Genomic DNA, 72089 nt, shown 5'->3' with positions numbered 1-72089 from the left:
CGTTTGCACACACCTCTTCCTTTGTTAGTTGCTAGAGAATGCAGGAAAGAATGCGAGATTGAAGGATACACTATTCCTGAGAAAAGCAAACTTATTGTCAATGTTTGGGCAATAGGCCGAGACCCTAATTATTGGGTTGATGCTGAAGCTTTTATTCCTGAGAGATTCGAAAACAGTTCAGTCGATTTTACTGGAACACATTTCGATTATTTGCCATTCGGGGCTGGGAGGAGAATGTGTCCGGGTATTAACTTTGGTGTAGCTGGTGTTGAGCTTCCTCTTGCTCAGCTGCTCTATTACTTCGACTGGAAACTACCGAATGATGTAAAACCGGAAGATCTGAATATGGAGGAATCGTTCGGGACTACTAATAAAAGGAAGCATAACTTGGTTCTGGTTCCGACCCTAGCTCACAAGCCCTGAATACTACTAGCTCTATGCCTATATCAAGTACTTAGATTCTAAAACAAGGTTTTTTTTTTTGTTTTCCAGAGAATAAGAGCTTCAATTATGTGATTTGCGCTTTCTGCATGATGTATCGATTCAATTTCTAGTTAAAACATTTTGAAGGCAAACGAAAAAAACATGTCATATCCTGGCGCTTAGTACATATATCAGCTGCAACGCAATTTACACACCGAGACCGTCGTATTTCATTGCTCAGAAAATGTGCTGCCAACAAGACTGAGCCGTAGATTTTCAGAAATATTCAATCGTCATATCCTAGTGCTTTACTCTCTGCACCATATATGAAATAATTTGAAACGTGGTGACATTGGATTTTCATTTTCATGTCTAGCTTGGATCTTCTTTACATATGTCACCTTTGAATTTCATTTCTCATTTTAGTTCTCTGATGTAGTGAATATTCTCTGTAATGATACAGAACACTTTTGAAACTTTTGCTGGTTTTGTTTATGCCGAATCTAGATTTAACTTTTAAGTATTTTGAACTTGAAAAGTAAAAACCACGGAAACGGAACAAAAACAATTAATCATAAGACACAGAAGCATGGTTACAGAACTGTCGAATTGGGACAGAGAACAGTGTTGGTCTCATAGGTTAAGCCCGGGTCCGATAATAGAAGCCTGTCAATATTGATTTTGTGTTAAACGTCTCTTCCCAACTTTGTTCTTCATTGAGTTTATTTTCAGTGTCGGCCACACAAAAAAATCTTAGATATATTTTCTACTCGTAAAATAGCCGTGTTTGTTACTCCTAGTTCCTGGAGGTCTAAGATGCATCACTGATTTCTAATGTCACATATAGAAATTAACTAAATCTGATTTACTTCATTCTACATGAAGTGGAATTCTCGGAGACTAATTTCCTCATATTTACTGATTGTTAACGGAGTAGATGAGACAGAACACAAGACATGGTTAACAAAGCATAACACAAGACATTGTTAACAATTAGGACCAGTCCATAGCAAAACAGAAGTATGTATCTTTATTGACATATGTACTGGACATAATAAAACTGCAAATACTGTCCGGAAATTACAAAATGCAGATTGCAGAAACTAACATCCCTTTCCTCCAAGGCTAAGGCTTCATAAAGAACGTGAATCCACAGAAAAAAAAAATGCACCAATAGTGTCAAAATGTTATAGTAGTTTTATAAATTCAAGAAAGTTTGCTCAGCTGTAGAAGCCGATACCATTAGTATAAGCAAAGGAGAATAAATATCAACTAGACAAAGATGACATTTCAAGAAGAGCTTCTTTCTTTGTGTCATAGAGAAGAATTTACCTGTTGATCATCTTCCTCTGCAACAGAGCAATTTTGACCAATATCTTATCAGAGACCTTTTCGACATAGTGGAAGTAAGAATACTTCCAAGACTTGATAAAATGCAATGAAGCGCAGAAACCCAAAAACCCAACCAGGACACCGGGTCCTATTCCAGCATAAAACCAGGAGCGCTCGTCATCTGAACAAACATCAGGTTCAACCTCACTATGGTTGTCAAAACTATGTGATTTTGTGTCTCCAGGGCAGGGCTTCGAGATAACTTGACCACATAGTTGTTTGTTGCCAGCATAGATGGAAAGATCATTGAGGGTCTGGAGTTGCTTTCCTGTGGGAATTCTTCCTGACAAATCATTGAACGAGAGATTCAAACTGCTTAAAGAATTTAGTTCTGATAAACTCCGTGGAATAGGACCATTAAGTTCATTATTAGAGAGATCAAGAGATTCCAGTTTATACAGTTTCCCTATCTTGTCAGGGATTCTTCCAGCTAAATGATTACTTGACAAGTTCAAATTCGTTAAACCATGAAGATTCATCAACTCTTCTGGAATCTCTCCACTAATGTGGTTGTTTGATAGATCAATCGAAAACAAAAACTTAAGCGTAGAGGTGTAATGTAGATCACCTCCCTTCACATTATTTATGATCATTCCACCGAATCCACTTTCCAAATATAGATCTCGCTCAGTGCTGCCACCTATAATCATTGAACTAAAATTTCCGAAACAAGGAGGGATGCTTCCTGTGATTTTATTTTGTGCGAGGTTTAGAACTTGAATTGATGAGAGGTCGCAAAGCTGTGTGGGAATTTTACCATGGAAACTGTTTGACCGGAGTATTAAATACTTAAGTAAAGGTAACTGTTCTCTAGTCCAACGCGGAAGAATGTCACTCAAATGATTCTTTCCCGCATCAAGTACAACCAGCTTCGACAAATTTTGAAAGGATAAAGGTAATTTCCCTTGAAACTTGTTGTTGTGCAAGTTTAGATAGGTTAGATTCTCTAAAGAACCCAAAGAAACTGGAATATCACCAGAGAGACCGTTGTCCATCACGTCAATGTCAGTCAATTGTTTCAAGTTTCCTAAGCACTGAGGGAGCTTTCCAGATAAGTTATTTTTGGAAAGAGTTAGAGTCATCAATGAAGTTAGATTGCATATAAATTCAGGAATGTCACCTGATAAACGGTTATTTGATAGTAATAATGTCTGCAAATTATTCAGAGGTTTTGAAATTATTGATAGTTGATTCGTGCTGATATCATTGTTGGATAGATCGACAAAGTATGCTCGAGATACCAGACTCACAAGCCAATTAGTTGGGAGAATTGATATGCTTGCGTTCTGCATTTGAAAATACAAAATTTCTGTTTGTGTTTGGAGCCACCGGGGAATATTAGGCCCAACTTTCAAAGACATCATGAATAATATTTCCAGTTGGAAGGGAGGAACCCAACTAGAACTAACATTTAACACTAAGTTAGACTTTGAAGAAATAGCCAACAACTTCAGCCTTGTGAGGTTAATAAAATGATGCTCAGATACAAAACCATCCCAATAATTAGAAGAAAGATGCAAATATGTTAAATTTGATAGCTCTCCAATGCATTTTGGAATACTTCCACTCAATTGATTATTGCCGACTGACAATCGTTCCAACTCTGACAGATGACAAAATGATTCAGGTAGACAACCGATCAATTGATTTGAGGCTACGTAGAGTTGTGTAAGTTTCGTGAGGTTGCCAAGTTCGGATAGAATTGAATCATCTAATCTATTCCCCGAAAGATCAAGTTTTGAAAGTGATGTCAAATTTCCATGAGATCTAGGAATCAAGCCTTGGAAATCATTGTATGAAAGATCAAGTTCTGAAAGGGCAGTGAAACTTCCTATAAATTCAGGAATTAGGCCGTGAAAGTTGTTAAACCCGAGATTAAGAGATACAAGACCGGTATTGTTAACTAGCCATAGAGGAAAAGAATGGTTAAATTGGTTGCCACCAAGATCGAGGGAAACAAGAGATGTTAAATTCATGAAGGAAAGAGGCTTAAAGATATTGTTGGGGAGCAGACAGTTGTGCAGTTTAAGTACTAAAACAGAACTCGGAAGCATGTTAATGGCAGGAAACCAATCGGGGGCATTCGAAATGTTAACATATGATAGATCCAGGTGTTCCAAAAAGGACAGCCCGCGCAACCATCTCATGCTATCAATGTTTAATAAAGATTTATGATTATGATTATAGTAATCATAGTCATAATTATTACTTAAATCAAGGTAAAGTAAGGTTGAAAGGTTTCCTAGATGATGAGGAACTAGGCCTTGAAAATTAGAACCAGAGAGGTTGAGATATGTTAGCTCCTCGAAGGACCCAAAAAAATCTGGAATTTTCATCCCATTGAAGTTGTTAAGACTCAAGTCCAAATAAGTCAAATACTTCAAATCAAGCAAAGAAGAGTTTAAAATCTGATCACCTCTTAACCAGCAACTTCGAAGATCAAGTTCAATGACATGGCCTTCACTCGTATTATCACACCATATTCCTTGCCATGAACAACAATCATCTCCAACCCACGATGACAAGTAATTAAACTCGTCAAAAAGACCTCTCTTGAACTGAAGTAAAGCTTGTTTCTCACTCGGGAGGCATGAACTTCTACCAGAATAGCCTCCAACTATCCTTCCTTGCCCGAACCCTAAACTTGTCAAAACACCTAACACAAAAACAAGAACGAGTAAACTCATATGTTTTTGCATATTCATAGCTAAAAGAATTTACTTGCTGGGGAGATGTTTACATATAGATTAGACACTACATGCAGTCTGGTAAAATATAGGAGAAAGAATATGAAATGAGATAATGGAGAGGTGCTAAAAATATCAGACTTCCATTTCTTTCAGTTTATAGTCTCCTCCAAGTCTACGCAGACTTGGTCTGCATAGTAATCAAACTAATTGGCCTACATAACTAGTCTAATCATTATCAAACATATGAAATTAAATAGTTTGACTGAATATAAACAATCAAGTTAGATACATATGAATTAAAGTCATGCTTGCACAAGTAGCAGAAGTATATAATCCAGGGACAAAGAAATGTGTGTGCTAGCAGTTCCACCTCTTTCCCTATACTTCACTCCATAAACAATAGGTGGACTGTAATACAGCACATTACTTGGTCCACGTTGCATGTCATATCATTATCACTAGTAGGGAAGAGCATGGATCCGTTTAGCTCGGTTTTTTGATAAAAGTGGAACCGGAACTATGTATTTTTTATCTCTATAATTGAAAACCGCAAATATCGTTGGGTTTAAAAAATCTTGGTTCGATTACGGTTAAACTAAACATGCTAAGATCATTTGTTTTCTGGAACAAACATATGAAGTTCTTTATTGAAGATAACTTAATCCTTACATATTACATAATCCAATTTAAATGATAGTGGAAATTGGACTAGAAGAAAATTGAAAATCTATGAACAGGCAGTGGCAGGAGAGCATGAACATGGCTGCAGAATAATGATCAACTTCAATGTATCAAATGTTAGACAATTACACAGATATCAGAGTATTAAAAGTATCAAATGTAGAATAATACAGTGTAAGAGATTACCTTAAAAATAAGGGTTAATTGCAATGTGCAACCCTTTGGTTGGGTCCATTATCAGTTTGGTATCTATAATTTGCATATTTGCACTTCGCACCCGGGACATATTAGTGCGCTGTATATTACACCCCGTTGACCAACTTCCGTTAAAAATCAACGTTATCTCCTTAACGGCAGAGTTATATTTGTCTTTTTGCAAAACGAATAGTCATCCATTATACTCTCCCTCCCGGTTTATTTCACTATTATACCTTAATCTAACAAACAGCCCCTAAATTACCATGGCGATTGAAACCAAAACAAAGTAAAATCCTAAATCTGTAAATTAGCTTAGTTTTTCTCCATTAATCTGAGAGTAATGAGAGGCCGATCAAGATGTGTTTTGGATGTTGATCATGTAACCCTTCAAAAATCGACGAAGGCAGCCGGTTGTAGTGATGAAGGTCCTGTTCTTGTCGATTATGGTCTTCCCGATGGGAAAGAAGTCCCTAACTACGAAGGTCAATATCTTTCTCTATGTTGTTCTTGTTTAAACCTTGCATGTGTATGTCTACGTAGTTATACAAGTGATTTAATTAATTTGTTGCATGCGGTATATCCCAAACTAAAATAAAACCTTATTTGTGGTCCCTTCGTGTTTGTCTGTTGTGTGACTTATTATAATTCTTGTTATAATTTGTCTGTTGTGTGATAATTCTTGTTATGTTTATGTATTGTAAATTGTTGGAATCGGTTGTGTTATATTTTGCAGTGTATAGCCCTTGCTTCTCAGTTAAACTTCGATATGGTGGCAAATTCAACTATGACTTCACCTCATACTGTGGTGGGAAGATAGCATATTTTGATATGTGTTCTGTGGAAAAATTAGACTTAACAGAAATGGAAGCCATGTATTGTGAAATTGGATTGAATAGTTTATACATGGATTTCTGGTACACTTATGATGAGTTGGAGTTGTCATTTGATGGTATAATTCCTCTTGAGACTAATAAAGACCTGGAACATATAATTCAACTGGTGGAGGCTAATTACAATTTGGTAAGGTTGTATGCAACCCCTAATGCAACCCCTAATGGTCCATGCTCTGAAGATGAAAATATGATGGATTTCTCCTTCACTCAAATGGCTGTTGGTGATAGAATTAAAAGGGTAGAAGACATCAGAGTTGAAGTTGAGGGAAATTTGAATGAATTACTAGAAGATGCTTTAAATTATATAAAAGAGGAGGTTAGAGATATAGATGCTTCCAGCTTTCATGGAGACAATTCCAATTTGGACTCAAGTGATGCTGCTTGTCCTAAGCCTAAGAAGAGAGTGAAGAGAGTGCCACCACAAAATCTCCCTTACAGGACAAGAAGAAGAGGAAGATACTCTATGTTGAGGGGTTTGTTTAAGAAGACAGAAGATACACCTGAGATAATTGATGAAGATAATGGTGATAACAATCCAGGGAAGAAAAAGGTTGAGAGAGGGAAGGGCAAAAAAACTGTTGATCATAAGAGTCCAGTGAAAAAGGGGCATAATGACAAGCAGAAAATAGGGGTGAATATGGTGATTGATATGGTTCGAAATGTGGAACAAGGTAAGGAGGAGTTGCATCCAACAGATGAAGACCTGTTTGAGTCAATTATTCATGAGAGTCAGAATCCAACAGACAAAGAGCAGGGTGATTTTGAAGATGCTGGTGGTAAGGATGAATGTGAAGGTGATGGAGGTGAGGGGGTAACCAATGAAGGTGAGGTTGTTCTCAGTGAAGATGATGGAGTGGTAAATGAAGGTGGAGACGGAAATTATGAGAGTGAATTTGAGGAAAGTGAGTATGGAAGTATGAATTTTGAAATACAATATCATATCCAAAATATTTAAATTTAATTAAATATTTTTGGGCTCCGGCTAAAATCGATAACGTTTGATAATCATGTCTTGTTAAAATGATTAAAGCAACAAAAGTTGGTTCGGCGGTTAAGGTCTTGACCTAGAGGTTGAGGATTTGACTGTTAACGTGTGACATAAGTTTGATCGAATATAGAAACAATCATAAAATGTTTAACTAATTCAAAATATAAATTAAGTTAATATATTTCAAAATTAGCTCTACTTGAGTAGAGACTCGACTTTAAAGTACCGGTTAAGTTAAAAAAAATCCATCTCACGCATCATAGTTAGGGACATAAATAATCAAAATTGTTACGTAATTTTTAATTTTTCTCGTTTTAGATTGAATTGACTCGATTCGTTTATTAACACAACCTAAGTTTTTGTATAAAAATGTGTTCGAAAAGTAACCGAGCTTGAATCGACTTTTACACGCGTTCAACTCGAACTAAAAGATAACCTAATTTCCTTCAAATCACTACAAGAAAACACTTAAAATCGACCGTAAAACTAAAAGATAACCTAATCCCCTTCAAGTCACTACAAGAAAAACACGTAAAACTAAAACTGGCCTTAAAAATGGTTTGTTATATAAAGAATCAGTTGGTTTAAGAGATAAAACTGACCAATAGCGATGGTCGATTTTATCGTGGTCGATTATGACTTTTTGATGGGTTTTAACTCTCATAACCGACTATATATGTGGTCGATTATATATTTTTACATATTTACAAAGTGTAGGACATTGTCGGACATATATCATTACGTGTTAACATGTGTCCGCAAACTGAGCTTAATTAGTTATAACCGGCCGTTCGTAGTGGTTGATTTTGTAATTTAAAAAGTTTTTTGACTCAGTATAAAATCGACTGAAGTCAAACTTTATGTTATAGTCAATTTATCAGCAAAGGAATTAAAATTTTTATAACCGACCTCATCGTAACCAACCACCGCCAAAGGAGATAGTCGGTTTTATGATAAGACGGCAAGTTACAGTTGGGTTTCGAGCACATAAACGCACGAAAACAATAATTAAAAACGTAAAAAATTAGAATTTTTGAAACCCACCGCAGGATCCATACGAAAAACATATATTTAATTCATAGATCAGATTGTTTACCTTAAGAAGATGTACCAATTGGTTGACTAATGGAGATCCAAAACTTGTTCAATCACCAAGCATCCCGCTCTCGCGATCTACGCTCTATCGGTATCCACACGAATGCTTGAACTCAAGGATTGGATGTGTACTAGCACAAACTCGTTTCTTCTTACTCTCTCCATCTTCTCTCTTGTTGGCTAGGGTTTTAGTAAAAGTCTTTTTGCACACCAAAAATCAGCCACACAAGAGATATTATATAGAGAGTAGAAAAATCAATTATAACTTTTAACTAATTAGGAGTTATTATTAATTCGAAATTCCTATCTATATTATAATTAAGTCTCGCTTAATTATTTAACAAATAAATTTCATAATTAATATTAGTAAATTCGAATATCATTATTTATCTAATTAATTAAGTCAAATTTAATTAATATTATAAATAATTTAAATTACTTTAATTTAATTTAAATCCAATTTAAATTAAATAATCCTTCATGCATTCTTTGTGCGTGACCCTATAGGTTATTATTACGTTGACAACGAATTTTAAATCTAATTTAAAATCATAAACAATGAGCGGCAACTAGTAATACATCATTGTTACCCAAGTAATAATAATTAAATCGGTGATCGATTAAACCTTTCGTGAATAATGTTCAATGTAATATAATTCCTTTAACCAAATATTATAGATTAAATTAGAGGCATGTAATGTGTCATCCTCATCATAGTTTAATCCAAGTTTTCTTGATCAATGAGTAGACTATCTGTGACGACCTCAATCTCGGGGTTAGGAAATGAGGACTCACACACCTCTAATCTACTAATTAAATATGCATAAACCCCGATTAACTACTAACAGGATCAACAGGATAAAGTATGAGACAAGATTACAACTACCAATCACCAAATATAACTTTCAAACCCAAAATATTATTAAATAATCAATATCGATTCCGGCTGGGAACCGACAGATAACCCATTGTATCTTTAAACACCTCTTTACTAGGCGCGAGCTCACTCATAACCTGTACTACCTGCTCTGGCAACTGGAAGCCCTCAACACGGTAGGGACCACCAGGTACGCTCTTACGAGCAGTGCGCCTAAGCCTGACCATCTTCTTGCTTAACTGACATGGTTAGATTAAGACAAAATAATGAGTATAAAACTCAGCAAGTAACTAAGCAGTTCTACAATAACAATTCTCAATATGCTTTGAACAAACTAGGGCATTCTATTTTAGCTAAACTAGGTGGCAGATTTCTGTATATTCATTTTTTTTTTTTTGCTTTCTTTGAGATAAGGAAAGGTATCTGAAGAATAACTGGGCTTTCAAGAAACAAGGATCGAAACAGGATGAAAGCCGATATTCAACACAAATCATTATAGGATCAAAATAGGTCTTTCGGTAGAGGAAAGCAACAGTATTTCAAGATATAGAATCATTCATATGATCAACAATTTCAGGAATCAGGGTTCTGAGCTCTAAGCTCCACAATAACATAATCAACTCTTTTCAAAACAGTATAAACCATTTTCATTTCCAAAAATCAATTTACTGAATAAAAGTTTCAGTTCCTTTTCTTAAATAATCTTTTAGAACCCTTGATTGGATCACTTATCTTTCCATTTCATTATATACGGGTGATCAGCCCGTATCGACCTCCATTCCGGTCTTTAAGGTACCATTCGGCATAATTTCAGCCTTAAATTGGACTAGTCCCACTAGCCTCTTACCATGACTGGACTAGTCCCACTAGCCTCTTACGTCTCAATCAAATCCATCAGGAATTCATTTGGAAAACCTTGAGTTGGAAAACAAGAGGTTTTCTAAAATTCATTTTATCATTACCAAGCCTTTGAAATCATTCGGACTCTTTCAAGTCGAAATTCATTCTTAATCCAGATTTTTAAAGAAACAAAGTTCAGGGAGTGAATCAAAGATACGCAAGGAACAATTCTCAAGAATTCTGTATCAAGGTTAATAAGGTACTAAATTTGAAGGATCAGAAATAACTTAGGGATCATTAGGGCGATCAAGAGAAACGTGGTATCATTAAACAGAGTTAAACAAGATAATTAAAGGTTCAATATGATCATGGCATTATAGGAAACTTGAACAGAAAGGCAGATTATCAATGGGTGAAATCAATAGGATTATCAATAACAGGTTATCAAGAACAAAGGGTACTTCAAATCAATATCAGGGTTTCATAAAGCAAGAGTTTCATACTTTAACAGTTCAATACTCTACATGGTATGAACAACATTTCCTTTATAATCATTTACACAAGTAATCAGAGTTACTTGCCTGAAATTGCTTTCCTGAGGGTTGAACTACTGCCACCTAATATACTTTTCCCTTTCCTAGCCCGAATGCCCTCACGCTCCGAATCTACAATAAAACCAGAAATCTTAATTAGATTTCCAACTCTCGTTCCCGGAACGATCACTCTATACGATAACTCGATTATATTTTTGACTCGAACTATACGAGTATAGCTTATACAAATAAGCACACAGCACATAGCACATAGCACAATTCTTTCTCGTAGTTTTTATATCCTTATATACCTAGCAATCAAAGCGTACTCGCTTGACCTAGGCTATTTCTCAAATCACACTAACACTACTCTTTTACGAGTACTAGACACATTTACAACCAAACATTTACGTGCATACTATCACTTTTATCAATCGACTTAATTCCCTTTCCTTTTATTCCTTAATTCGAATCAAAACATCAAGCAAAATCAAAGATTTTCACCTATAACACTCAATCATTCTTTCAATTACCAAAATCAAGTTTTGACCTTTATTTCTTATGGCCTATTTGGCCTTATTGCAAATACCCACCAAAAAACAATCAAATACTCACTTTAATTCACATAAACACGTATCTCAATTAACAACCTTTAAAGAACCACTCTCCTTTCTTTTAATCATAGAAATCCGAACCATAATTATACATATACAATCAAATTTCTCAAAATTACACCATACAACTTTAGTTCTAACATGATTCCACATTTAAACTAGCACCATTTTCTTGATCAACAACCATTCGAACCAAAACATACATACATGCTCACATGCAATTCAATGTTAACTTAGCACAATATCAAACACTTTATCTTTATCACGTAAGCCAACTAAGTTCCTTAACACAATTGATTTTTATCTAAATTACAACATACATCCATTCATTCATCAAATTAATCTATTTTAACTCAATTTCATTCGGCAATAACTCAAATTCACATCCCAAGGACAAATCATTGACATGCACATCTTGATCCTTTTTAAAACTAACATGCAATCACTTTTAGTCCATTTATACTTAGTGTTTACCAAGATTATCCAACAAAAATCAATTTCCTTTCTTATTAACACAAAAATTCGAACCTAAACTTAGCATGCAACAATATTTTCATTCCTTTTTAATCTAATAACAATCCCTCATCATTTTAAACAAGTTAATTCAAATCAAACAACCTTAAAGATTAAAACCATTCGGCCTTTTTCAAAAACAATCATGCAACTTGATATTCTTAATTCTTGAATCATAAATCCACCTATATTTCAACATCAAATCAATGACTCATGCATTTCAATATAATCAACTTGATTTCCTTAAAATAGTAAGGGCCATTCGGCCTTTTAATCAAAACACCACATGCAAACATAAATAAGTGATCTTAAGGTTCTAGAGCTCAGTTTTTTAACATCACAGCTCACCACCGGTTCACCGGAGTTCATCACCGGTGGCGGTGGCTTCACGGTGGTGCCCTCATTCGAGGGTGTCCAACCACGAAACCCCCGATTTCTCAAAAGAAATGCATCAACACCACATGCAAACTGATTTCAGCACAATAATCATAGGATACGAACTAATCAAGCAAGCCCTCGGTTCTTGGCTTGAAACCGAACCCAAAACACACACACTTCGGCATGCAAGCACCAATACACACATGCACATACTTCTACCTACACATAAGTGTTTATCATGAAGAATTAAGGATAATTGATGAGTTTGATCAAGGAAAATGGAAGGATACCGAGAGAAATTGATGAGAGAGCCGAGAGAGAGTTGTTCGAGTGAGAGAGAGAGAGTGAAAGAAAAAGAGGAGAGAAAAGAGTGAGTGCACGGAAAAGAAAGAAGAAAATGGGGAGGAAGGAGTAATTTATACTCCACCAACACAAGGGCAAAATGGTAATCTAATAACTCCCTTTTTAATTTGCATTTTGTTTCTCTTTTTACTCAAATGTAACAAAATTTAAAATAAAAATATTTCTCTCTCGGAAAGTCGAGAATTATTGAAAATGACAATTTTAACACGTAGGTCTCGAAATTAGATTTTCATCCATTACTCATAATAAGAATTTGAGCGAGCGGTTGATTTTATATGAATTTCGCAAACTCGCTTTAATAAATACCTTTTCCACATAAAATCAATTTAAAAATGCAAAGACCCACAATTAAATTCACTTATCATTTTTTAAAAAGTCTCTAAGACCTCTACGAAGATAACAGAACGAATCCCATGTTTTTATCCATCTCAGATGATTTTATAAAAATGCAAGAAGGTTAAATAAACCCTTATGTAAATCACATAATTCCTTTAAAATTCACAAAAATTAACACAAAATATATAATCATGCACACAGTCAAGCAATCACACACATATAGTCACATAACGACTCAGGTCTGATCATAGAATCTATCCCTCTTTAATCTTTATTCTCTTTTTACGCGTACCGGGTCACGTTCAGCCTGACGGCCCGACGCTCAGCGTATCGAATACGCTTCTCATTACCTTTGCCAATCAACACGTCTCTTAAGATGAAATACTTCATTCATTTACTTCACATATAATTCACATTTTATATTATTTAATTTCCATACTAGGACGGGTTCCGTTCTACCTGACGGCCCGAAACCACAGCTTGACTTTTAAGCTGACTCTTTAAATTGGAACGTTTTTATCTACGCTCCTTAACTCTAGTATACAGATAAGACAAATAATCACCACTTAATCACATAATCTGATCACATAACACATACTTTACTTTCTTAATTACAACGCAAAATTCTCGGTCGTTACACTATCATATCAAATCAACATTTGAGAGTGGCCACGCATTTCATAGTCTAGCTCACACAAGAGGCCAATAATATCACTCCTAAAATAGGAGGGTTAAATCCCATCTAGATCATTCATATTTCTCATATGATTCAAAATATACCCAATGTCCACTTTTATCATTACCCGGTCAAGGATAACTTTTAATGGAATCAATGCATATTAATTCTCGTATAGAAATATAATGACTTCAGGTCTAAGGACCATTACATCATTATCACTGTGAGAATTACTTATGACACAACAGACATGTAGAATCTCACATTTGTTCTGTCCAACACCATGTACATATATATATGCCTGTGTTTTTTACTTTAGTATCACTATACCTATGATCAATGAGATGTGATCATCAGTCAATAAACACACCAGTCTTAATGCATTATTATTGTCCCTTAATAATAATACTCGACTAGGGACCTTTAGTAATATTGATATTATTCTCATAATCTCATTTCTAAGTCACGTACTTAAAGATATAAAATTGCATATCATATTCTAAGAACATTTATTAATCTAATATCTATATTGTAGTAAATTAAGAATTAATAAATTATAAAAAGAATAATAGATAGAATATAAATATTAATAATCCTAATGTCTTAAACTAAAACATCATAGTGTTGTCTCTAGGGCACAAACACTAACAGTTATATCTATGTTTGGTATATTTTCTGGTAAATCTTATCATAAATAACGGTCAATTATATCGTTTTTGGTCGGTTTCTTATTTTTAGTTATTTTTTTTACAGAAATTGCAAAAAGATATACCATTTTATGTACCAAAACATTCCCCTAAATCAAACCAAATAAATTTATAATATACAAAAACCATATTTAAGCGGACATACCAACAAAATAACTACTTAAAAGTTCACACCGACCATACTTAAAAAGTTCATACTAACCATAACAACAGAATAATTACTTAATCATGTTGATCAAACTAGTCTCATAACTTAGCAAGAGTCAAACTAATCATGCAGTCATCTCATCATCTTCATCATTTACGTGGTCGTCACCTTCACCAACCTCCGCGTGCAAGATTTCATTCTCGTCCGTGTAATCATTTTGATCCACCAAAATAGGTCATTCCCTTTCATATGATGCACACATTTAACTTTTACAATATATTAGTATATTTTTATTATAATAATATAAATGAAGTACATTATTATATTTATTAATAAATTATAATTAATGGTCGGTTAAGCCTTTTTTACAGTTTAATCGTTATAAAAGTATTATTGGTGTTAGGAATACGTGTATTAGTTTGATGATAAGTTAAACAAAACACTTAAGTAGAAATCTAGTGTTTGTAGCCTCAACGGATAAGACCATCTTGGATATCCGTTGAAGGAGTAGCTTTACTTAGAAATAAGTTTAGTATTGTAGCACATTTCAGTCTCTGTATTTAAGTTGTACTTCTTAGATGTTGTGGGAAATTATCAGTCATGTTGACTACTAGTGGATATGCAAATAGGAGGGCTAATTGTAAATATTTCATGCCTTGTAATTTTGTATAAGTGAAAAAGTATCAACTGATATTAAAAACCTTCAACGGTTAAGAAACAAAGCTTCAACAGATGTCTCTAAAGCTTCAACAGATAAGATTCATCAACGGATAAGTGCGTCAACGGATAAAGCTTCAACTGTTAATGCATCAACGGATAAAGCTTCAACGGATAAAGCTTCAACGGATGCTTAGTTCAAATAGCAGTTGATAGTGACAATTCATAAACTGACAGAGGCACATGGGTTGACAGAGACAAACTGGAATGTGGCAGCCTCTAGGAGGAATCAAGAAAATGCAGCATTTCCATTCTGGTGCAAACAAGGAAGTATTCAAAGATTCATAGCCAAACCTAAATTGCATTGGATAGAGAAATGAAGAAGAAACATGTGAAGAACCTTTTAATTATATTTTACAGTTTTGTCTTCACTTGTAAACTTGGTGATATATAAACCAAGTAGCAGCTAGTAATTAGATGTGAATTTTCCAGAGCTGTTTAGAAAAATCCAGAGAGAAAATCATCTAGTTTGTACTAGGAAGCAGTTGTGATTTAATTCTTTGAATCACAGATTTTCTGAAATAACACATCTCTGGTGGAACAACAAATCCACCAGAAAAGTTTTTAAGTCTGTTGTGTTCTTTACATTTGTGTTTGAATATATATCTGTTTGCATTAGCTTAAAGCAATTCACACACACTTGCTCATCAAAACACACATACTAGAAACTGCTCAAAACTTGAAAAAGTTTTGGGATTTACATTCAACCCCCTTCTGTAAATCTCATTGTTAGTTCACTGGGAATAACAATTGGTATCAGAGCAAGCTCTTAACATACAAAGAGTTTACAGATCTATTTTGCTAACATCATGAGTGCACATAAGAATCCTCCATCTACCAACATGAGTAGGAAGGATATTGGTATAAAGATTCCAGTCCTGGAAAAAGATAACTATCATCACTGGAAAGTGAAGATGCATTTACATCTACTGTCTCAGGATGAAAGCTACATCAACTGCATTGAAAATGGTCCTCACATTCCTCACAAAGTGGCCACAGCTGCTACTGCAACAGTTGATGTTGGACAGTCCATTCCCAAGCCAAAAGCAGAATGGACTATTGAAGACATGGAAGAAATTCGCAAGGACAAGAAAGCCATGAACATTCTGTTTAATGGCTTAGATCAAGATATGTTTGACAATGTCATCAATAGACAAACTGCAAAGGAAGTTTGGGATACTGTGCAAATCATCTGTGAAGGTACTGAGCAGGTTAGAGAGAACAAGATGCAGCTTCTTATTCAACAATATGAATATTTTCACTTTGAAGAAGGAGAATCATTAAATGATACCTTCAACAGATTTCAGAAACTGTTAAATGGATTGAAGCTATATGATAGAGTGTACTAAGTCAAAGATTCCAACTTAAAATTTCTGAGGTCTCTACCAAAGGAATGGAAGCCTATGACTGTTTCTCTAAGAAATTCTCAAGATTATAAGAACTTCACACTTGAAAGATTATATGGAATTTTGAAGACTTATGAACTTGAGATGGAGCAAGATGAGCTGTTGGAAAAGGGAAAGAGAAAAGGGGGATCAGTTGCACTTGTAGCTGACAATGAGAAAATTGAAGCCAGGATTGAGGAGAAGACAATGCCAAGTCTCAAAATTGGCACAAGCAAATCAGAATCAAGCAAGGGAAAAGAGCAAGTAGCTGAGGATGAAGACAATTCCAGTCAAGATGACTCTGATGATGTTGATGAACATCTGGCTTTTCTGTCCAGGAGGTTTGCAAAGATGAAATTCAGGAAAAATGCAAAATTCATTAAGTCAAACAAAAACATGGTGGACAAGTCTAAGTTCAAATGTTATAACTGTGGCATTAGTGGACACTTTGCAAATGAGTGCAGAAAGCCAACCTCTGACAAGAAGAAATTTGAGCAAGTTGATTACAAAAAGAAGTATTTTGATTTGCTCAAACAAAAGGAAAGAGCTTTTCTCACTCAAGATGACTGGGCAGCAGATAGAGCCAATGAAGATGATGATATGGAATATGTCAACCTAGCCCTGATGGCTAATTCTGATGAAAATAAAACTAGTTCATCAAACAACCAGGTAATTACTACTGACCTCTCTCAACTTTCTAAAAATGAATGCAATGAAGCCATAAATGATATGTCCAATGAATTATATCATTTGCGTGTTTCCCTTAAATCACTAGCTAAAGAAAACACAAGGATCAAAGAGAATAATGTATTTTTAAGTGATAGGAATGCTGTGTTAGAGGATCATGTAATTGAGCTTGAAAAGATTAAACTTAAATGTTTGATTATTGAGAGTGAACTAGAAGAAGCTGTTAAGAAAGTAGAAATTATTTCTAAACAGTTAGAAAGTGAGCAAGAGGTAATCAAGGCCTGGAAAACATCTAGGGATGTTAGTGTTCAGATTGCCAAGGTTCAGGGAATTGAATCATTCTGTGAGAATGCCTGGAAGAAAAATAAAAAGGAGTTAGAATTAATTGATGGATTATCAACGGATGTGGAATCAACGGATGATGAAAGTTATCCGTTGAAGGAAGAAAAAGAGCATCCGTTGAAGGCTCATCAATTAAAACAGGCAAGTGATTCTAAAAAGAAAAATTTCAATAAGAAGGATGGTTCAACTTTCAAGAACTTTGTCAAAGAAGGAGCTAGCACATCCAAAGATGCCGGTAAGGTGAACATAGGACACATGACTTTAGATCAGCTGTAAAATAGGCTTAAATTGGTTGAGGATAAAAAGGAAACTAAAAGAAAATCTAATAGAAATGAGAAGGTAGGGATTAATAAACACAACAATTACACACCTGATAAGTATGCTCCTAGAAAAAGCTGTGTGCATTGTAAAAGTGTTAATCATCTATCTGATAACTGCAAATCTGTTAAGAATGCTCCCATGCCTTTAACTCCCTCCATGCCTAACATGTCTATGTCACCTCTGCATGATATGCCTGTTATGTCTCATCAGAATCCTCATGCACATTTTGCAAATATGCCATATGTTAATAATCCTTATTTTACTGCATTCAGTATGCCTCATATGCCATACAACATGCCTATGTGGAATAATATGTTTGCACAATCCATGCCTTATCAAATTCAATCAAATGTGCTAAATGATTCTGTGACTAACCCTACTCTTCAACCAACTGCATCTGAGATCAAGGTTGACCCAAAGTTACCTAAGTCAAAAGATGCAGGAGGAATGAAGTCTAGGAAAAAGACTAACAAGGCTGGACCCAAGGAAACTTGGGTACCAAAATCAACTTGATTGATTTTGTTGTGTGCAGGGAAAAAGAAGGAATCTATGGTACTTGGACAGTGGTTGTTCAAGACACATGACAGGAGATTTTACCCTGCTCACAGAGTTTAAGGAGAGAGCTGGCCCTAGCATAACCTTTGGAGATGACAGCAAAGGGTTCACTATGGGATATGGCTTGATTCAAAAGAAAATGTCATCATTGATGAAGTTGCATTAGTTGATGGTCTCAAACACAATTTATTGAGCATCAGTCAACTATGTGACAGAGGGAACACTGTTTCCTTCAATTCTGAAGCCTGTGTTGTCACAAGTAAGAAGGACAACAAAGTGGTTCTAACTGGAGTTAGAAAAGGGAATGTGTATTTAGCTGACTTCAACTCTACAGATGCAGAATCAATTACTTGTCTTTTCAGCAAAGCAAGTCCAGTTGAAAGTTGGCTATGGCACGAGAAGCTGTCCCATTTGAATTTCAAAACAATGAATGATCTAGTCAAAAAGGACTTAGTTAGAGGATTACCCCTAGTAGAATTCACAAGGGATGGGCTGTGTGATGCTTGTCAGAAAGGAAAGCAAAAGAAAGTATCATTCAGTAAGAAGCTTGAATCTGCAATTGATGAAGCACTACAACTGCTACACATGGATCTTTTTGGACCAGTCAATGTATTGTCAATTTCAAGGAAAAGATATTTCCTAGTGATTGTAGATGATTTCTCAAAGTTTTCATGGGTTCATTTTCTTGGATCAAAGGATGAAGCTAGTGAAATCATTATCAATCATATCAAGCAAGTCAACAATCATCCTGATTTCAAAGTAAGGAATATTAGGAGTGACAATGGAACTGAGTTCAAGAATTCAACCATGAAGTTGTTCTGTGAAGAAAATGGGATCATGCATGAGTTCTCAGCTCCAAGAACTCCACAACAAAATGGTGTGGTAGAAAGGAAGAACAGATCACTAATTGAAGTTGCAAGAACAATGCTTGAAGAGTAAAAACTCCCAATATACTTTTGGGCTGAGGCTGTTAACTGTGCATGTTACACTCAGAATATTTCTCTAATTAATCAGGCAAAAGGTATGACTCCCTATCAATTGTTCAAGAGAAGAAAACCAACTTTAAATTTTCTGCATGTCTTTGGTTGCAAATGCTACATTCTAAGGAATCAACCTGATCACAAAGGAAAGTTTGATGCAAAGGCTGATGAAGGAATATTTGTTGGCTATTATGCTGGAAAATCATATAGGGTCTACAATCTAAGAACCAACATTGTTATGGAATCTGTGCATGTTGTGTTTGATGATAAAAAGATTGATGGACTAACAGATGAGGGACATCATGAAGGACTCAAATTTGACAACATTGAGATATATTATGATGACAGTGAAGATGAGAATGATGAAGAAGGTACCTCGAGAAGAATACAAAATCTGCCTTTGGATAATGCACAGAATGCTGCATCCGTTGAAAGTCTTAATTCATCTTCCGTTGAAAGAAGCATTGCAGCATCCGTTGAAAGACAAAGTGCATCATCCGTTGAAGTTCATAATGAAGCATCCGTTGATCATAGTCTGTCAACGGATAATCAATTCACTTCATCAGTTGATAGAACTCCCAATTCTTTTCAAAGGATCAGCAACTCAGGGGGAGTTTCAACCAATCAACATTTTATCTCACATCATGACAATACTGAGGCAACCTCATCTAGAGCTAATCTACCACCTCAAAGGAAATGGACCAAGGATCACCCTTTTGAACTGATCATTGGTGATGCTACATCTAAAGTGCAAACTAGAAGGGCTACTCAAGATGAATGTCTGTATAGTAGCTTTCTGTCACGGATGAACCTAAGAGAGTGGAAGAAGCTCTATTGGATCCAGATTGGATTTTAGCAATGCAAGAGGAGCTAAACCAATTTGAGAGGAACAAGTATGGAAGCTGGTACCCAAACCAAAGAACAGGAGTTCTATTGACACAAAATGGGTATTCAGAAATAAGATAGATGAAAATGACATTGTCATAAGAAATAAAGCCAGATTGGTTGCTAAAGACTATTCTCAACAAGAGGGAATAGATTTTGATGAGACATTTGCTCCAGTTGCCAGACTTGAAGCCATCAGAATCTTTCTAGCCTATGCAGCCCATGCCAATTTTAAGGTCTATCAAATGGATGTCAAGAGTGCATTTCTGAATGGGGAATTGGAGGAAGAAGTCTATGTAAGCCAACCTCCAGGATTTGAAGATCCAAATTTTTCAGACTATATGTATTATCTGTTGAAAGTACTTTATGGACTAAAGCAAGCACCTAGAGCCTGGTATGAGACTTTGTCAAAATTTCTTCTAGATAATCACTTCACAAGAGGTACTGTTGACAAAAATCTTTTCTTTAGAAATGTTAATGGCTCTACAATACTTGTTCAAATTTATGTAGATGATATTATATTTGGATCTACAGATGATAAGCTTTGTAAAAAGTTTGTTAAGCTAATGCAAAGTAAATATGAAATGAGCATGATGAGAGAGCTAACTTATTTTCTTGGCTTACAAGTTAAACAAGTTAGTGGTGGAATTTTCATTAGTCAAACTAAATATATTTATGATCTTCTAAAGAAGTTTGACCTAATGGATTGTTCATCTGCAAAAACTCCCATGGCCACTGCTACCAAGCTTGAATTAAACAAGGCTGAAAAGTCTGTGGACATTTCAAGTTATAGAGGCATGGTTGGCTCACTTTTATATTTAACTGCTAGTAGACCTGATATAATGATTTTTACATGAATCTGTGCTAGATTTCAAGCTGACCCTAAAGAATCTCACTTAGTGGCTATTAAAATAATTTTCAGATATCTCAAAGGGACTCCGAATCTAGGAATTTGTTACCCTAGAGAGTCTGGTTTTGATCTAATTGGCTACTCAGATGCAGATTATGCAGGCTATAAAATAGACAGGAAAAGCACAACTAGCACCTGTCAATTTCTAGGGAATAAGCTTGTGTCATGGTTCAGCAAGAAGCAAAATTCTGTTTCTACATCAACAGTTGAAGCTGAGTATATTGCTGCTGATAGTTGTTGTGCACAGATACTGTGGATGAGGAATCAACTATTTGACTATGGACTAACTGTTGATAAAATTCCTATATTCTGTGACAACACAAGTGCCATTGCCATTACTGAAAATCCAGTACAACACTCAAGAACCAAGCACATTGACATCAAGTACCACTTCATTAGGGAACATGTGATGAAAGGTACAGTGGAACTTCATTTTGTTCCAAGTGAAAAGCAGATTGCAGACATATTTACCAAGCCACTTGATGAATCAACATTCACAAGATTAGTAAGTGAGCTAGGTATGCTTAATTATTCATAAATTTATGTCCTCTTTATAATCTGCTTTGAAGCCTGAAATGAATTTGCTGCAAGAACAAAGTTGGCTTTAAGTAAAGATTATTCTATCAATGGATATTCCCTATCCGTTGAAAGCCAAAATTGTTCTATCAACGGATGTTCATTATCCGTTGAAAGACAAATACATTTCTGGTAATTTTATCCTTCAACGGATAAAAACTGTGTTAATCTTCAACGGATAACTATTTACCTCATCCGTTGAAGTGTCACATCAGTTACTTTAAGTGAGTCACAGCCGTTGATTCTTTTACTTACCCGTTGATACATATATATGCACAAGTGTATGTATTTATATTAAAGGCAGTTTTCAGAATTTCTACAGTTTTCTTTATTCTCAAACGGCTGTAATTTATTTAAAAGTATCATTTAATCATTTTATTTACATTTTAATTCAAGAAAGTATAAAAGCCCATTGAATTCTTATTTTCACTTTACGCTTTCTTGCAAATTTTACTCTCTTTCTCTCCCAAAACTCTCAAGTTTTTCTCTGCAACCTCTACTCACAACAATGGCACCAGTAGTCAAAATTATATCTCAGTCTGGATTTGTTTACGAAAAGAACAATTTCGTAGCCTTGGTTGAAAAGAATGAAGCCCACTCTGATTATCACAAGATGATGGACTTCATCAAAAACTACAAACTAAGCTATGCAATGCTGGAAGCCCCAACCATCTACTGTGAGGTAATTGAGGAGATTTGGACAACTGCAGAGTTCAACTCCACAGATATGACCGTTGCTTTCTCTCTCAAAGGTAAGGATTATTGCATTAACTGTGATGATATACAGTCTTGCTTTAAGTTGCCTGAGAATAATACCATGACACCACACACTGATAAAGATGTATCTGCTATGTTAGATTCCATATGCTATTCTTTTAATTCTGCTAGTTTAGGAAGCATTAGAAGAAAGGGCCTTAGGAAAGAATGGAGTTTTCTTGGAGATGCCTTTATCAAGGTTTTCTCTGGGAAGATTAGCAATTTTGATGCCATAACTTCATCTCTTGTTAATATGCTCTACATGCTAGTTTCTGATAAGTACTTTAATTTTAGCAACTATGTCATGCTAGAATTAGGTTCCAGGTTAGGTAACAAAGCTAATAGACCTCATAACATCTACTATGCTAGATTCTTTATGTTATTGGCTAACCATGTTGCTGAAGGTTTGGTCATAACTAATGAGAGCAATAAACTAAAATGCTGGGCACAAGAGAAAAGGGTCCTTGCAGACCTTTTGAGAATCAACCTCAACAGCCAGGTGCCATTGGTATATTTACCAATAATGAATGCACCTCAGGTAAGTGAGGTAAATACTTCTGCAACTCCTACTTTTTCCAACCCCATTGTTTCTTTGCCTTCTAGTGTGGCCATGAAATCTGTGTCTTTGTCCCAACAGATTCCTACCAAAGTCACCAAAACTAAAATTCCAAAACACAAGTCAAAGAAAACCACCTCTGTTGTTTCTCAAAAGACAACAGTTGTAACAACTACCAAACACCCTGAAGGGAGTGAACAGGGTGTGAGTGGTGAGGGGAGGGGTGAACATCAAGAAACCCCCCAGGATAAGGTGGGAGAGGTGAGTGGTACCCTAACCATCCAAGCCACAGTCTCTCAAAAGGCTGTGGTGGTTCAAAAGGAGTCAAACACATCCCTGGTTGCATCCTCCCAAAAGGATGCAGCTATTGAAAATAGTCCCCAACCAGGGACACAGAACAAAAGAGGGAGGGACACTGAAGCCACACATTCACCTGTCAAAGCTTTTTCAAGAAGAAAGAAGGCTAAAACCCTAGTTTCCACACAGGGGGCATACACTGCACAGATACATCCACCTGTATCTTTGCCTTCTCAAATTCAGCTTGATGTGGCTCCAGCAAATGTGGAGTCACAACCCCATTCTCTCATAATAAACACACATCAATCACCAAATTCTCCATCACCCTCTCTGGATGTGGATATGATATTCACATAAATTCCTGATTCTCCCTCTTTAATACTCAGGGAGGAGCCCCACTCAAATCCTGGTGATCATCATCTGTTAGATGACTTGTTGGATCATCAGCCAATTCTTTCAGACTTAGTTGAAGAATCTGTGTCACCTCACTTAAAATCAATTCACACAGATTCAACAATTATGTCACTTTCAATATCTACATCTTTTCCTTCTTCAACGGATATCTCTCATCCGTTGACAAGTGGTTGTTCTTCGACGGATAAGCTTAACAGCAATTATCCGTTGATATTATCAGTTTCCACTTCAACGGATACTCCCTATCCGTTGATGGTCTCTACACACATAACTGATTCAATTCCAAGTGTAGAAGACATGGTTACTGTGCAATCACTTCTAGGATTGAGGGAAGGGAGTGATAATTTGAGTGAGAGGCTGGGTTGCTCCCAGGCAAAAGGAGAGGTTGAGAGTCAAAACATGCATGCTATTTCTTCCAGCATGGCAAAAGTAAGTGAGGGGAGTGCCACCTTAGTAGGTGAGGGTGAGGGTGAGGGTGTGAGGGTGTGTGTGAGCCAGGGGGAGCCCCTGATGCAAGAATCTAGAGAAAATGAGAGAAAGGCAGGTACAGAAGCTATAAGGGTGGATCCAGCCATTGCTAGTGAGTCAATGATTGTGGATGATGCTGACAAGGGAAGACAATTTCAGCAACATTACAAAGCTGAAATTGATAACATTTCCTTGGATGCTGACACTTTTACTCATCCTGTTTCAGCCTATCAACTGTTGGCTGCTCAGGGCAATGTGGAGGCAGAGCAGACTTTAAACATTGTACACACTTCAGAATCTCTTTTAAGAGACAAAGCTGCTGTTAATAGCCTGCCTTCTCAAGCTGGTGAGCCATCTGAAGAATTTGGAGCAAATTCTAATGATGATGACTCTAATTCTTTGGATGGGAGCATGAACTTAGGGGGAGATGCAGGCCCAAGTTCTGTTCCAAATCTACCTGAATGGGCATGGGCAAAGGAATCTACACCAGGACAGTTTGGTGTAGCTTTGGTCAAGCAAGTAATGACTATTCAAAAGGCCCTTCAGAAGACTACAGATGCTGGTACAAAGGCTATTCTTCAAGCTCATCTAGACTATCTGCATCTCTTACAGTTGCAGCATATCAGACAGAATTTAAGTGTGGATGAACTCAAGCAGGATATTGCTGATCTGAAATCCTACAATGCTGAGAAGTTGGATTCAGTTATGCCTTATGGTACTATGCAAGATTTGTTGGTGAGATTGAGGAGAGAATCTGATGCTGACAAGAGGCTGGCCAGGTTGGAAAATAGAGTTCAAATCATTGAAGACTCTATGGTCATCATTCTTCAGAATCAACAATCTCAGACAAATCTACTAATGCAGCTGGAAAAAGCACAAGGCTTGACCCCTATCCTTGATGATAATAAAAAGGGGGAGAATAAAAGGGAAAGGGAAGGAGAGCCATCAACAACAGTTCAAATATCTAAAGTGTTAGTTCCTGCCATCACCACTTCTCCAACTCTTCAAATCAAAGGAAAGCTTGATGGAATTGATCTAATCCAGATAGCAGCAGCTGAGATGAAAGTCAAAGAGCAAAGGAAGAAAATTGATGAAAGGATGCAACAAATCTTTGGTTCTACAACTTTTAAATCACAATCTGTGAAGCATAGCACAAAGGTAGAGCCAATCATTATGGAGCTCAAGCCAGTTAGGAGGAATAAGGTTGGAGAGACTTCTTCCAAGAATCTGAAACCTATGGTTCTCAAGCCCAACAACAGATCCAATAAGAACTCTACAAAGAACCCTCTAAGCCTTGATCAGCTGAAAGAAGTGGACTTTCCTCTTCCAAAGCCTGATGAAGACAAGGTTTTGGGTGGTAATATCATGAAGCACAAGGAGACCAAGGATGAGGTTGAAAGGAGGAACATGGCTATTATCTTTAGAGAGGGAAAGAGTATCTGTGTGATACAAGGACATCCCAAATTCTCAATAGCCAAGAGGGAAGAAGCCAGAAGGTTGAAGAAAGAAGCTAAAAAGCTAAAGGCTGATAAAAGAGCAGAAGCAAAGCTTGAAAAACAGCTAAAGTCAAGTCAAGCTGAAGAAAAGAAAGAAATTGAAGACAAGAGTGAAAATGTAGGTATGGGGGACATGATTAATGATGATGTGGAAGAAAGAAGTAAGGAAAGAAAGGAATGGTAGAAAGGGAACAGAAAGAAGGCCAATGCAAAAAGAAAGATGATGGTAGATGAGACTGAAGAAACCCAATCAAAATCCAAACCACTACCTTCTATTCCTGAACCCATTGTACCTGACCCCTTCATAAACATCCATGGTGAAACAATCACTCCTAAGGAGGAGCCAATTGATTGGGACACCATCAAATTGCCCACTTTCTTAACCACTTCTCCACCTTCAAAGAAACAGAAAAGGAAAATCAAATCAACACCTTCTCTAACCTCAATCAAATTCACTCAGAAGCCTAAGCCTAAGCCACAAGCCTCTAAGGATGATTATGTTCACATTTGTGACATAAAGGAATTTTCATACATTGAACTCTATCTGGATGAGCTGGAGGAAGTAAGGGGAATAGATGCCCACAGACAGCTTCCAGAGAGACTAGTGTTCAAATACAAAGGAAGTGGGGAAAGGACTTGGCCTATCTACAGGTTTCTGAATGAAGGTCACTCTACCTTGGTTAGAGTCTATTCAGCCATAAAAAGGGATTCTGGCTTTACCAGGACTGCGAAGACTGAGATTCTCAACAAGATTGCCAGCATAAGGAAGACTTGGTGGGAACCTAATGCCTTGCCTAGAACATTACTCATCCAAGAAAGAGGAATTACAGTTCATAAATCACCTCATTGGTTGATGGAGTTCAGAGACAATAAAGGAGTCAGAAGATTTTTCAGACTTGAAGATCAGCTCAAGATTGCCAGTAATGAAACTCTCAAGGATATACAATCTAAGTTGGACATCAATGAAGAAGATGAAGCTGAGTTCTACAGACAACTCCAACTCCAAATGGAGGAGAATGACAGGAGGCTAGGAAAGAAAACAAGGGGTCAAAGGAAAAGAAATTAATCTGCTCAGATTAAAGGAGCACTTTTGAATTTCTGCTTCATTACAGTTCATATATTTATTAAGTGTTTTGTTATCATCAAGGTAAACCCAAATTTATGCCTACAATTCTAGTAGACATAAATAGGGGGAGATTTTTAGGAATACGTGTATTAGTTTGATGATAAGTTAAACAAAACACTTAAGTAGAAATCTAGTGTTTGTAGCCTCAACGGATAAGACCATCTTGGCTATCCGTTGAAGGAGTAGCTTCACTTAGAAATAAGTTTAGTATTGTAGCACATTTCAGTCTCTGTATTTAAGTTGTACTTCTTAGATGTCGTGGGAAATTATCAGTCATGTTGACTACTAGTGGATATGCAAATAGGAGGGCTAATTGTAAATATTTCATGCCTTGTAATTTTGTATAAGTGAAAAGTATCAACTGATATTAAAGACCTTCAACGGATAAGAAACAAAGCTTCAACGGATGTCTCTAAAGATTCAACAGATAAGATCCATCAACGGATAAGTGCGTCAACGGATAAAGCTTCAACAGATAAGATCCATCAACGGATAAGTGCGTCAACGGATAAAGCATCAACGGATGAAAGCTTCAACGGATGCTTAGTTCAAATAGCAGTTGATAGTGACAATTCATAAGCTGACAGAGGCACATGGGTTGACAGAGACAAACTGGAATGTGGCAGCCTCTAGGAGGAATCAAAAAAATGCAGCATTTCCATTCTGGTGCAAACAAGGAAGTATTCAAAGATTCACAGTCAAACCTAAATTGCATTGGATAGAGAAATGAAGAAGAAACATGTGAAGAACCTTTTAATTGTATTTTACAGTTTTGTCTTCACTTGTAAACTTGGTGATATATAAACCAAGTAGCAGCTAGTAATTAGATGTGAATTTTCCAGAGCTGTTTAGAAAAATCCAGAGAGAAAATCATCTAGTTTGTACTAGGAAGCAGCTGTGATTTAATTCTTTGAATCACATATTTTCTGAAATAACACATCTCTGGTGGAATAACAAATCCACTAGAAAAGTTTTTAAGTCTGTTGTGTTCTTTACATTTGTGTTTGAATATATATTTGTCTGCATTAGCTTAAAGCAATTCACACACACTTGCTCATCAAAACACATAGACTAGAAACTGCTCAAAACTTGAAAAAGTTTTGAGATTTACATTCAACCCCCCTTCTGTAAATCTCATTGTTAGTTCACTGGGAATAACAATTGGGGTCGATGAAATAACTGATATTTTGCATACTCAATTTTCTTTGTTTGATCCTAACATATTTACCGTTGGATTTTGAATTGTCTAATTTCAAATTTAAATAATTTTATATCGGTTTTAGTGAATTATTTATATATTATCTTATTAAAACACATTTATATTTAGTGAAATAGTTAAACATATATATCTCCCTATGATATTAATATAACGGTATTGCTGAATCATTAACATATTTTAAAATATCATTTTACTAATTTTTAAAATAAAAGTTATTTTTTGATATAACAAACCACATGTAGATCCGTCGGTTATAATATGTTTTGACCATAATGACCCAGGTCTAAACCAATTTTTTGTTTAAATTTATTTTTTATTCATTATTTTAAATCACTTAAAACCGACCACGGTTTAGATCATGCCACATCATCATAAATATAGTTACACAATGGTGGCCGATTATGACTTACGTTGGCCAAAGTCTGCACCGACTGAAGTCAAATGTCGAAGTAGGCCGTTTATGATATCAGTATCAAATGACGTCGATATAGCTTAAATAAATACAAAACTCTAAATTTCACTAATATTTTATTCATTTTTCTGGTCCACTCAAAACTGACCAACAAGTTTGGTCACTTTTAGTAATGACACGTCAAATATAAAATCGATTGTTTCCTTTTGATCGGTTTTATATGTGTCATGTCAATAAAATCGTCGCCGTTTTACATCATAACAGTTTAACCGATCACACGAGAAATGTTCGATTTTAACCCAACATTTTCTGTGGGCGTTTTTAACTTGTTTTTTTGTGGTGAGTCATTAACTTACACACTTTCATACTGAGATTATCGTATTTTGAGATTATTCCATATTATTTGTGTATAATGAACATATAATACCTGATCGCATGTATGGATGAATATAATGAATAGTCCAGATGCTAACAGGATCGTCACTGCGCTTTAAATAATTCAAAAATAGTAAATTAAATGATGGCACAGTGCTTCCATCAACAAATTTTAAGTTTCCTTTTTGCATCAATTGTCTTAATAATGCTGCGAATTTATGTCAAATAATTATCTCACTTTAACTAAGGTGAAATAAGACATCTTTTGAGATTATCAGAATGATGAATAAAATATGAATCAAGAGTTCGAGAATTACAAAATATTGTTTGGAAGAGTCTACAAAAGATTTTGAGTCCAAAAAATTTTCTCAGAAGAAATTATCTCACGTGACGTTAAGATTGGATAGATCTCAACCATTGTCACTGATATGGGAGGAAATTATTATCAACTAGTTCAGTGCTCTGATATTATAATAGGTAAAAAAATGAAATCAAATATTCTTTTTACTTTTTCGATACAAATTGAAGCACAAATTACATTGCAAACTACAGTGGAAACTCTTTAAATTAATACTCGTTAAATTAATAAACTATCTAAAATAATAAATTTATCCGGTCCCAACTTGGGCCAATGTAAAAAATTGAAAAACTCGATAAAATAATAAGATAATAATTTTTCGGGAAATCCCTTTATAGTTTTCAGTCCCAAGAAAATCATAAATTAATAATTCATAGGAACTGAAAAAATATATTACACCTTATTGAAATATGATTCAATAGTTGTCTGTTTTATTTTAAAGTTCAAATCTATTTGGAGCTCATCTCTAACTTTTCTTATTGCATCAAATAACTCAGGTGTTGTATTTTTGTATTGTATCATAAAGTTGTGAAGAGTATTCAACGCCATAAGAGCTTCATTTCTCGTAACAGGCTCCAAAGACACTGTATCATCTTCGCCGTCATCATTTGTATTGTCCTCAATGATAGTACCCACAATATCTTCTAAACTCTGAACCTCAGAACATGTTTCATTTTCACCTGGGTAATTCATTAGATTGTTGATATCCATCTTATTACGATAACCACATTGATTGATCATAGTCTCGAGGTCTTGATTTTCTTCATCAAAAGTGGGTTCATCCAAATTTCTTGCAACGTCGCTAGCTGAACGAATTTTATAGTGTCGGAAATAATTCACTATTGTTTCTTTTCGAACATCTCTCGTCCAAGATGGGATTGCCAAATTGATAGCATCAAGGACATTTATCTTCCCTGGATCAGATTGTCCTACCTCATAACCTTTCAATATTTTATGATAAAACCTTCTACGATAATGCATCTTGAAAGCCCTTATTATCCCAACATCGCAAGGTTGAATCTTTGATGTCATGTTGGGTGGCAAGAAGAACAATTCAACATTTCTTAGCCCTTCAATATTTTTTGGATGTGCTGGACAATTATCCATCACAAGCAGAACTCTTCTACCATGCATCATTTGGTCAAGTGAACGAACATATTCATCAAAAAGCACACTAGTCATCCATGCTCTTTTGTTAGCTCGATACTGACAATCCAAGCTATTCATGTTGACATTCTTGAAGCAACGAGGCTTTGCATATTTCCCAATAATCCATAGAGGGATTTTTTTAGAGCCATCTTCATTGCAACAAATAACTATCGCAAGCCTGTTATTATCTTGTTTTCTTACTTTAAGTTGTTTTGTTGCCAGTGAATGATCAGCTTGTAGCTTATAAAACAACCCAGTTTCATCCATATTGAAAACATCTTTTACAGAGAATTGATCAATTTTCTCCCGAATCGATACCAATTTATGCTCCATGTCTTGTACATTAACATACCCACTCTCGCCAAAACGACGAAATGACTTTATGCCATGCCGCTACTTGAATTTCCCAAGCCATCCTATAGAGAAGTTAAAATCTGAATCATCGTGAGGGTACAAGATTTTCATTGTTTCTCTTGCCTTCTGCAAAATTAATTCTCCTGTGATATTCACACGTTCTTGATGCTGGAGAAACCACTCATAAACAACCTTCTCCATGTCAGGATATTTTGCTGGTTTGTGTCTTTTGATCTTTGCGCTTCCCTCTATTTCAACAGAGAGATACTCATCTGATCGCTTAAGTGTGTTTGATATTGTTCATTGACTAACTTTTAACTGAAACTTTCCCTTAAGCCATCTCTGCAAGTCTTTTTGTGTGCTTGCATGATTATCTCTCTTGTACACACACAACTCCTTACGTATTTGATCTGACATAGTTGATTTTGCAACACCTTTTAGTAGGGCCGAGTATTCGGTTATTCGGTAACCGAACCGAAATATAATTCGGTTACCGAATACCGAATAAGGGTAAAAATCAGAACCGAATAGTGAACCGAAATAATTTTGGTTATTTATCGAACCGAAATAATTATTTCGGTTAAAACCAAAAACCGAATTAAAAAACCGAATTAGGAAAAAAATTAAAATTTTAATAATAAAATATTTAATAAATTACAACAAAGATTAATGATGGTACAACAGTTAAACTTAGACTCTTAGCTGCACTTCCATGCACTTGAATATTATGGTGTGGTGTCCTGATTACAATAAAAGTAATTCTTACTAGTTAGTTCAGTTTTTTTTATTTTAACAACTAAATTGATGATCATGAAAACTTAATACATTAAAATCTAAATTAGGAAAATAGCAATTAAATATAATAAATAAAAAGAGAGAAAAAGTGAAGTTGGGAACGAGGAATTAATAATTCAAGTGAAGAAAAAGAAAGGAGTTAGGTAAAAATAAGTAATATATAAATAAATATATTTATGTATATATATTAATATATATTATTTATTATATTTCGGTAATTTCGGTAATTCGGGTATTTCGGTAAAAAAATCGAAAAAACCGAAATACCGAATAACATAAAAAATCATAACCGAATTAAAAATCGAATTATTTCGGTTCGGTAACCGAACCGAATTATTTCGGTTATTTTGGTTCGGTATTTGGTTAACCGAACCGATTGCTCACCCCTACCTTTTAGATGAGAAGCCGTCTTGTGAGATATGTTTTGAATACTCTAACACGTTCATGTAATTTATATATGCCAAACTTGTTTGAGAATACATTGAGCACATTCATTAATTTTATTTACATTAATTATACAGTACAACTTCAAAAGTCATTGTTAATTTACCAATGTTACTAATTACGTTGAATCACAAAGTTCGTTGATTCTAAGATGTATGCACATTATAATAGGTTAAAAACTCTTTAAATTAATAATTATTAATTTATTGATAAATTAATAACTCTCTAAATTAATAAATTTCTTCGGTCCCGACATTATTAATTTATAGAATTTTTACTGTAATAGGAGAAAAATATGCAATGATAAGATAAGATATGTATATTAACAACTTGAAATTCCATCTACCAAACTGCTGGTAATCTTGATGTGTAGTTGACTTCACTTAATTCATTAAAAAAAATCAAACTCAACTCGATTAAGATTATTGATTAATATAAGACTCAACTCAACTCTGTTCAATTTATGGCAGTATTTACAACTAATCTCTCATGCGTCTAGATACATAATCAAATATCACAAAGAGCCCTTCCCCCTTCCAATTCTTTCCGAGGTTTTTAGGATAAAACAAAAGAATGCAAAAAATAGATAATTATATTGATTTTTACTATTTTATTATTAAAATTTTAAAATATTAAGTAAAACTAATTTTATTCAAAAGCTCTCTACCCAGGAAGATATTATTTATTAAGCTACTATTTTATTCAACATATTATAAATATTATAATTTTATTAATATGAATATAACGATAAAGTGATATATTTATAATTTAATTTAATTATTTTCTACCTCATCTTATTTTTTATATAAAATTTTCATAAATCACCCTTCATTTTTTTAAATATTTTAAATTATATATTTTTTAATAATAAATTAAGTCAATACAAGTGTACAGGATAACAAACCGCGCCCCAATATATCGTTAAATATTAAATCATATCCTACCAAAAACATATTTGGCTTATACTTAATTCATAACATTTTATTCTTTTTCTTGTTTTAAAAAAAACTTGGAAAATATGAATAAAATCATAAATTTAATTTTTCCTTCGTTTTAACATTGAGTTATGATCAAACCCTAACTTAAGCAAGCTCTAGCTCAATCATCCATTTTAATGGCGTCGCGATTACGACGACGCAACTCCTTCGAAGTCCTCTCTGCCGAACAAGACATCGACGACGATGATCACATCGCTCTTAACAATTATAACAACAACGAGTTCTACAGATCTATCTCCGATCCTTCACAATCGGCGGATTTAGCGGTGTCGTTGTCGCCGAAACGTCGGAAAAAACGCCGGAATCGCGGCGGAAAGGGGAAAAGGTCGTTACTTGATTGTGTAATTGCGGAGGAAATAAGTGATTTTGATAGTAAGAGTGTTAGTAGTAGTTGTGTGACGCAGACTGTTGTGTTTGATGGTGTGGTAGAGTCGAATGGCGGTGGTTTGGAGTTTTTAAGTTCGAAAAACTCGAGAAGAGGTGAATTGAGGAATGTGAGGTTTGGTGGAGGTGTGATTAGTAAGGAGAATTTGAATTTGGAGAAGTCGAGAGACGGAGAATTGAGGGAAAGGAATGTGAGGTTTGGTGGTAATATGGCGAGTGAAGGTGTTATCAGTTCAGAGATTTTGAATTCGAGAGAGTCGAGAGACGGAGAATTGAGGCAGAGGAATGTGAGTTTTGGTGGTGATGTGGCCAATGGAGGTGTGATTAGTAAGGAGTATTCGAGTTCGAGTGTGAATTGTGGTGGTGATGTGGCGAATGGAGGTGTTAATGGTTCGGAGTATTTGAGGTCGAAAGAGGGAGAATTGAGGCAGAGGAATGTGAGTTTTGGTGATGATGTGGTGAGTGGAGGTGTGAGTGGTTCGGAGTATGTGAGTTTGAAAGGCGGAGAATTGAGGCAGAGGAATGTGAATGGAGGGAAGGAGGAGGAGAAGATTGTGTGTGAGGATGTGAAAGGCAGTGAGTTGAGGCAACGGAGTAGTGTGAATGGCGGTGAAGAGGAGGAGAAGGTTGTTGTTGAGGATGTGAAAGCGGCGGAGAGGTTTGCGGATGGTAATGTTAGGGTAATTAACGGAAATGTTGTGAGGAAAATGGAGAGTGAGGAGTGGTTGGATTGGAAGAAACTTATGGCTGAAGATCCTAATTGTGAGTTGTGCTTCTTGTTTTAATTTGTCGTTTCCTAATTATAGATAAATTAGTACTTTTTAATGTGAATATAGCGATAATTAATTGGTATATTTGTATTATTGTAGTTTATGTAATCTCGGACAAATGCCCGGGGACTTAATTAGTGCTAGGTTGTATCTTTTTATTTTTGAAAAACTATATGGCAATATGTGTGCTTTAATTATTGATATTGTTACATGTTCTTTTTGTCCATAATATGTTTTTAGATGAACTGTGGTTATTTTGTGTACTAGAGTACTAAATTCACGTGGCAGAGGTTCTGTCACACTTGTGATGTGTTTTGGCTTACGTATGCTCAATTCCAAATCGTGATTCATGTGAAAACAAATCCACATTTGACAGCATGAAACAAATTAATTATTAATTTGACTTGTAAATTTAATTCTTTTTGTCAGACAATTTGCCCTTAGAGAACTCTCCAGTGAAATACTTTATTGAAGAAATGTTCTATGGTAATTCTTTACGGAACACAACAATTACTGCCAATGAGAAAGATCGAGAAAGAGTATACGATACAATATTCCGCTTGCCGTGGCGTTGTGAACTGGTACTTACTATATATCATAAACAAGTAGACTGATTCATTCTTTTTTGTTGTTTATTGATGCCTAGCTTATTCACTTTTGTTAATGCACTTTATGATGCATCTGCATATATGTAAATATTTGTTGGCTTTTTTATTTACTTGTCACAAAGATCTTTTTTTCTGGTTACAGAAAAGTATTTGTTTTAATGTTTGGTTTTTGAAAAAAAAATTTACACGTCTTCTTTTGTGATCTATCACTATTCACAACTTATTAAACTAGCTCTACATTGTTATCTTAACTTGGAGCTCTCTTTAATTTTCCTTCAGATACTGGTCATTCCTTTCATTTTGTTGTCATATCATGTCGCAAGTCCTTCAGAGCTACTATATACTGTAATATAGTATATCAAGAACAAATTTCATTACTATATTAGTTTTAGGGTTAGATTTGAAGATAAATGTGCTTTTGCAGATCATAAATGTAGGCTTTTTTGTCTGCTTGGATTCGTTTCTATCATTGGTAACTATCATGCCCGCACGACTTCTCGTGACATCTTGGAAGCATCTAAAAGCAAGGTTAGTTGTCTCTCAAGTGATTGTTTTTGGACTTGAGCATTATCGGGTATTTTTTATGTGAAGATTATTGCCGACTCAGTTACTCCGGGGACGAGATACACGTGTATGATCAATCACTCCTGTCTTACCAAACTTATTTAAAATGGAAAGAGATTTATTTTCTTGTTCCTTTGCTTCTTTCTTCCTTTTTCTTTCCCATTTATTCATTTTGTGTGCTTATGTCCAAGATTTTGTATATCTACTTAATTCCCTTAGTAACTCTTACGCAGGCAGTTCAGGAGGCTTTCGGCAGCAGAGCTATCTGATTTTGGTTGTTTTATTGCGCTGATATGTGGTGTCATTCTCTTACAACAAACAGGTTTTGTAAGGAAGTTTGGCTTTTTACCCTTTTTCTTTCTGCTTTTGTTATATTATATTTTATCTAATTGGAGGTATAGTCATGATGATCTTTTTTAAATCTCGATTGGCTGTATACTAATTTACTGTTTTGTTAATATTTTTGTACAGATATTAGCCTAATATATCACATGATCCGTGGTCAAGGAACAATCAAACTTTATGTCGTGTACAATGTCCTAGAGGTGAGGAAAATGAGTTTGTGATTGACAATGAGTTCAAACTTATCAATAATTTGCCAGGACATTCTTGCTGTGAGTATTTATACTTAATTGATTATCCTTTTCTGACTTGATGAATTTATTTTGAATAAGCACTTGTAGAAACAGTCGTCTTATTAACCATTGCTGCATTCAGTTTAACTGTTAGATGATCGATACATCTAATAATCAGGGATTTTCTCCTATTATTTTCTGGTCATTGCACGTAATTTTCCAAATATAAAAGTTGCTCCAAGCCTTTTTCTGGTCACTGCTCTTTCTTGTTTTCTTCCTTTGACACACACGAATCACGATATTTGTTGGATGCTATGCCAATTGATACAAATAAGAGACTTTTCTTGATAGAAATTTTTATTGTTATGCGGTGTTAGAAAGCAGCTACGTTGAGGTCATTTTGTAAGATTCATGTCAATTCACCTAGCTCGAAACCATATTATTAAGGAAATCTTGTTGCTTGTTGAGGGAGAGACTTTCAAAATATATGTCGTTATACCTCCTCTGCTAATTATATTGGCTAATTTTTTAAGCTTAATTGTTAAATTACTTGGATAATATCTACTCTGGAGGTTTCAAGACTTTTTACAGAAATCTTAGTATTAGAGAAGAATCTCCTACTTCGTCAATGCTAAACTTTACAGACACGCACACATTGCACAGAGAGTAATATATGACAAGCATACTTATCTCTTGTAATTGTAGTCATAAGTGCCTGAAAAGCACCTTCATTTGTAACAGAGATGCTGATAGTTCAACCAGAAATATTCTGCTAGCTATTTATTGATGTACCACTTGTTTGCTTATAACATCTCATCTGTTATGTTTGTTAATATGTGCGAGTGCAGTTCCTATTCACTAACATATTTCCCAACAGATATTTGACAAATTATGCCAAAGTTTTGGTGGGGATGTGCTGCAGACCTTATTCAATTCAGCAGATGGATTGGCAAATTGCTCCCCAGAATCCAGGACATATTGGTTATGGAGATTTATATCTGACGAAGCTTTAACTGTGACTTCATCAAATATCCTTTTGCTCTGAGATCAAATGTTTCCTTCCAGTGCTAAATTTTCTATTTATACTATCTGATGTAGGATTCCTTAACCTTTTGTACTTATTCATTCGTTTATCTTATTAGCTCAGGCCATTACTTTGTCAACCTGTATAGTTGCTCACAATAATGCGTTGCCAGCTTTGCTGGTGTCTAACAATTTTGCCGAGATTAAAAGCAATGTTTTCAAGCGATTCAGTAAGGATAACGTACAAAGCATGGTCTACTATGGTGCGTGTATTCTTCAAGATTTTTAGCCTTTAATTTTTTAAAGATTTCATGGTTAATTGACCTATCCTTCTAGTTTAGCATTATTGCCATCGGAACGTTTTCTTTATGTGCTTGTTCTCCGGGGTGGGGACACAGTTGTAATAGAGATTTATTTCCTATTACAAATTCACAATATTTGTGCTTCATTTTGATGCCACAATTTTGAGCTACCCCAGCAAATTTCATTACAAGTGTTATATTGATGTATACGTCTGCACTTCAAATTGATAGACTGTCATTGTTTATATTAAAACTGCATAGAATTTTGGAACCTCTTTTAGATATTTATTAAATCATGTGCTTATATGGTTTGAATACACATTTTGGTGACCAGATTCAGTAGAGAGGTTCCACATTTCAGCCTTTATATTGTTCATCCTAGCTCAAAATATTCTGGAAGCAGAGTCTCCTTGGTTCGAGAATTTTCTATTTGTGAGTTTAATTTGTTCCTGGCTCGAAGTACTTTAAACATTTAAAACTATATAATTATGTAATGAAAATTATGAAGTTAAAATGAATGTTTATCTTAATCTTGACTCTTTTGTGCCTGAATTTTCAGAATGCTTCTATGGTTTATATATGTGAAGTGATGATTGATGTAATCAAACATTCATTCATTGCGAAATTTAATGACATAAAGCCCATTGTATTCTCTGAATTTCTCGAAGACCTCTGCAGACAGGTATTCTTATACCCTCACTTGTCTGTATCTTAATCTTGGTGTTTATTTCGTCATTTTTTACTGGACTGTAGTTTTGTTTTCTCCTTTTGATTTTGTATATCCTTGATCTTTTTTCTTTCTAAAGGATAAATGCTCGATAAATGCTCTTCTGCAATATGTCTTTTACTATATACACTTGTAGCGTGGCATATGGAAAAAAACTCATCCTATAATTTCTTCTAATTGTATATGTATAGTTGTAAATAAGCATTATATAAATTCATATGAATGGAATGTCAAAACTACCTTGGAAATTCCTATTCTTTGGGTTTGCAGTTAATTATATTTTTTCTGGAAAAAATTATAGGATTTTTTCTCTATGTTTGTTTCTGCCCTGTTGAAGCCATTAAATTGTAGCTTAAGTGGAGGGACCTGCTCAGATGTCCACTGTTGGCGTTTTCTGTTTCACATTTTGTAATATGCGTATTCGAAGTTATCTATAACTCTGACATCATAACTAAATAATGCTTATCCTCAAGTACTGCACATCATAATTTGTGCATATATATCTGCATGACTGGATCAAGTGTTGTTTATAATCATAATGCTTATTTACAGAGACTAAATTTGCAAATGGAGAACGGCAAGAGAAACCTTACTTTTGTTCCGTTGGCGCCTGCTTGTGTGGTAAGCTTGCATTATATTTATTGTGAGTTCTACAAACGCTCTGCTCTTTGAATACTTACAGGAATAAAATGGTTGGTTATTAATCGTGTAATTAAAGCTTTCCGGCTTACACGGGAAATGAAGCTTGTCAGTTGACAATTGACATAGCTGCATGCTATAAGTAGAATCTGTATAGTACATTTATAGAAATACCGTGAACAAAAATACTACAATATATGGCAAGCATAGTGATGCGGAACAAAGAATTAAAATATTAGTTTGTATATATTTTATGTTATTAGTTAGGATTAGACTTAATGTAATTTGTTTTAAAATGATATTATAGATCTAGGAATATTCTAGATTATGATAGAGTATAAGAAATGATTTGTTTCCTTTATTAAAAGATTGTTGTTTGGTGACTAAGTTTAGGGATTTACTCGTACGTGGCTACATAAGCTAAAGTAATCTTTTATTATAAGCAGAATTGATTGATTATTGAATTGGGAATTGTTTCTCTCTTGTTATGAGTTGCGATCCTAACAAACCTCTTTTCTGCGGTTGAGAAATCCTAGGGGTAGTGATTCTTCTTAGGTTGGACCACCTTAGGCGTGGATTTTCTGCGGTTAATCCACAAATATCTATCATTTTACCTGTTTTTAATACCTGTCCTGCATCACATAGACTATGCAGGATAGAAGAATAAGAAAACTGTAGATTTTTTTTTATGTAAACTGAAAGCAGTATGAATTATATACATATTGTACATCAAGATATAAATGTGAAGAAATTAAAGCGAAGATTATATACACTACAACAATGTGCATACTAAATATATGTTATAATGGGGCCCTAGATGCAGGATGGACCATAGTTTAGTATATAGATTCTCAAGGATAAACTATACTGTTTGTATGAGTTATTTCGAAGTTTCTTCTCCAGAAACACTACTGAAGAATGCGTAAAGTGGTAATACTGAAATTATAATTAATTGGGGATCTGCTGACATACAGAAGCCTTTCCTTGTTGGCTTTTAACTCTAGGTCCTCTTAAATACAAAAGTATCCATTTTAAGCAAACAAAGAAAGGATACCGAAAATAGCCTTCTTTATCAAAGTGCCCCTATAGCCCAACCAAAACTATAAATGCTAATCTATTCATTGGTTCACCATGGACCCTTGAAGGTTAATACAGTAAAACCTCTTGAAGTTATATTGTCGGGAATTCAAGAATATATTAACTTAAAGAGATAATAATTAATTGATAAATTAATATATATAATAATTTAAAGAGTGAACTGTAAGAATCTATGAAATATTTTAATAATTAGACATCTCATTGATTGAATAACCTATCCATGTACTACACCTATCCATGTTCTACATTTAATAAAATATATGTAAATAATTATTGACATTTATTACGCTCAAAGCTACCAGGAAAGAATAGGTTATGGCTGTCAATAATCTACTGAATATTCCATGTGAAATAAAGTTCATAAGAAATTATGAATATCATCCTTGAAAATAAAGTTGATGATGAAGTTAAAGAAGATACACTTATCGCATCTGAATTTATTTATTTTTTCATTAAATTATAGCACCACAAGAAAACAACAGTTCCAGAGCTTTTAGATGTCATGAGCAAAATTAGAGATGAGTTCTAACAAGATCTGTATATAAAAATTTAAAGAAACAAATAAAATTATATCTTACTAAATTATCCTTAATAAATGTGTAATTTAGAAAAATTGTTGTTTTGTAGTATCTGAAGAACCATAAATTTAGCAAAATAAAAGAACCATATATTCATAGAGGGATCTTCCAGGAAGTATTATTTTGTTATCCCATCAAAAATGAAAATTTTACATTGTTTAGAGTCTAAACCTAAAGAAAATATTTTTCTAGAGAGGTTATATGTATATATTGAATATTAATTTGTGGAGGTTCTTCTGTGTTGCTTGATTTCAGGTAATTAGAGTATTGAGTCCAATATATGCAGCTCATCTTCCTCATAGCCCCTTGTTGTGGAGACTCTTTTGGATTTGCATATTATCAACAATGACTTTTGTAATGCTAACAAGCCTTAAAGTAATGATTGGCATGGGCCTTCAAAAACATGCAACTTGGTATGTCAAACGATGCCAGAAGCGGAAACTGCACAATGATTAAATGAACTGTCAGAAATTGCTTTGCTCCAGAGGAGTCTTTAAGATCAAAATCTTATTGCTCCACATTGTAAAAATATCCATCAGTATGGGGATGGTATTAAACCTGCAACATGCAGCCGGGCCTTCCTGAAGGGAAATGGTGAGTTGCCGGTTACAAACCTGAAGTGACTCTTGTTTTCAAGGTTATATATGTTATACTGCCTGTCGATATATGCAGGACCTAGCTTTAGAAATCTCTATAGCTAGTTTTTGGGATGATAAAATAGTATAGTATTAATCTTAAATTAAGTTTACCTTCCGGTCAATGTATTTTACAGTCTTTATAGCAAATGTATCCGCTTATATATATTATGGATAGAATAAATATATATTACATTAATGACATTTCGGAATGCTGTATATGTTTTTGGGACCATAACTTTGGTCAGCGCATGCATTCTGTTTATCTTAATTGAATTTTGTTGTTAATTTAAAATCATGTCGACCAGTTAAACTAGGCCTGAGATACAAAAGATATACAGGGCCATCAGTGTTCTAATTATGTCTCAATATTATACAAAAATGTTGTTGTGACAGAAGATTATTATTGATTGGACACCATATATCAAAGTTCTGGTCCATCAAATCCATAAGATGAGAAAAGCAGCAAAGAATGAAATAATTTCTGATTACCTGGGTGGCCATTAAGATATCTGGTCATCATTTAACACTTGTACAGTATATATAATCTATGGATTGTCTATCTATATTCTAAATTGTTTTTGTATACCCTCCCAACCTTACCCTATCAATACAATGATTACGCTGATTATCATTGCTATAATTGATTTTATTCCATTAAATAACAATAGATTATTTGAGTACAAGTGTAAAGTGATTTATAATTATTACCTTACTATATAGTTACAGCTTCCTTGTTCTTATTTATTTTATTGGACAAAATTAGCAATTCTGCAAACATTATAGATATTTTAAATAATTGTACATGATAATGCATGAAATGCAGTTTTACATGTATGATTCGAGTGCTTAACATTTAGAAAATAATAAAAATTTAAAGTCAGGAAAGTGGTACGTTTTTGCGAGTTTCAGTTGAAAAAGATATTTAATTCGAAAAAAGAATAAATTTTAATAAAAAACATCATAAAGTAACATTGGAATCCCTTCTCTACATGAATGGCTGAGCATGATACATATCTGAAAACTGCAACCAACCTATTCGGTTCAACTTTGAAAAATGATGAAAAACGTTTAACAAGAAAAATATGACAAGAGGTCTTCAGATTGTAAATAAAGTATGGCTGTTGAATATGACTACCAAACTCCATGAAAATTATTTCCTTGTTTCTCGGCAACTTAATAAAGTTTGATATGCAAAACAAACTAGGTCCTATAATATATAATTTTTTGTTGTCTTAAAAAATCATTAAAATATTTAACTACTAACTACCGTAATTAAAAATGTATTAAAATTTTATATTTACATGTTTACTGAGTTTTTATGCCATAGTGCATCTTAGAAACATATAAATTATTTTTTTATAAATATTATATTTCAATACAATTCATACACGATAGAATGAATCCCAAAAAAATTCTTTAGTTTGCCAAGTAACATAAAAATTGTTTAAAAATAAAAGTGGCAATATTATTTTGTCACTGTTCATGAGCTGATTATCGTGTTAAATTATAATATTAAATTACATAATATATAAAATTGTGTCCGTATCTTAAGGATGGCTTTTGCCGCTAATTAAACATAGGTCCCGCCTCCTTGTCTGTAAAGTGTTGTAGTGTGGTGGAATAAAATGTTGACTATATTATCAAAAGATTTTGTTACTACTTGTTGCACCATTTTTATCTGTACTCTCCTTTCCTTTTCACCATATTTTTTTCCTCAACTTTACAAAATCTACCACCCTCTTTGTACATAATATAATCATACATTTCTTCTTTCTTCATTCCTCAGTCTCTCCTCTTCATCAGTTTCAGCTCAATCCATTTCTCCAATATGGTTAGTATCCATTATTTTCTTTACAGTCACCATTTTAAGTAAAATATATTCTACTTTAATTAATTCAAGAGTCTGTCATGTATAAGTTACGTACATCTTACTCTCCTGAACTCTTATGATCGGAAGTTGTTTTGGTTTGGTTTGTAGGTTTAAAATTCGAAAAATTGTGTGTTTTTTTGTTAAGCAACCATAATATGTTTTTTTGATGTTGATGAATCAAATTATGAGTAATTTGACATGTGTGTTAAATTTTTCTATCATGTTTAAATGGTAGAGTTAAGCAAGTAAGTTCCATGTTTGTTTAATTGATGATTATCAAATTATGATTTAAATTGTAGGTGGGATGTGCAATACGTTTGCAGAACAGGAAAGTGGAGTGGTTGAGGAGTTTATTGCGCGTAAAGTTCTTTGGCATTTGCGATGATCACAGAGATCTTAGGAAAAATGAAAAGAATTTGTTTTGTATTGATTGTAATCTTTGTCTTTGCAAGCACTGTGTCTCTACCAGTTCTTACTGCAGCAGCTTTCATCGTCGTCTCCAAATCTGCAGATATGTTTATCACGATGTTGTCCGTCTTCAAGATATTCAGAAATTTTTTGATTGTTCTAAGATCCAAGTGAGTTCTCATAATTCAACACTAAACCATTATGTTCATACTTGACAGTTATCTAATTGTCAATTGCCATATGTAGGACTGAAAATGTTACCATACTAGCGTGATCAGTTTACTTGTTTGGTTGTTCATCGTTCAAATTTGATTCGAGTAGAAACATTTCTAACATCGAATAAGAGTTCAATAAGGATTACTTTCTAACACTTCTTATTCAACTAAATACATAGTACGAAATATGAGATGATGGTACCTGCTGCTACCCTCCAAATTTATTGTTCTGCTTTAGTAATTAGTTTGATAGGTTAGCAAGTTTTAAGATGCATGTGTTTTGTATCAGTCATATTCATGTACAATCAATTCATTTCTACCGACTTTGGTACTACAGATAACATGGTACATCTATGGTTTGAAAGCAGATTATGCAGTACAATTAGTATAATGATGCTCTAATTATTAGTTTGTTCATCATTATTATGATTATACACATATACCTAGCAAAATCAACTGTGTTTGGAGTGAACTTAGTTCCTTTGTTTGTTCATTTGAAATTTACTGCCAAGAACTTATATTGCAGACGTATAAAATCAACGGTGAAATGGCTATACATTTGAATCCCCGTCCTCAACTGAAAGATATCAAAGCAGCAAAATTAAGGAATGGTGCTGAATGTGAAGGTTGTGGAAGGCACATACATGACCTCCCTAATCAGTTCTGCTCTATAGCCTGCAAGGTATGAAATATGTGTATTTTCTCGTATCTTCTTAATTGTAACCAGAAATTTAACTCCTAATTGGTAGGTTATAAAATCTCATTTCCTTCAAAAGATGCACCTACTGTCTACTGAGATGATCAAATTTCAGGTACACATATTCAGCAGAATGTCTAAAGATAAGGAGCAAGATATGATTTCCATACCCCTTCGTGAATTCGATGCTCTGTCTTGGAAGGAAAACTGTGATCAAAGCGAATACATAGACGAGAATCGATCATCTCTTTCCCCAACAGATCAGTCATCTGAGGTAATACAATGCAGCTGGTTAAGTTCAGCATCAAGGCCTAAGAAACTATTACACAAGAGGAAAGGTGTTCCAAGAAGAGCTCCTCTCTGCTAATGTCTAAAAAGGACATATATTCTACAACTGCAATCTTCTACATTTGGCCACATTAAGGTATATTACAGTGAAACAAAAGATGAAGAATAAGTCAAAAGTTAAATCTGTAAGTTTTTTCTATACAAATATATTAGTCTATACAAACAAAAATGGTTAATGAAGTCAATTCATTCTCAAAGTAGCCACATTTTTTGTGATTAAGTTGGATTAGTTGAAGGGTGCCCCCCACCCCAGTGTGATTGTACAGCATATGTCTATTGTATTTTGCTGCAAAATTCTTGTTATTTGTGGTATTATTTGATTTTTGTTCCATTCATACAAAAAAATTGTACTGCTACAATCATATCATATTAATAAAATCTTGATGGTTGAGTTTGATTATCATTCTTCATCGAGTCTAATTATTGTAGAATCGAACTATTATTCTCGCTATTCTTAAGATAAAACGTGTTCTAACCCTTTTGAAATTAAGTGTAATTCTAAAATTTCACCCTATAACATACACCTAATTATTTACTTATATAAATTTGACATGTTAACTTACTAATATGATCATTTTAAATAAAGCGACGCTTCAGCAACAAATAAAAATTGAAGGGAAATAAAATTTACGCAGAGTAGAAGTTAATTTTTGCAGTTAGATTTTATTACATAAAATTTTAAAAATAGTTGTATAATTTTCTAGTGAGTACAAGATTTAGTACCTAAACATGGTTTCCTTATTTGTAAAGATAGTTGATAATCCGTGCGATACACGCCTATGAGACTAAAAATATCGAATTAATATTTGTAAAGAATTATTCATAATCCGTGCAAAACATGAATTAAAATTAATATATCAATATCAATATTAAATTGGTACTTGTAAAAATAGTTATGTGGTTAAAAAGAATCGAATCAGTTATGAAATTTTCCGCTATAATTATAATTTTGCATTGTTTTACTTGATATAGAAATTTAACATATTAGTTTTATTTTTGTGAAACGAATTGTATTTCTATCTTATAAACCAAATATTTGTTTTTTAGATAATTTAATATTAATTAATATAATTTGATACTTATCTTATAATTAGTCTTTTCAATATAGTTTATTTAATATTATTTAATTATCGATAAAAATTAATTTATAAATTAAAAGTAAATAAATGTTATTAAATTTAATTTAATATTACTTAATATAATCTAAATACGTCCCATAAATTTGTTACTGTTAAAATATGTTTTTTAATTTAAATTAAATAAACGTTGTGATGGACAGTAACAAATACAATTGTTAAATCAATAATTTTCAGTTTAAAAATTAATAAATGTTACTAAAGTCATTTGCTATTACTTAATTATTTTTAAAATAATACTATAAAAAATAAAGTTTAATAGAAGTCAGTTCGTGTTAATAATTTATTTTGTAGTTAGTAGTTTTTCAAAATAAAAGTAAATACATATTATTTTACTTAATTTAACGTAATTTAATAAATTTTTAATATAATTTATAAATAAATAAAGTTTACATAGAATATAAGTCAATTCGTGTTAGTAATTTACTTAGTAGTTTGTAATTTTTCTAAAATTAAAAATAATTCTAAGTTATTTTACTTAATTTAATGTAACTTAATAAATTGTTAATATAATTTACAATTCGTTTAAAAAATATTTTTATTTTATAAAGTAAATAGACGATTGGATGAATATTAACTAAAAAGAAAATAAAATTTACAAAAAATAGAAATCTATTTGTATTAAAACAAAATTTATTAAGAATAGAAGTCAAGTTATGTCTGGTAATTACCAAATTTGGTATTTTAACACCAAATTATACATGATTTAGTTTTTTAATAAAGAGTATAGATTTGTTTATGAATGGGAGTGGTGCGAAAAGAAGTTTGTCGCAATCTTTGTCAGATGGAGACCGTGATGGAGCCTTGATTTGTCTGTTATGGCAGTAGTTGGTTTAGTTGGGGACCTCCTAATCCCATGCATTAAGCCAATGTAAATTCAAAATGGTGGCTTTTATTAAAAGTTTGTGAGTGTATTATCAAGGTGGCAGACACAAAAGCCGCCTAAAGTAAATTCATAGATAACATCCTAGATGCTCATTCTTATTTGCATCTTCAGAATTTTACATGTGTTGTACATGTGCTCTCGTACTTGTTTGTTTTCTGCTATTTCTTCCCCGGAAAGCAACTTCATTCTCTGCAGGTATGCAGTTATTCCATGGAGTCTGAGCTCAATAATTTGGTTTATGCAACTAAACGAGGTTTAAATTCTAAAGTCGAGCAAACATGATACGTTTTAAGAGTTATAACGGTGTTATTGTTAGAAAAATGGATTTTAGATCATAAGTTTTATTATATTCTTGATGATAATCCTAAAATCTAATAATTGGAAGTTGTTCTATGATATGTGAATTTAAACTATCATGTATGGTTTTAAGAATTTTTTTTAATGAAATCCATACAGAATTAGAGTTCAAATTAGCTTGAAAGAGTTTAAAAAAATAGAGAATGTCTTTTGTCCCGCATTGAAAATAAATAAAGGGGGTGTTAGCTTTATATAGTATCACACACATGGTAGTGTAAGTTGTGTGATGGTGCATTGTGTTCTTGTGTGCTTCGCGCACACGCGCGTGCCGCTGCCCTGCCACGCACCGGACCAGGTCGAAGGGCGATTTGAGATTCGTCTTGGTGTCTCGCGTACGCGAAGCGATCTGGGCGAGGATTTAATTTATTTGTGATTTAATATTTTAATTAGAATTTATTTATCAGTTTGGGAGTCACTTTGTAAGTGAGATTAGTCAGATTCATTGAACCTGCACATTTGATATATAACTTTGTAACTGATACTATATTTAAATTAAAATTTAAATCTGATATAATGTGTGAGATAAATGCTCGATGTTACAGTTTATTTAAATTCAAAATCAGTTATGTATTAAATGAGCAGTTTTGATTTCTGATATTAAAGTTTATTAATGTCAGGGTGTTCAGTTACACTTAAACTCTACTAAAAATAAAGGCCTAAGTTGTTGATGAAAATATACCACACTTACATTCTCTTATTCTCTTTGCTTTCGCTTCTCTCCCAAACACTATTCTGTGAGTTGCTAATTTTTTCGGCGACTGAGGTGCTAGTCGGAGTTGGATTTGTTGTTGATGTGGACTTGTGACCAGGTCGAAGGGCTATTTGGGTGAATGTCTTGGCATCTCGCGTACGCGAGGTGACCTGGACGAGGATTTTATTTATTTGTGATTTAATATTTTAATTAGAATTTATTTATCAGTTTGGGCTGCCCGAGTCACTTTGTAAGTGAGCTTAGTCAGATTCATTGAATCTGGACATTTGATATATAACTTTGTAACTGGTAATATATTCAAATTAAAATTAAATCTGATATAATGTGTGAGATAAATGTTTGCTGTTATAATTTATTTAAATTCAAAATCAGTAGTTTTGATTTATGTATTAAATGAGCAGTTTTGATTTCTGATATTAAAGTCTCTTAAAGTCTATTAATGTTAGGGTGGTCAGTTACACTTAGCCTCTACTATAAATAGAGGCCTAAGTTGTTGATGAAAATATACCACACCTACATTCTCTTCTTCTCTCTGCTTTCTCTTCTCTCCCAAACACTATTTTGTGAGCTGCTGATTTTTTCCAGCGACTAAGGTGCTAATCGGAGTTGGATTTGTTGTTGTTGTGAACATCAAGTCTTGAGTTATTTTATCCTGTAGGAGGCATTGCAAGCAACCCAACGCAACAGGTGGGGGCAATTATCTCTTCAAGAGCATTCAGGGCTTCGAGCAAGACCTGACGACTCAGCTGATTATTTTCTTGTTGCATTGTACCTGTTGGCTACCACCGCTTTTCTGTTTCTTTTCACTGTGTTAAAGCTATGGTTGCTGGTACACTTTCTGTTCTTTCTTCGTTCTTACAGTTACTGATATGCATGTTGTTTACCTACATGTTTTATTTCGTTAATTGCTATCTTGGTTTTGACTTGTTAAATATGATATATAACTGCCTCTATGTGGCTGTAATAGTGAATATTTCCAACATTCTTGAAGAGATAATTAGTTATATATTATTTAGCATAATGGTTAGCGAAACTGAGATTCCCGTTTTTGGTAGTTCTGGTGCAACTGTTGGGGTCATTGATTGGACCACTTATAGTTTTCCACAAGTTATTGAATTAACTGGTTTACCGGAGAAATTCAATGGTGGCATTGGCTTTTCTCGCTGGCAGAAAAGGATGAAATTGTGGTTGACTATAAAGGGTTTGTGGTCAGTTTTGGAGTATGAGAAACCGATTGTAGATCAAGAAAAGGCTGACACGGTTAAGGCCTTTGCGAAGTGGGCTGAGAAAGATGAGGTGGCTAGGGCGGCCATTTTGGCTGCTCTAACAAACACTTTGTTTGATGTTTATTCTTCTGATGCTTACTCCGCAAAACTCTTATGGGAGAAGCTGGACCGGACACATAATACTGACTCACAAGGTCTGGAAAAGTATTCTGTGGCTAGGTTCCTTGAATTCAAGCTGGTGGACAATAAGTCCATGACTGAGCAAGTGCATGAGTTCGAGATGATAGTGCATGCTTTGAAGGAGTCTGGAATGGACCTCCCTGAGAAGTTCAAGGTTATGAGCGTGATTGAAAAGCTCCCGAAGTCTTGGGAAGATTTCACTCTCTCCCTGAAAAAACAGAAAGGAGAGATCACCTGGACCAACCTTATGCTGGACATCTCGGTCCAAGAACAACACAAGTCCAAACAGAGACATGTGATGCCAACTGAGCACGGTACCTCGAAGGTAAACGTAGCAACTGTAGGACAGAAAAGGAAGGTTGTTGCTAAGAAAGTTAATAGTAATAAACCTAAGAGTGACAATGACAAGGCCAAGAAACCAAAGGCAAACAAACCGTTTTGGTCTTGTGGGCAAGTTGAGCACTGGAGTAAGGACTGCCCTACAAATAAATCAAAGAAAACCGAGGTGGTGGCGCAAGCGAATGCTGTGCGTAGAACCGCAAGTAGGCCCGTAACGAACATGGTCGTTGGTGAGGCTACGGCTTCTGAAATCGACGTAGACCGGTATGTATCCTACAACCCTGTAATATTTTCTACCCATATGTCAAATGATTGGTTGATAGATACTAGAGCTAATGTGCATATTTGTGCTGATATTAGCTTACTTGTATCTTATCAACAGATTCATAGCTTGACTGTGAAGATGGGGAATGCTAATGCTGCTCAAGTATATGGAGTTGGAAACGTGGATCTGAAGTTCCCTTCAGGACGTATTCTATCTCTGACTAGAGTGCATCATATTTCCGACATGCGTAGAAATATAATAAGTGGAAGCTGTTTAGTTTCTAGTGGTTTTGAAATTTCTTTCAAGTGTAATAAAGTAGTTCTTATTCATACTGGTACATTTTTTGACAAGGGTTACTAGTCAAATGGTTTATTTGTTATTAATGTTGAACCCGTTTTGGGGAATCTGAATAATAATATTATTTCTTCTGTTAACTGTATTGAATCTCCGAATATATGGCATGCTAGACTAGGTCACTTAAACTTTGGTGCTCTTTAGAATATGATGAACTTAAAGTTGATTCCAAAATATACCATAGAAAAGAATTCTAAATGTCTAGTATTTGTGTCTGCTAAACAAATAAGGAAACCTTTTCATAACATTTTTAGGGATTCAGATTTGTTAGATTTAGTACACACTGATATTTGTGAATTTGGTGGTGTGTTGACCAAGGACCAGTTTAGATACTTCATTACTTTTATAGATGATAGTAGTAGATATTGTTATATTTATTTACTTAGACATAAAGATGAAGCACTTAGTAAATTCATTATATATAAAACTGAAGTAGAAAAACAAACTAGTAAGGTACCTAAACGATTGAGATCTGATAGAGGTGGTGAGTATACGAGTAACACTTTTAATGAATTTTGTGCAAACAATGGTATAGTTCATGAAGTTACTCCACCATACACACCTGAGTCCAATGGGGTTGCTGAGCGAAAGAAAAGAACATTTAAAGATATGATTAATAGTATGCTTATTAACTCTGGGTTGCCTAAATATATGTGGGGAGAGGCTCTAAATACGACGTGCCATATTTTGAATAGAGTCCATCTGAAACACATGGATAAGACACCCTTGGAGTTATGGAAAGGCGGGATGACTAGTCTTAAGTATCTTCGTGTATGGGGGTGCCTTGCTAAGGTGCTTGTTCCTGAACACAAGAGAAAGAAACTAGGTCCGAAAACTGTTGACTGTATCTTTCTGGGCTATCTTGAAACCACTACAGCTATGAGATTTTTGGTATTAAAATATGACATATATGGTATAGTGGCAAACACGATAGTTGAATTTCGAGATGCTACATTCTTTGAGGATGTCTACCCTATGAAGACTGGAATACCTGAAACGACTTCTGAGGAAGATCCTACTCATACATCGAGTTCTATTCCTGATCATGTGGAAAAGATGACAAATGTGGGGGCGGAACCTAGTAGTAGTTCTATTCCTAAGGAAGTAGAGGAACCAAGGAGAAGTAAGCGTGCAAAGGTAATTAAGGACTTTGGAGGTGATTTTATCACTTACAATATCGAGGACGAACCTTTAACTTTCCGACAAGCTATGAATTCTTCGGAGTCTAGGCATTGGAAGGGCATTGTGAAGAGTGAAATTGACTCTATTATTTCTAATGGAACATGAGAGTTGGTTGATATTCCTCTTGGGTGTTCTACTATCGGGTGCAAATGGGTCTTTAAAAGGAAGTTGAACCCTGACGGCTCAATAGATAAGTACAAAGCTAGACCGGTAGCTATGGGTTTTAAGCAAAAAGAAGGAATTGATTACTTTGATACATATTCTCCGGTTGCAAGGATGGTAACAATCCGAATGCTTATAGCATTGGCCTCCGTCCATGGTCTTATCATACATCAGATGGATATAAAGACCGTTTTTCTTCATGGTGAACTTGAAGAAGAGATTTATATGGACCAGCCTGAGGGATTTGTTGCATCTGGCAATGAAATGAAAGTATGTAAGTTGATCAAGTCCATCTATGGCTTGAAACAAGCTCCCAGGGATTGACATAAAAAGTTTGATGAAACTGTATTGTCGTTCAGTTATATGATTAATGAAAGTGACAAGTGTGTCTACACCAAAGTTAAAGGTAGTGAGTGTGTTATCTTGTGCCTATATGTGGATGACATCTTATTATTTGGAACCAATATTGAGACTATTAACGAGACAAAATAATTCTTGAAAAGGCATTTTGAAATGAAGGATATGGGTGAGGCTAGTGTGATTCTTGGAATCAAACTGATTCAGTTGGCTGAGGGAATAACCTTGACTCAATCTCATTACATAGAGAAATCTATACTTGAGAAATATGGTTATTCACAGTGTAGAATCGCTAGTACACCCTATGATCCTAAAGTTGCCCTTGTCAAGAATACTTCAGGAGTATCTGTGTCTCAGTTAAGGTATTCTCAGATTATTGGGAGCTTGAAGTATCTTGCTAACTGTACTAGACCAGATATTTCATATTCAGTGTCTAAGTTGGCTAGATATACAAGCTGTCCAAACAGAACTCATTGGGATGCTCTTGATAAAGTACTTAGATATCTAAAATGCACAATGTACCTTAGTTTACACTACAGGAGATTTCCTGGTGTGCTTGAAGGGTACAGTGATGCAAGTTGGATAGCTAAGAAGTCTGGTTCCAATGGAGTGACTTAATATGTGTTCACCTTGGCTGGTGGAACAATATCCTGGAAGTCAAGCAGACAGACTATAGTGACTCGGTCTACACTTGAGGCTGAGTTGTGTGCACTAGATGCCACGGGGACGGAGGCTGAATGGTTACATGGACTTATGTCTGCGATACCTGTAGTAAGCAGACCGCTTCCTGCTATTGCTATTCATTGTGATAGTCGAACAACTATCGACAAGATTAGCAGTAAAAAGCATAATGCTAACACAAAGAGACACATCCAAGTTAGACTCAAGTCTATAAGGGGTTTAGTGTCTGATAGGATTATAGCTATAGAGTTCATAGAAACTCAGAATAATATAGCTGATCCTTTGACTAAGGGACTGGAACCTGTAGTGGTCCTCAAGTCAAGGTTGGGGATGAGACTGTCAACCCATCATAATTCATCAACAGTAAGAACCTAATACACATGAGAGGAGATCCCTCGAAGTGTATTTATTGTGGTAATAACAAGTTGTAAGGATGAATTGGTAGTACATTTGCTACATAGATGATACTATTATATTTGAGTCTATCCCCTTTAAACCTAGAAGGTACTAATACTGCTAGAAAAACAAGAGTGTTAAAACTATGAATGTGATCAAGTCATTTGACGAGATAGAGGCAGTATATCTCTGGAGATGCCCAACTAAGCGAATGTAATTGTGTGGTCACAATTAGAGGAAGGGGTTATTCCTTGAAGCATTCGACGAACAGGATCGAGACAAGACCATTAATGTCTCAAAGCCGTAGATTGGCACCATAGCCGTTGACTTGTCGTCATCTATGGAACATGGTTATACTAAACGGATTAAGATTCAAGGTGAAACATTCCATCTGAATCCGGTAGCCATTGAAGTAGAGGACTTAGGAGGGTTCAAACCCGGAAGGGTACAGACTCTGAAAAACAAGTCATGATGAAAAGCCTGATCACATTTCTGCATGGATTTATGGGGGATTGTTAGAAAAATGGATTTTAGATCCTAAGTTTTTTTATGTTCTTGATGATAATCCTAAAATCTAATGATTGGAAGTTATTTCATGATATATGAACTTAAACTTTCAAGTATGGTTTTAATAATTTTTCTTAATGAAATCCATAGAGAATTAGAGTTGAAGTTAGCTTGAAAGAGCTTGAAAAAATAGAGAATGTGTTTTGTCCCATATTGAAAATAAATAAAGGGGGTGTTGGCTTTATACAGTATCACACACATGTTTAGTGTACAACTACTAAGGTTTGTGATTGTGCATTATGTTCTTGTGTGCTTCACGTGCGCGTGCGCACACACACACGCTCGCGACGCTGCCCCGCCACGTAACACACCGGACCGGACCGGAGGGCGATTTGAGCGAATGTCTAGGCGTCTCGCGTACGCGAGGCGACCTGGGCAAAGATTTTATTTATTTGTGATTTAATATTTTAATTAGAATTTATTTATCAGTTTGGGCTGAGTTATTACTGTTGGGTTGGGTTCAGTTTCTGAATTGGGCTGAGTCACTTTGTAAGTGGGCTTAGTCAGATTCATTGAACTTGGACATTTGATATATAACTTTGTAACTGATACTATATTCAAATTAAAATTAAATCTGATATAATGTGTGAGATAAATGCTTGTTGTTCCAGTTTATTTAAATTTAAAATCAACAGTTTTGATTTATGTATTAAATGAACAGTTTTGATTTCTGATATTAAAGTCTATTAATGAGCAGTTACTGGTACACTTTCTGTTCTTTTTTCGTTATTACGGTCACTGATATGCATGTTGTTTACCTACATGTTCTATTTAGTTAATTGCTATCTTGACCTTGACTTGTTAAATATGATATATAACTGCCTCTATGCTGCTGTAATAGTGAATATTTTCAGCAGTTACTTATATTTTCAAGAAAACGTCTCCGGATCTATACTTATTTTCATCTCCTCGAAATATTTCGTCAATTTTACGAGACTTTGATCTATTTTATAAAAAATTTTGTAAGCAAAATATAGCTTTAACTCTGAAATTCGAATGTGCTCGTGATCGATTTAAATTATTAACGAATTTGAGTTGGAGTTCGACAAGTTAATAGAATGGAAGAGTAGGAAATCAAAAGTTCCAAATGATTAGACTTCAACTATCATGAGGTAACACAACACAACGCTTAAAATAAGTTATGGCCTTATGGGCCATCCAGTTCTCCATTAAAATCATCAACTCCTTGATCATCTTCATAGATTTAACATTTTCACTCATCTCTTTTCTTGCCTTTACAAACTTGAACTTACTCTCTATAAGTTAATAAATTAAATAAATTATTAAATTAAATAAATTAACAATTTAGTGGTAAAATTAAACCCTTGAATTATCCAACCACACACTTATAGCACAGAAAAAGTGCAGGTGAGCTTTCTTCATCATCAATACCTCTGCATCTTGTATGCTGCCACACATGGCACCCATCACAAGCCACCATTCTCTCCCCATCATCTCTTTTGGTCCCACAAACACAATCCACTTTTCCATCATCTGGCCCACCTTCATACCTCAATCTTGTTTCCAAGTCCAGCCCAATTCCTCTGACCCAAACCTCTGCACCATGATCCAATGCACATGACAGCATCAAGCCCTCTTCTATTCCTTTCAAACCACCTATTTGTGTCACAACAAAGTCTTTCATCAGACAGTATGTGTCTCTCAGTGCACATTGTGCAACCAGCTTCAACTCACCAACTGTCAGTTCTGAAGGGACCATGACTACCTCACCAGGACATAATTTTCGAGTTAATTCGGTTTCCATCTCGTCGAAACTCGGAAGAACTCGACATGTTAGTGTCATAAAATGATCAAATTCTTCTGCATCACGCACCCATTCCTTCACAAATTGCTTGCTGTCCAAGATTACGCGAGTCGCTATACTTACCGGATCCCACTCAGGGTACCCTAGCAGAACATTTCTGTACAAGAACAGAACATCTCCGTATACATTTAGTCCTGGTTGATGAGCAATGACAGTAGCTGAATCCACAACATACTCGTCTGTGATTGTGAATTCAATCAACCTTGTTGATGGATTCTTGACACGAGATATTATTTGATTGCCGATCATGGAATAAGAATTAACTGACTTAAGCACAAAATCAATAAGGCCAGTGTCACCAATGCACTGCCTAGCCCTATCGCGTAATTCTTGCCTTGACATTGCACCACCACCTGTCACCATTGTGCTGTTAACTCTTAAGATGTTCACTATAACTTTTGCAGCATGCTCTAGCTTTTGCTTAGGCCATCTCGAGTCAACTCTAGCAAGTGAAGAAGCAAACGCACTTGATTCTTTAGCTGAAATATCTTCTTCCTTGACTTTGTCATGAATATTGAACTCGTACATTTTGGTTAACGGATTAACACATCGCGAAACAATTTGATCATCAACAGCAACGCAACTTATAGATTTAAGCACATAATCAATAAGTCCAGTGTCACCAATACAACTTCGTGCCCCTGCTCGAACTTCTTGCCTAGTCATAGAACTTCTGCCATCAACATTTGCCCTGTTCTCATTCAAGAGATTCACAATTACGTAAACAGTATATTCTATTCTCTTAGCAGGCCATCTGCAATCAATATTTGCAAGAGAAACAAAAGTCGATAAGCTAACAGGCTTGGCAATCTTTTTGCCATCACTGTGATAGGCTCTTGTTGATAAAGCCAAAGCAGCTTTCCTCTCAATCGGGGTCTTGGACACGAAAGAAAGTACAAACTGTAAGAGATCACTGATTGTAACCAAAGGAGCTTCACTCACTTCTCTATAACACTTCACAAGCTGTTCAATCTTTCTGCCTCGGACAGTGTTCTTGAAATCGCTGATAATCTTGTTCAATCTTAATGTACTAAAGAACTGAAGTGCTCTGTCATACTTTTCCTCAGTGACTCCAAAACTTCCATGACCAAATTTATATCCCCATTTCCCAAACCAAGTAGTTCCATATGCTACCCCATGAAGCAATCTAAGGTCCAATGCCTTCTTCCTTGAATAATCATTCAATGAAACTTTCCTGCAATCCCACAAAAAACTTCAGAACCGCGAAAAATCTGACTAACAAACGTAAGATACATTCATTATACCAAACATATCCATTACAATGTGCATCTATCCAGGCCATGTATTTATCGAACATCAAACATACCTAATCTGCAGAGTTGTGCATAAACGGTCCCAGAAATCCATTATATCATTCCCATGAAGTGAATTCAAATCATCATCATCCGCTGTATTGATAGATAAAAGATGACCATATCCATTACAATGAACCAAACCATGTAACAGATGGTTCCGGTCTGCAAGAAAATCCCCCTTCAACGGCTTATTCAAACAATCATAAGACGGAATAATAATATGGTACCTCCTCTTCGACACAAAATGATGACCCCAGCCTACAAGAAGCAGAATTCAAAAAACCAACCTCAGTAAATCGCTCGACAACACCAAGAATCACACACAGACAAACATATAATGTTACTTAACATGCATATAAACACGATTATTTCAGAAAAAACTTGCAGAACCGCAGAATTCAATCAGAAAATGATAATTCCTAGATAATCAGAGTAGATATAAACAGAGAAATCAAAGAAACCATCTCAATACAACACCTGCAACACCAGAATTTTACAGAAACTCAAGCACATTATCGTATCAGAAGAACAATATCAGTAAACCAGCTCCCCACAAATTTAAAAATCAAAGATCCCCACACACTTATCTACACATTTACATACAAATATTGCTTCAAATTGAAATGCATCCTAAACACATGATCACCATCAACAAATTAAGAAAAAAACCCATCTCAGTAAACCACTTCACAACATCAAAAATCAACAAAAATCTCAAAATCACATAGCAACTCATGATCACACCCAGAAACTTTCGAAACTCCTAAACCCCATCAAAATAAAAAAATCACCAGATAACTAAACCAATAAAAACCATCTCAATAATCCACTTAACAACATCTAAAATCCAAAGAAATTCAAAATTCACAGACCTTCCTATACTCTGAGTCTGACATGATTATATCACTTAAAAATGCAAATTAACAACATGATCACATCAACAAATGAAAAAAAAAACCATTCCACTGAAGGCCTTGACAACATCAAAAACCCCACCCAAATTCAAAATTCAACAACTCAAATTTAAAATCCACCCACATTTAAACACACCTATACATTCAAACAGCATCTAAACACACAATCATATCAACAAATCAACAAAACCCATTCCACTGAAGGCCTTAACAACATTAAAAACCCACCCAAATTCAAAATTCAACAACTCAAGTTTAAAATCCACCCACATATAAACACACCTATACATTCAACCATCATCTAAACACATGATCATATCCACAAATCAACAAAACCCATCTCACTAAACCCACTCAAATTCAAAACACACACACACACTTCACATAAACCCATGATCACACCAACCTCAAAAACCCATCAAGCCCACATCATCAAACACGCCAGAAACACACACAACTTCACACACACAATTACTAACCAATAAATTTACAGTGATTACAAAAAGGCAAGCTCGAATGCTGGGCCATCATCTCCTCAACAACAAAAAACTTAAAAACACCCTTAAAATCACTCTCATTACCAACCAAACAAGACCAAACAGGTAACCCACAAGCACCATACTTCTCTACCTCCATAAACTCACTCAAAAACACCTTCATGTTCTCTCTAAACCCCCCATTTAAACCTGGCCCGAAGCTCTTAAACCCCCACACTCTCCTCTTCCTCTTTCTACTCTTACATGCCTCTATCACCCTGCTCGCCATTTCTCAGTAACCAAATCTGTAATGCTTGTGTTCGTATATATATAGAGAGAGAGACTGGGAGAGAGAGAGACTGGGAGAGAGAGACTGGGAGAGAGAGAGAGGGTACTAAAAATTTAAATGTGTGTGTATGTAAATATAGAGACAGGGGAGGGTGTATGTATATTTGGAGGGAGGAGGGAAGGGGAGAATCGGTTATGTTGGCGCTTGTTTTAGGTGCTAATTTTGTGAAATTACTATTTTAGCCCCTTGTGGACTTGCGAAGTAAAGATATTGGGGGTTTAAGAAGGGCATTTTGGTAATTTCAAAAGGACAACAAATTTTGTGCTCATGATTGTGTTGGATGACTGGTGAGGTGCGTGTGTGTTATTTGCGGGTTAACCAACTTGCATAAATGTGTATGTTTATAGTTGTGGGAATACTTTTTCGAAATTTGTATAAACCAACCGAATTTGGAGAATTTGAAATTTAAAAAATAATATTTATCATTAATCACAAATATGAATAAAATTACATTTTATCAATTTATCTATCTATATAATTATATTAAAGATGAAATATTTAAATTTAGTTGATGATGGTTGTTGATCATTGATTACCCAATCCAGAGTCGTCAGATCAAATCGATAATAACCGTTATATTTATTCTTAAAAATTAGTATTATTTAAGAGATATAGGTTCAAATCATGCCAGCAACATATTAAAATTATAAAAAACAATTGTATTTTTTTAATAAATATAAGATTCGAATCCTGCCAATAACATACTAAAATTAGAATTCACAATATATAATGATAAAAATAACCGTGCATGCACGTGTTATATACTAGCATTTTATATTTGTTGATAATCGCAAGTATGAATTGAATTACATTTAATCAAGAACATATTTTAGGGAGAACTAAAAAGGATTACGGAAAATAAATTTCATAATAGAAGCATTACCTTGAAAATAAAATTGAAAACAGGTAATTTGTAAATTTGTTGTTTGTTTATGTACGTGAACCCGTACATTATTTGTGGAGATAATAATGGCCAAATGGTTTATATGAAATGAATGTAAATCGAGAACAAGGAGAGATGATTTTGATGTGCAGAGAGATCTCAGTGACGCACAAAGTACAGTGCACGTGAGTTACAAGCAACTTTAGTCATCAATATCATCATCATCCCTGTAAATTTTCATTATTTACCACTTCCATTCCATGTTCCTGTAACATTTTGTACTTGGGTACAGATAATGCAGGTGCTGATTTGTTAAAACCGATCCACGCACCCTCTAATTCCATGCTTTCGGTTATCTCAAAATTCCCTTCCCCCCTATTTCTCATGCTAGCTTATAGCCTATACTGTACATATGGCCGACCAAAACCGAATTGAATTGACCAAATTATAAATACTATAACTTCATATTATATATATTTTAGATATATCTTAGAAATTATAATCTATACTAGCTTATAGTCTATACTATACTGTAATATAATAAGTGTGAAAGGGACTTGCGTCTTAGTTCAATTCACCAATCTCAAGAAAACATTCTTTTATTTAAAAAACAATTATCTTTTATAAAACTGATGTCAAGAAGAACTTTACAAATATCTAAACAAAATGGGTTTAAATCATCAATCAAGGAATTCGAGTTATGAAACTCTTATCAGAATGATTTAACTTTTCACTAGCAGAGTTTTCATAGATGGACAACAATGGTTCGACAACCAGGGAAGAAAGTATTGAAAAAAAATCATAACGATATTCAACAAGATAGACTATACTGTAATATACCCCAGTATTTCTCATACTAGCTTATAGCCTATACTATATTGTATAGTCTATACATGGTTTTTTTAATTTTTTAATTTATTTATTTTTATGAGTTTTAAATGTACATTTATTGTTATTTTTGATTTTGTTGCAATATTTTTTTTGATAATTTGTTGCAATATTGCTATAACAAATATGTAAATATTGAGAAATATATGATGTTGATCTGAATTATTATTTTGACGATATATATTATGTGACAACCCGGGTCAAATCCCAGGTATTTTTCGAAAATCGGGCAAGTACCCATTCCGAGTCCGAAATAAGCTGAAACCTACTGTTCCAAATCCAGCCAACTTGGGTTACGACAAACCCATCACAGGCCCCCAAAAGATCATGATTTATTGGTGCACATATTAGTAGTACTTTGTCTTATAAACTAAACAGAAGCCCCAAATCTCCTCGATGTGGGAGTGGGGTGTTACAAACTTCCTACTCAAACTCCTGACGTCCTCGTCAGGCCTGAAGGCATATCCTATAAGACCAAGATCGTACATCTCTAGCCATTGTGGGATAATACTGGATGGTTTTGTGTCCCCGCCTCTAGATCTCTTGCCATTGTGGGATAATACCATCAGTCTTCATATCCCCACCGACGGCAACTTGACGCATCAAACTTTCGAGAGTCAGCTCTGATACCATATATGACAACCTGGGTCAAATCCCGAGTGTTTTACGAAAATCGGGTCATGTCCCGATTCCGAGTCTGAAATAAGCAGAAGCCTATTGTCCCAAATGCAGTCAACTTGGGTTACGACAAGCCCACCACATGCCCCCAAAAGATCATGATTTGTTGGTGCACATAGTAGCAGTACTTTGTTTTATAAACTAAATAGAAGTCCCAAATTTTCTCGATATGGGACTGGGGTGTTACATATTATATAATTATACATACTAGAATATTTAATCATATTCTATCTACGATTGTACCATTTTATCATATTTTAGTGTTTGAATAGTAACAAAATAATGTAATCTTTTTATATTTATGATTAATTGAACTTCTTATCATATTTTTTTTAAAATTGTAATAGAACATTGTTATTCTAGTGTTTGGATAGTAGTAACACAATGTAATCATTTTCTATTTATGATTGTATTAAGATATATGTATGTATATCTTTTTCGTTAGAAGAACAAGCTTGTGAGTAGACTTGGCCACTTGTGCGGTCCGTGCGTGCCGGGCCGCACACGGGTTGGGCACTCGAAATGCTAACACTGAACCAGCCTGTTGACGAACGACCCGGACTCGGGCCAAGCTTGAACAGCAGAAACCGAACTCGTAATCGGAACAGGCGAATAACCCGTTAATAATTGTGCGGGCTCGTGCGGTTAACCCACGGACCGCGCGTGCTTTGCACCCAGTTTCCATTCTCCATTCTGCCATGTATTACTTTGATATATTATATTATAATTATTATTATATTTTTAGTGCAGTAGTGTAGTGTAGTGTAGGTAGGTAGGTAGCAAATTATTTTTGTAAAATTATTATTTCTGTCAGTAACTTACAGCAGGCAACAGCTGTTTCTTATTTATTTTATTTTTAATGTTTTTGTTAAATAATATTTTTCATATTTCATAATTACTTCGATTTTCTTATTTGGTTAAATAAAATTTTATTTTTTTGGGTTGAAAGAGGACGACACCTCATATAATTTTATTAATTTAAAAATATTATAAAGGATGTTCCATTGTTTTTGATAAATTCGAAGCTGGCTTGATTCTTCACTTGCAAACTTGGAGACTAGAGGAGAGAGATTGTAGAATGTCCAAGTCACTGTGTAAATTATCACTAAATTGTAATAATTTAACAAGGACAATGTAAGAGTAGACCAACAACTGTAACAAGAGCCCCCGTGCGGGCTCGTGCGGGCTGTGCAGGTTCGTGCTAGCTGTGCGGTTCCGTGCGGTCCGTGCCGTCCCGATCCCGATTTTTCAATCCTTAATTCGTAACCCGCTCGTTACGTCAGCCGAATTGTGCGGTTTTTTACCGGGCCGAATAATTATGGTTTTAGAGCGAGCCGGTCCCGGTTGTGCGGTTCAAACCCGCACAATTGGCCACCTCTAGTTGTGAGAGTTTAGTATCATTTCATGGCTAGATATCACGGCATCGAAGATCAATTGACACGGTTGGACATTGTTGATGAAGAGAATGAGTGTCTTTCGCTTGAAGGGGATGTTGAGGAGGGAGAAAATAAGTATGACATGTGTCTAGTTGAAAGGTTCTTGAAGAAAAAAGTATTAATGGAAGTGTTATGAAATCGAAAATGCCTGATGTATGGAAGCATGCTATGGGGATAAATATCAAAGAAATTGATACTTTTATTTTTCTTTTTCAGTTTTTTCATAAAGAAGATCTACAGTGGGTTCTAAAAGGAGGGCCTTGGTCTTTTGACAATGCGATGTTGATCGTTTCCTTTATCTCAGATGGGGCTGAGCCGGCAACAGTGCCGTTGTGGTATTTAAATAATTGGGTCCAAATCCATGAGTTACCAAACGTTTTAATGACTAAGGCTGTTGGCAACCAATTGGGGGACTTTTTTGGAGAGTTTGTGGAGTATGACACGAAGAATAACACAAATATTTGGCGTGAATACATGATGTAAGATTCAATTAGATGTCAGGAAATCTCTTGAGAGGAAGAAGAAGATCACTCGTAAAATATGGGCTGAAGTGATTGTATCATGCAAGTATAAATGTCTTGGTGAATTATGTTTCAAGTGTGGCATGCTATCGCATACAGACAGATTTTGTATACGCTTCTTGGATAAGCGTGTAGAGGATGGAGACAAGGAGTATGGTAGTTGGTTAAGGGCACCACCATGTAGGGTAACCAGTCTAGCAAAAAATAAGTGGTTGAGAGACGAAGGTGATGATGGTTGGGAATCCAGAATTGGAAGGTCCAACAATATCCCGAAAAATACGAGAAAATCATTTACATTTGCGCAAGAGGAGATAAGTAAGGGGATGAATTACAGGAAATTTAAAATTCAGCTTATCTCTACAGCTGGTGTAACTGCTCTTAGCTTTCAAACATCAAGAAAAGCGGGGGATAATTTTCTTTTAGGGAGTGGTAGTGGGCCTAACGATGATGAGTTAATTGGGCTTAACTTGGAGGAGCGTACAAAGAGAAGAATTGGACTTGTTATTTCAGATAGCATTCACGAAGAGAAAAAAGGCCCAACATCAAAATTATTGACAATAGCACAAACATGGACGTTATTCTTTCTGATAAATATTGTGCATCATCCCCTGCCTATATTTGGGCTAAGCTTGCAAAGCAAGCTAGCCAGCCTCAACGAATTTTCTTAATTGAAACTACCAGGGGTTGGGAATGCCCGTATAGTTTGTGCTCTTGGGGATTTGTTGAGGTCTCGCAAACTCGATTTTATTTTCCTTTCAGAAATAATTTCTTTTAGTAGTAAAATTGAGGAAATTCGTGTGAAGTTTGGTTTTCTTCGTCATTTGTAGTTGATAAAGTGGGATAAGGAGGTGGTCTAGCCATCATCTAAAAGCCTTGTGTTAAGTGTAGTGTTTTGGAATCATCTAATAATTTTATTGTCGTCAATATTTCAGACAATTATGTGCATGCATGGCGTCTTATGTATTTTTATGGGTATCCAGAAAGGACCATGAAAAGAGATTCATGGAATCTCATCAGAAGCTTAGCAACTAAATCGCCTCTCCCATGGTGCATTATAGGTGATTTCAACGATATGCTTTATTCTACAGATAAAATGGCTAAAGTTAATCATCCACAATCGTTGTTTGACGGTCTTTGTATAACAACTGAGAAAAGTGATCTGCTCGAATTAGATTTGGTGGGTGAGAAATATAATTGGGAGCGTAGTAGGGGCTCGTCTGAGTGGATTAGAGAGTGTCTGGATCGAGCATTTGCTAATGAAGCTTGGTGGAGTAAATTGCCGTTATGTAAACTTTCAGTTTCTCATTCAGTCAGCTCTGATCATGATACCATAATGCTGGAGTTGATGAACTTAAACAATTATATGAAGAAGTTCATATTTCAGTTTGAAAATGTTTGGTTGAATGAAGCCATTTTTAAAGTAGAGGTAATTTCTTTATGGTCTAAATTGTCTATTAGTAGTTTACTTCATAAACCAATTTCAGTATCCTCTTTCATTGCCAAATGAGGTCAAAATTTCTTTCATAAGTTTCGTGATAAAATAAACACTCAGAAGGTGATTATAAATGGTCTAGTAGATCGTGTAGATGAAGCAAGTGTGATGACATATTTCATGAGAGGAACAATCTCAATGAAATGTTGTTACATGAAGAAATTTATTGGCGTCAACGAGCTAAGGTGTTTTGGTTGAAGGACGGTGATACTAATTCTCGATTTTTTCATGCCTCTACATCTATATGTAAGAAGATGAGTAACGTCTCGCTTCTTAAAAATGATGAATGAAGAGCCATTACTGATCAGGAAGGGATGTGTGATCCGGTGAGAGAATACTTTGTGAAGGTCTTTGTTGGATGCAATAAGTTTAGGAAGCATGAGGTAAACTTAAATGACTTCTTAATCTCAAATACAGAGAATGCAAGTCTTGTAGCGGATCTGTCAATTGAGTAATTATATGTTGTTATAAAGCAAATGTATCCTGACAAAGCTAGCAACCCAGATGGCCTCAATCCCGCGTTCTATCAACATTTCTGGAGTTGTCTAAGAAAAGAGGTGTATATGTGCTGTCAATTATTGCTAAGAATGCATTTCCTTTGGGTATAAATGATACCAATATTGTACTTATTGCTAAAAAAGAAGATGCAAACAATATGAAAGATTTGAGGCTTATTGCTTTGTGCAATATGATTTACAAAATTCTTGCTAAGTAACTACAAATCATCTGGAAGTAATTTTGTCTTGCCTTATATCAGAAAACCAATCGGCCTTTGTGCCTGGTAAAATTATTTCTGATAATGTGCTTGTTGCCTTCGAGATACTACATATTATGAAGAGGAAAAACTATGGCTCGGAAGGGGAGGTTGCTCTAAAACTCGATGTCAGCAAAGATTATGACAGAGTTAACTGATCATTTTTAAAGGAACGGATGGTGCATATGGGGTTTAACAATAAATGGGTGTCCTGGATGATGTTATGTGTGTCTACTGTGTCATACACAGTGTGTCTCAACGAAACGAATGTTGGTCCTATAGACCCAAAACATGAACTTCGACAGGGCTACTCTCTGTCGCCATACCTCTTTCTTCTTTGTGTAGAAGGGTTATCTTCGTTTGTGAGGAAAAATGCTGAGAATGATTGTAGTAGTGGGTGTAAAATCAGTCCAGGAGCACTTGCGGTTACTCATCTTCTGTTTACATATGACTCATTTCTCTTTTTTAGAGCAATGACAACTAAGACAGAGGCATTAAAATCACTATTGGCCGGGTATGAAATCATGTCAGGTGTTGGGCTTCTTCAGAATTCATGTCAGGTGTTGGGTATTAAATTCCATTAACTATCAGAAATTGGGCTTCTTCTTTAGTGTTAATGTCAAAAGGGATAAGTAGGGGGAGCTTACGGAGATGTTGGGTGTTAGAAATGATTTAAGTCAGGGAAATTATATGGGGTTTCCATCAATTATTGGTCGCTCGAAGAAGAGGGTGTTTTCATTCTTCAAAGATCGTGTTGAGAAACGTATTCAAATGTGAAGATCTAGATTACTTTCTAAAGTTGGCAAACAGTTTTGCTTAAAAACATAGCTTAAGCAATCCCAAGTTATTGTATCTTTATGTCGTGTTTTTTAATACGAAAATGCTATGCACATAATTGAAGATTATGATGAATGAAAATTGGTGGAAAACTAACAACTCCTCGACTAAAGGCATTCGTTGGCACTCATGGAGGAATCTAAGTATGCCTAAATGCCAATGGGGGTTGGGTTTCAAGGATCTCCACGGTTTCAACCTCACTCTTCTTGGCAACCATGTTTGACAGTTTTTAAAAAAACCTGATTCTTTGGTGTCTCGATTTTTTAAAGCCTGTTATTTTCCTCATACTAGTATTTTTAAGGTTGCTCGTGGGGGAGGCCCTAATTTTATTTGGTCAGGGATTTGGTAGGCGAAGGAAGAATTTAATAAAGGGTTCAGGTGGGTAATTGGGGATGGCAAGGATATCGAAGCATTCTCTGATGCTTGGTTAAAATCGAAGCTTGATTTCTGCGTGGAAGATTCTCATACAAATATCATGAGACGTGAAAAAGTGTATGTGTTTTTCTACCAGAATCTAAGCAATGGAATACACAGTTCGTTCAAAACTGTTTTCAAGATGTCGATGCAAAGATCATTCTTGCAATCCAGATTCTTAAGAACCACATTAATGATCGACTAGCCTGGGCGCACAAGAAATGGTGTGTATAGTGCAAAGACATGGTACATGGTCTGGTGTGATCGGAATATACCACGACATGTGAGCATTCAATCTATAGGATGAAAGATAATTTGGTCACAGAAGGTACCTCATAAATTACGTGTTTCCATAGAGGTTTTGCAGGAATAACATTCCTGTGAGAAACATACTAAGGGGAAAGGGTGTTAAACATAAATTTTATGTCCCGTGTACAACACAGACGTGAAATATTTACTCCATTTCTTCTTTACTGCAAATTTGCCTCAAATTGCTGGAAAATCATGGGTACAGTGTATGATATGAGTATGATAGAGTTTGGACCCAATTGGTTATTGCAGAAGTTTGCTATAGTATCGAGTGATGAGGCTACCAATATTGCCACTGTCCTATGGGCCATTGAATAAGCTCGTAATCTTAAAGTGTGGGAAAACAAAACTCCGAGTCCTGTAACCACTGTGAAAGGGACTAAGAGGTGAATCTCGGATTGGAAAGAGGTAATGTCAAGGAAGCTTGAATCTCAATTAACTGGTATTGCTAATCCTGGGTTGCAAGTTCATAAATGGGTACTTTATGTGGCTGGCATTTTAAAACTTAACGTAGATGGATATGTGACCCAATGAAGAAACTCTTTTTGATTAGGTATGGTGTTGAGGGACCAATATGGACATTTTATCCAGGATAAGTGTATGCACCTTGTTGTTCAAGTATCACCTCTTGAAGCAGAAGCTAAAGATATCTGTGAGGCTCTATCTTGGATGCTCTATTGGGTTGGCCAAGTTGTGCAAGTTGAGAGTGATTCACTTACACCAATACTGCCATATGCAATGGCGTGGTAAACCAACTCGAAGTTAGTAGTATTTTTTAGATGTGTAGGGATATTATGAGGCTCAGGTCTGATCTGTCTTTGAACTATGTTAGAAAGCAAGAAAACGCGGCGCACATTTGATGGAGCGTGTCCCTTATGAGCTAGATCGTTGTTGGGGTTAAATCCAATAGGTAGTATGGGCTTGGTGATAGAAAATATAATTGGACTGGATAATATTTGTATGTGTAGACAATTATTATCATAATTGAGTTTGGTAATAATTGTATGTGCTGACAATTATTATTATAATGAGAATGGGTAAAAATTGTATGGGTAGATAATTATTATTGTAATCAGATTAGGTATGTCTTGTTGGCTAAGTTTGTGATGGCTATATATACATAGTCATGTTATTGTTTTGATGTATGCTTGAGTATTGTTTGACTTAAGTATCGTTTGAGTGAATACTGTTTGGAGAGATTGATTGTATTATTGATAATTGTTTGGATTAATAATATAAGTTGGGACGTGGATTTTTCTGCGTCATATATTGTGTGTGTATTTTGCATTATTTGTTTGCTTGTATATTTGTGTGTATTTCCCCTAACAAGTGGTATCAAGATCCACGGTTCATGATGGAGAAATTTGGGGGATTTGAGACTGAATTGTTTAATGGAAGAAATAATTTTACCTTGTGGCAAAGCACAGTGAAAGATCTGTTAATTCAACGAGGGTTATATGCGACTCTCGGAGTGAAGAAGCCTACTGAAGTTGATGATATAAAGTGAGGAGACATGAAGTTACGTGCAGCATCAACGATCCGGTTGGCCCTTGCACCGAAAATCAAGTATGATGTTCTTGAAGAGGACAATCCCAAGAATTTGTGGGAGAAGTTAACGAAGACTTATCACTCAAAGTCTTTGGCCAACAAGATATTTCTCAAGAAAGATTTGTTCAGGCTCAAGATGGAAGAAGACGGAGATTTAAGGGATCATCTGAATCGTTTTAATGGCTTAATCAACCAACTGAATAATTTGGATGAAAATTGAAGGATGAGGACAAAGCTGTTCTACTACTAGTGTCTCTACCGAAGAAGTATAATACTGTGATGACTTCGTTATTGGTTGGTAAAATGAAGTTAGATTTGGATGAGACTATTGTTGTTCTTTTGGAGGCCGAAAGATTGATGAAACAAGAATCAAGTGATACATCTGATGAAAGTGCATTCGTGGTACGTACGCGTGACACGGAAAAGAAGTATGTTAAGAAACATAACCCTAATATCAGGTGTTTTTATTATGAGGAATTGGATCATATACAATTTATGTGTCCAAAGGCAAGAGAAGACTTCAGAGAGTTGAAGAAAAATTGAGGAGGGAGTGGTGTGTCACTTGTAGAAGCTGATGAAGATGTTCTTTTGGTTCAAGAAGGGAATGGATCAAAAGAAGAATGGGTGCTTGGGATGTTCTCATCACATATGTGGTAGGAGGGAGTGGTTCTCGTCCTATAAAAAGTGTGAGGGAAAGTTGGTAACTTTACAGAACGGTAAAACGGTAAAGGTTGCTGGTATTGGTGAGGTAATAATGAAACGACATTATGGTCGTGTTCAGAAGTTAACTCAAGTAAGATACATACCAGAGTTAAATCGAAATCTAATTTTGTTGGGAAAATTAGTTGATTTGGGATATACTGTTATGATGAAGAACAGTATGTTGAAAGTCACTAAAGGAGATTCAGAGATACTCAAAGGTCAAAAAGATAAGAGAAATCTTTTTGTACTAGAAGGAGGGGTTATTGTTCGAGGGGAGGTATTGGCGGATCGACGTCGATGGCTTGATGGTGACCGTTAATTCGGTTGTGCTTGAAACCATATTGGGTTGAAGGGGAGGATTGTTGGGGTTAAATCCAATAGGTAGTATGGGCTTGGTGATAGAAAACATAATTGGACTGGGTAATAATTGTATGGGTAGCCAATTATTATCATAATTGAGTTGGGTAATAATTATATGTGTTGACAATTATTAATAATAATGGGAATGGGTAATAATTTTATGGGTAGACTGTTAGGCCTATAATCAACTGTAGAGGGGGGGGGGGGGGTGAATACAGTTAATACAATCAACTCGACAAAGTTTCAACATAATCAACAGTTTTTATATTAACTGATAAAATCTTATTACATACGTACTCTCTCGAAAGGATGAACAATTATCTTTGAGAGCTGCTAGGTTATGCGAAAGATATAACAATATCGCAATGCATATAACATGAACCTAATCTGTGCTTTATATAGAGCACAACTACACAATGTATAAGGAATCCTATTCTATTAACAACAAGAAAACCTAATACAATGTTTTTGAGATAAATTCCTTCATCGCCTTGAGTTCCTATTTCCTTTTCCTTATCGAAGATTAACTGATGTGACAAATACTGATTACATCATCAGTTGACATCATCATCCGTTGAGATCATTATCCGTCGATATCATCATCCGTTGATATAAGTTCTGATGTGAACTTCTGATAGTTTCTGCTTGATATCATCAATGTTAGGTCACAAACACTTGGAAGGGGGTTGAATATAGTGTATAGCACAATCAAATCGAATACAAGTAACAGAAAATAGACTTTATTCAATGTAATAAACTCTGTTACAATATGGAACTGTCCTCTCTCAGTGATGAACAAATATCACGAGAGCTGCTAGGGTTACAATGAATAATATTCTGGATAATGATAACACCTATAGTGTAAACCCTATGTCTGTGTTTATATATCACACAGTTACAAGATAATCGCTAATTGATATGGAATATAATTCTGCTTCCTAAAATATATCAATCAGATATCTTTTCTTCCAAGTATTCCATTCTTCATAGAATTCCTTCTTCATGCATATCTCTTCTTACGTTTGTCTTGATCTTTTTTTCATTTCAATCAGCCGCCTTCCTTATCTGAAAGTTTCCTTTAAGTCCTGATATTATCTCCCGATAAATATCTCTTGAACCTCAAGTACTGATCACTTAAGTTCTGACTTCAGTATAAGTGCTGATTTCAGTTAAGTACTGATTTGTCCTGTTTAAGTAAGATCTGAAAACTAAATATAAATCATATTAGTCATGATATTATCAAATATATCTAACAATCTCCCCCAACTTGTAAATTAGCATAATATACAAGTTTAACAAATATTTGATGATGTCAAAAATATTAAGTACAAATGCATGAGAAATGGACTAGATAACTACAACTTATAGTCCTTAAAGCTTTACCAACTTTAACTTCTGATAACAACTTCAGTCTGTACATATATCAGAATTTGAGCAGTTGTATATCTTGACTTGGCTTCACTTTCTGATCTCTTTGATGTCAGGAGTTGTTCTGAGATAGTTCTTTAACAAACATCTCTCAGCATATCTGAGTTCATCAATCATCCTCCTTTTAGCATCTTTGAGTTCTGCAGTATCTTCACCAGTTTGGAAGATAGCATATCTGAGATCATTAATTTTTGCTTTTCTCAACTCCTGATCTAGTCTTATGACATAGGCTTTGTCAGACTCCAGATTGAATTCAAGTCCCTTACTGTAACACCCCCAAATCCGGGGTCGGGGATCCGGGTTGTCACGAGTTCCATTTCCCTTAATAACACCCAATCTTAATAAACAACAAACTACTGCGTACTGTGACCCCACAATAAACACACACACCACAAGTTATAGTCTCAGAGATGAACATCCAAAAATAACACAAGTCATTTTATTCCAAAATTATAAGCCATTACACCTCAAAAGGGTTTCTGAATAAATTTACATTTTTTTTGCCATTATTACAATTCATAAATATACATAAGTCTGGTACATCAAAAGTTGAAATCCTAGCCTATTGGTAGTTCCTACCTCAGCTACAGCGACATCAACGCCTATAGGAAACTGCAGAACGTTTCCTATCCGCTCGCGAATTGGGAGCTTGGTCCTGTTCATCTTGTCTATCTGATGTTTTGTGATGAAAGAAGAAAGCAAGGGTGAGCAACAAGCCCACCGAAATAATATGTATAATAATTAACAATATATGAGCATTCTCATAGTACTCATGAAAGTCTTGGTCAAGAAGAAATGAACCAAGCTGATATCTTAACGCGACCAAGTCGCAAAATATTCAGTATATATATATATACATATATACTTTTCAAAATCTTTGAAATCCTCTGCCTTGTATAATATACACAGAGTTCCAGTTTATAACTGTATAAAATTATCGTTGCAAGGTGATCTTATATATCTAACCTTGTCTCAACGTTTTTCTGAAAATCTTTGTCATGCATAAGATAATCATTAACCAGATATAAGTTGAAAAGATGAAGTTACAAGATACCCCAATATACTTATATCTTTTCCAAATACTACTTGAACTACCACCGTTCAAGTTATAAGCAGTTTCAAAAGTTCATCACATAGATGAGACTACAAGATAAGACTTGCATAGATTCGATCTTTGAAATATTATTGAATGAAATGAAGTTACGAGATACTTCATTAAGTCCCGATATATATATATATATATATATCCATATATATCTCATATATTTCCTCAAAACCTCTGTCATGTAAAGTATGAACAGAGTTGCAATATCCAATGAATTTTGGAAAGAAAAGAATTTTGGCATAAACCCGATATCTTGCTGATAGGCAAAGATACCGATAAGTAACCTTTTCTACTGTAGATGGATGAATTCCTCGCCGGTCATCACCCAGGCCGCATTAGGACCTCGCGCTAGACCGTTACCCGGCCACTCACGCGTGGATGGACTGTCATCCAGCCTCTTACACCTTCATAGACCGTACCCCGGCCTATCACTTATGCCGACTCAATTAGATGGACTTACTTCCCGAACATTGGGCAAGTAATCAAATTGTTTTCTCAAAACAGCAACCTCGTTGCGAATATAAAATACACCACAGAGCCGGATCCCTAAGGTTTTTGAGCGAATATTCAAGTCTCCTTCGAAAGGAAGATCTTAAATCTGGAAACGAGTTTTTGGGATCCGCTCTAACTTTTAAAATCATTTTGAAGACTCGAAAATATTTTTAAGAATATTTGGAGTAATGCTGATTT

The 72089-nt window shown here is 35.0% G+C and overlaps 5 protein-coding genes and 1 pseudogene across 5 annotated transcripts in view; 3 read left to right on the top strand and 3 right to left on the bottom strand.

The window, feature by feature from the left end:
- Positions 1 to 834, top strand: part of LOC141678949 (cytochrome P450 CYP71D313-like) — a 2196-nt gene extending 1362 nt beyond the window's left edge. Inside the window, exon 2 of the mRNA XM_074485419.1 lies at positions 1 to 834. This exon is cut by the window's left edge and continues 195 nt beyond it. Within this exon, the coding sequence (XP_074341520.1) occupies positions 1 to 423 (423 nt within the window). The 3' untranslated portion in view covers positions 424 to 834.
- Positions 835 to 1429: 595 nt separating this feature from the next.
- On the bottom strand, positions 1430 to 4867 carry LOC141678942 (uncharacterized). Its single transcript, XM_074485407.1, has one exon. The coding sequence runs from the start codon at positions 4518 to 4520 to the stop codon at positions 1752 to 1754; it is 2769 nt and encodes a 922-aa protein (XP_074341508.1). The 5' UTR covers positions 4521 to 4867; the 3' UTR covers positions 1430 to 1751.
- Positions 4868 to 29484: 24617 nt separating this feature from the next.
- On the bottom strand, positions 29485 to 30899 carry LOC141724435 (CENP-B homolog protein 2-like; annotated as a pseudogene).
- Positions 30900 to 32928: 2029 nt separating this feature from the next.
- On the top strand, positions 32929 to 41027 carry LOC141678937 (protein POLLEN DEFECTIVE IN GUIDANCE 1-like). The gene is made up of 11 exons (XM_074485396.1): positions 32929 to 34066; positions 34504 to 34655; positions 35107 to 35210; positions 35480 to 35568; positions 35718 to 35791; positions 36699 to 36849; positions 36940 to 37107; positions 37481 to 37578; positions 37706 to 37828; positions 38426 to 38494; positions 40444 to 41027. Exons 1-11 carry the CDS (start codon positions 33037 to 33039, stop codon positions 40642 to 40644), a joined length of 2259 nt encoding a protein of 752 aa, XP_074341497.1. The 5' UTR covers positions 32929 to 33036; the 3' UTR covers positions 40645 to 41027.
- Positions 41028 to 42509: 1482 nt separating this feature from the next.
- On the top strand, positions 42510 to 44761 carry LOC141724425 (protein RGF1 INDUCIBLE TRANSCRIPTION FACTOR 1). Its single transcript, XM_074526583.1, has 4 exons — positions 42510 to 42657; positions 42996 to 43274; positions 43846 to 44001; positions 44132 to 44761. The coding sequence occupies exons 1-4, from the start codon at positions 42655 to 42657 to the stop codon at positions 44381 to 44383; spliced, it is 690 nt and encodes a 229-aa protein (XP_074382684.1). The 5' UTR covers positions 42510 to 42654; the 3' UTR covers positions 44384 to 44761.
- Positions 44762 to 54494: 9733 nt separating this feature from the next.
- Positions 54495 to 57984, bottom strand: LOC141717717 (PHD finger protein At2g01810-like). Its single transcript, XM_074519898.1, has 3 exons — positions 57699 to 57984; positions 56317 to 56563; positions 54495 to 56184 (listed from the first exon to the last, which is right to left on the bottom strand). The coding sequence occupies exons 1-3, from the start codon at positions 57982 to 57984 to the stop codon at positions 54495 to 54497; spliced, it is 2223 nt and encodes a 740-aa protein (XP_074375999.1).
- Between the last annotated feature and the right edge of the window lie 14105 nt (positions 57985 to 72089).

Source organism: Apium graveolens, chromosome 1 (assembly GCF_009905375.1).
Source record: "Apium graveolens cultivar Ventura chromosome 1, ASM990537v1, whole genome shotgun sequence".
NCBI lineage: Eukaryota > Viridiplantae > Streptophyta > Magnoliopsida > Apiales > Apiaceae > Apium > Apium graveolens.
The sequence above is the reverse complement of the archived record's forward strand: the minus strand, read 5'-3'. Positions and strand labels throughout refer to the sequence as shown.

Excerpts from the sequence above, each read along its gene's own strand:
- LOC141678942 (XM_074485407.1), bottom strand. The coding sequence starts at position 4,520 with ATGAATATGCAAAAACATATGAGTTTACTCGTTCTTGTTTTTGTGTTA.
- LOC141678937 (XM_074485396.1), top strand. The coding sequence starts at position 33,037 with ATGGCGTCGCGATTACGACGACGCAACTCCTTCGAAGTCCTCTCTGCC. Across the intron at positions 36,850-36,939 it reads TTTAACTGTGACTTCATCAA|TTATTCATTCGTTTATCTTA; the intron begins ATATCCTTTTGC and ends AACCTTTTGTAC. Across the intron at positions 37,829-38,425 it reads TCGAAGACCTCTGCAGACAG|AGACTAAATTTGCAAATGGA; the intron begins GTATTCTTATAC and ends GCTTATTTACAG.
- LOC141724425 (XM_074526583.1), top strand. Across the intron at positions 43,275-43,845 it reads TTGATTGTTCTAAGATCCAA|ACGTATAAAATCAACGGTGA; the intron begins GTGAGTTCTCAT and ends CTTATATTGCAG. Across the intron at positions 44,002-44,131 it reads TCTGCTCTATAGCCTGCAAG|GTACACATATTCAGCAGAAT; the intron begins GTATGAAATATG and ends ATCAAATTTCAG.
- LOC141717717 (XM_074519898.1), bottom strand. The coding sequence starts at position 57,984 with ATGGCGAGCAGGGTGATAGAGGCATGTAAGAGTAGAAAGAGGAAGAGG. Across the intron at positions 56,564-57,698 it reads TAATCACTGTAAATTTATTG|GCTGGGGTCATCATTTTGTG; the intron begins GTTAGTAATTGT and ends TGCTTCTTGTAG. Across the intron at positions 56,185-56,316 it reads TGCACAACTCTGCAGATTAG|GAAAGTTTCATTGAATGATT; the intron begins GTATGTTTGATG and ends GTGGGATTGCAG.